This window comes from Hypomesus transpacificus, chromosome 1 (assembly GCF_021917145.1).
Source record: "Hypomesus transpacificus isolate Combined female chromosome 1, fHypTra1, whole genome shotgun sequence".
Classification (NCBI taxonomy): Eukaryota; Metazoa; Chordata; class Actinopteri; order Osmeriformes; family Osmeridae; genus Hypomesus; species Hypomesus transpacificus.
In genome coordinates, this window is record NC_061060.1 from 3,497,224 (window position 1) to 3,565,619 (window position 68,396).

General features: G+C 48.8%; 7 protein-coding genes and 1 long non-coding RNA gene across 11 annotated transcripts in view; 4 read left to right on the forward strand and 4 right to left on the reverse strand.

The window, feature by feature from the left end:
• nsd1a (nuclear receptor binding SET domain protein 1a) overlaps positions 1–4,912 on the forward strand; it is a 14,347-nt gene extending 9,435 nt beyond the window's left edge. The window contains exons 16-24 of the mRNA XM_047024325.1: positions 1–41; positions 162–367; positions 1,223–1,335; positions 1,470–1,856; positions 2,105–2,246; positions 2,836–2,942; positions 3,090–3,294; positions 3,502–4,177; positions 4,876–4,912. The exon at positions 1–41 is cut by the window's left edge and continues 116 nt beyond it. Coding sequence (XP_046880281.1) covers positions 1–41; positions 162–367; positions 1,223–1,335; positions 1,470–1,856; positions 2,105–2,246; positions 2,836–2,942; positions 3,090–3,294; positions 3,502–4,177; positions 4,876–4,912 — 1,914 coding nt within the window. The remainder of the gene's footprint in view (positions 42–161; positions 368–1,222; positions 1,336–1,469; positions 1,857–2,104; positions 2,247–2,835; positions 2,943–3,089; positions 3,295–3,501; positions 4,178–4,875) is intronic.
• A 1,977-nt stretch (positions 4,913–6,889) lies between these two features.
• Positions 6,890–12,978, forward strand: slu7 (SLU7 homolog, splicing factor). The gene is made up of 16 exons (XM_047050637.1): positions 6,890–7,002; positions 7,356–7,544; positions 7,699–7,852; positions 7,975–8,055; positions 8,279–8,443; positions 9,073–9,141; positions 9,355–9,396; positions 9,655–9,786; positions 10,085–10,182; positions 10,336–10,403; positions 10,716–10,855; positions 11,075–11,236; positions 11,406–11,510; positions 11,729–11,812; positions 12,022–12,144; positions 12,323–12,978. Exons 2-16 carry the CDS (start codon positions 7,381–7,383, stop codon positions 12,497–12,499), a joined length of 1,764 nt encoding a protein of 587 aa, XP_046906593.1. The 5' UTR covers positions 6,890–7,002; positions 7,356–7,380; the 3' UTR covers positions 12,500–12,978.
• Positions 12,979–13,428: 450 nt separating this feature from the next.
• On the forward strand, positions 13,429–15,961 carry c1qtnf2 (C1q and TNF related 2). Of its 2 annotated transcripts, none has more exons than XM_047022988.1 (3): positions 13,429–13,733; positions 14,167–14,423; positions 14,529–15,961. In XM_047022988.1, exons 2-3 carry the CDS (start codon positions 14,174–14,176, stop codon positions 15,179–15,181), a joined length of 903 nt encoding a protein of 300 aa, XP_046878944.1. In that variant the 5' UTR covers positions 13,429–13,733; positions 14,167–14,173; the 3' UTR covers positions 15,182–15,961. The 2 variants fall into 2 exon arrangements, with proteins under 2 accessions (XP_046878944.1, XP_046878869.1); XM_047022913.1 differs by having other exon boundaries at positions 13,432–13,748; positions 14,529–15,958.
• Positions 15,962–16,152: 191 nt separating this feature from the next.
• LOC124467587 (cyclin-J-like) lies at positions 16,153–27,571 on the forward strand. The gene is made up of 6 exons (XM_047019946.1): positions 16,153–16,410; positions 17,094–17,202; positions 19,995–20,205; positions 25,669–25,968; positions 26,633–26,792; positions 26,982–27,571. The coding sequence occupies exons 2-6, from the start codon at positions 17,134–17,136 to the stop codon at positions 27,481–27,483; spliced, it is 1,242 nt and encodes a 413-aa protein (XP_046875902.1). The 5' UTR covers positions 16,153–16,410; positions 17,094–17,133; the 3' UTR covers positions 27,484–27,571.
• A 4,028-nt stretch (positions 27,572–31,599) lies between these two features.
• On the reverse strand, positions 31,600–35,580 carry LOC124471311. 3 transcript variants are annotated; one of them, XR_006956513.1, is made up of 7 exons: positions 34,720–35,580; positions 34,270–34,518; positions 34,000–34,096; positions 33,610–33,767; positions 33,253–33,347; positions 31,910–33,031; positions 31,600–31,753 (listed from the first exon to the last, which is right to left on the reverse strand). It is a non-coding gene; the product is annotated as an uncharacterized LOC124471311 (long non-coding RNA). The 3 variants fall into 3 exon arrangements; XR_006956522.1 differs by having other exon boundaries at positions 31,739–31,753; positions 34,311–35,580; XR_006956511.1 differs by having other exon boundaries at positions 31,739–31,753; positions 34,270–35,580.
• A 1,495-nt stretch (positions 35,581–37,075) lies between these two features.
• Positions 37,076–38,727, reverse strand: LOC124470899 (gastrotropin-like). Its single transcript, XM_047025139.1, has 4 exons — positions 38,519–38,727; positions 38,191–38,351; positions 37,842–37,931; positions 37,076–37,594 (listed from the first exon to the last, which is right to left on the reverse strand). The coding sequence occupies exons 1-4, from the start codon at positions 38,583–38,585 to the stop codon at positions 37,535–37,537; spliced, it is 378 nt and encodes a 125-aa protein (XP_046881095.1). The 5' UTR covers positions 38,586–38,727; the 3' UTR covers positions 37,076–37,534.
• A 2,035-nt stretch (positions 38,728–40,762) lies between these two features.
• LOC124470445 (5-hydroxytryptamine receptor 4-like) lies at positions 40,763–41,974 on the reverse strand. Its single transcript, XM_047024338.1, has 2 exons — positions 41,223–41,974; positions 40,763–41,114 (listed from the first exon to the last, which is right to left on the reverse strand). Exons 1-2 carry the CDS (start codon positions 41,972–41,974, stop codon positions 40,763–40,765), a joined length of 1,104 nt encoding a protein of 367 aa, XP_046880294.1.
• Positions 41,975–43,074: 1,100 nt separating this feature from the next.
• On the reverse strand, positions 43,075–52,275 carry LOC124466378 (alpha-1A adrenergic receptor-like). Its single transcript, XM_047018240.1, has 2 exons — positions 50,942–52,275; positions 43,075–44,143 (listed from the first exon to the last, which is right to left on the reverse strand). Exons 1-2 carry the CDS (start codon positions 51,936–51,938, stop codon positions 43,566–43,568), a joined length of 1,575 nt encoding a protein of 524 aa, XP_046874196.1. The 5' UTR covers positions 51,939–52,275; the 3' UTR covers positions 43,075–43,565.
• Between the last annotated feature and the right edge of the window lie 16,121 nt (positions 52,276–68,396).

A 68,396-nucleotide genomic window follows, 5' to 3' on the forward strand; every position in this document is an offset into this window, starting at 1 on the left:
CACTTCAAAGACATCCTCTGGGTCAAAGTGGGCCGATACAGGTCAGCTGACAACAAACAGGAAACATCACATGATTACTCTAACGCTCTCCAGACAGACAGACAGACAGGCAGACAGACAGATGTTGTCCTGGCATGCTAACCCCGGGGTCCTGTGTCCAGGTGGTGGCCGGCGGAGGTGTGTCTTCCCAAGAACGTTCCGGAGAACATCCTCCGTATGAAGCACGAGGTCGGGGAGTTCCCCGTCCACTTCTTCGGCTCCAAAGACTTTGTGTGGACCTACCAGGCCAGGGTGTTCCCCTACATGGAGGGCGACGCCAACAACAAGGAGAAGATGGGCAAGGGTGCCGACGCGGTCTACAAGAAGGGTAGAGCACAAAATCCCCCTTTTCTCTCTGGCTGGGAGTGTTTTTCCAGGAACTTGGGCGCTGCTTGTGGAGCGGTGGAAGGAGCTGGAGCTGTGATGGGAAGAGGGGGGGAGCTGTGATGGGAGGAAGGGAGAGGAGAGGAGCTGTGATGAGAGGAGGGGAGAGGGGAGGAGCTGTCATGGGAGGAGGGGAGAGGGGAGGAGCTGTGATGAGAGGAGGGGAGAGGGGAGGAGCTGTGATGGGAGGAGGGGAGAGGGGAGGAGCTGTGATGAGAGGAGGGGAGAGGGGAGGAGCTGTGATGGGAGGAGGGGAGAGGGGAGGAGCTGTCATGGGAGGAGGGGAGAGGGGAGGAGCTGTGATGAGAGGAGGGGAGAGGGGAGGAGCTGTGATGGGAGGAGGGGAGAGGGGAGGAGCTGTGATGAGAGGAGGGGAGAGGGGAGGAGCTGTGATGGGAGGAGGGGAGAGGGGAGGAGCTGTGATGAGAGGAGGGGAGAGGGGAGGAGCTGTGATGGGAGAGGGGAGGAGCTGTGATGGGAGGAGGGGAGAGGGGAGGAGGGGAGAGGGGAGGAGCTGTGATGGGAGGAGGGGAGAGGGGAGGAGCGGTGATGGGAGGAGGGGAGGAGCTGTGATGGGAGGAGGGGAGAGGGGAGGAGCTGTGATGAGGGGAGGGGAGAGGGGAGGAGCTGGGATGAGGGGAGGGGAGAGGGGAGGAGCTGGGATGAAAGGAGGGGAGAGGGGAGGAACTGTGATGGGAGGAGGGGAGAGGTGACGGAGGTGTGATGGGAGGAGGGGAGAGGTGACGGAGGTGTGATGGGAGGAGGGGAGAGGTGACGGAGGTGTGTTCTGTGTCCTCAGCGCTGAACGAGGCTGCAGAGCGGTTCAGAGAGCTGCAGGCTGAGAAGGAGATGAAACAGCTGCAGGAGGACAGGAGGAACGACAAGAAGCCCCCCCCCTACAGGCACATCAAGGTACACACACACTCACACACACAAACACACTCACACACACACACACACAAACTCACACACACACTGTTCCTAATGGTCTCTCAGCTCTGACTTCATGCACTTCGTAGTGAAAATGACCTCCCTCCCTCCCTCAGGTGAACCGTCCAATCGGGAAGGTGCAGATCATCACGGCCGACCTATCCGAGATCCCCCGCTGCAACTGCAAGGCGTCGGACGAGAACCCGTGCGGCGTGGACTCTGAGTGCATCAACCGCATGCTGATGTACGAGTGCCACCCCCAGGTGTGTGTGGCCGGGGAGCGCTGCCAGAACCAGGCCTTCACCAAGCGCCAGTACAGCCAGGTGGAGATCTTCAGGACCCTGGCCAGGGGCTGGGGCCTGCGCTCCGTGTTCGACATCAAGAAGGGCGCCTTCGTGAACGAGTACGTGGGCGAGGTGATCGACGAGGAGGAGTGCCGAGCCAGGATCCGACACGCCCAGGAGAACGACATCTGCAACTTCTACATGCTCACGCTGGACAAGGTACGGCTGGCGTGCGATCGGCCCGGGAGATCAGTCCTCTGCTGCATGTCGTCCTCTTTCTCATGCTCTCTCTCTCTCTGTCTCCCGGATTTTCCTGTCACACATCAGACAGTGTCCAATAAAGACCAATAAAAAGCCCTGGAACATATACGTATCGTTCAAACACTCAGGCACAACAGGCTGACTGTTCAATCATCGCAGCCCGTGCCGAATGTTGTGAGGTAACGTTGTGTCTGTGGTGTGTCCAGGACCGCATCATCGACGCCGGGCCCAAGGGGAACCAGGCGCGCTTCATGAACCACTGCTGCCAGCCCAACTGCGAGACTCAGAAGTGGACGGTGAACGGTGACACCAGGGTGGGGCTGTTTGCCCTGCAGGACATCCCCAAAGGTCAGTCATCAATAACCGCATTCCACCACAGTTGAGCCTCCCACGGAGCACATATCTCAGACTGACCGCATTCCTTCATGCTGTATATTACAGGCTGAGCTCAAACTGAACACCCACTTTCAACTAGCAAACCTAAAATGTTTTTAATGTATTGACGTGTATTTAAAGCGGGACTGGTGTGGGATACCATTCTGCCATTTTAAATCAGTTAATGAATGACCATGTTCCACAACACCTGGCCTCCAGAGTGGATAAACACAGACGACACCCCCCCCTCGTCTCCTGGTATGTTGACACGGAGGCCATGACTGGAGGCTACTCTGTCCTAATGAGAGGGGGGAGGGGCGGTCTACTGACCTCACCTGCTCAGTTTACCCCTCCGTGACTGACTGGCTGGCTGGGGCTGGAATCCAGAGGGATTCTGTCCAGCATGGATAACCCAGTTTAACCTTGGTTCTTCAAAAGTTTTTTTGCAGACATCTTTTTTGTGTGTGTGTGTGGTGTTGATTTAAATCAAATGACTGAATCTGTGATGGAACACATGGTCGTAGGAGTGTGTCATAATGTGTGTGTGTGTGTGTGTGTGCAGGTGTGGAGCTCACCTTCAACTACAACCTGGAGTGTCTGGGGAACGGGAAGACGGTGTGTAAATGTGGAGCTCCCAACTGCAGTGGCTTCCTGGGCGTGCGACCCAAGGTGAGGCCTGGAGCTCTCTCTCCACTACATTCCCCATCTATCTCATCTGTCCTGTCCATAAAAAGCCCCAAAACATGTACATAAAATACAAATGGAGAAGACTAACCCCTCTGTGTGTGTGTGTGTGTGTGTGTGTATGTGTATCAGAACCAGCCGCCCGCCGACAAGCTGAAGATGAAGGAGGGGAAGAAGAAGGCACAGGTGAAGAGGAAGAGCAAGCTGGAGGTGACGAAGGAGCGAGAGGACGAGTGTTTCAGCTGCGGCGACGGAGGACAGATCGTGTCCTGTAAGAAGCCAGGCTGTCCCAAGGTCTACCACGCTGACTGCCTCAACCTCTCCAAGAGACCCGCAGGTGAGGAACAGGGCCCTGGGGCACCAAACGGCCTGCCAGATCGAGCGGTTCCATTGTGAACAGACTTCTTAAGATGGAAGGGCCCTTTTGTTTTCAGAAAATGGCCGACAGTGACTTAGTTCTGATAAAACTTGCCAGGCCTCCTTTGTGAGCTCTTGAGAGGACCTTCACACCCCAGTGGTTGTGTGTGTGTGTGTTTCTCCTCAGGTCGCTGGGAGTGTCCCTGGCACCAGTGTGACGAGTGCGGTGGCGAGGCGGCGTCCTTCTGCGAGATGTGTCCCAACTCCTTCTGCCAGGAGCACCGCGAGGGCATGCTGTTCATTTCCAAGCTGGACGGACGCCTCTCCTGCAGCGAGCACGACCCCTGCGGCCCGGAGCCCCTGGAGCCCGGGGAGATCCGGGAGTACGTACCCAGCATGACCTCTCTCAGGCCTGGGGGCATGGCCCCGCCGGCACCCCACCCTCTGGTTCCTCCCAGAGCCCTGGCTGGATCCTCCTCCGCGGTCCCCCCCTCCACTGCGGCCCTGCCACCCTCCGCTCTCCAGCCCACCACTGAACGGCTCTTCATCAACACCTCTACCGCCAAGATCCCCCCCCCCACCTCGGCCCCCGGCCTCGGCCCCTACAGTGACCTGTCTTACAGCGCCGAAGGCAACCTCCATACCTCTCCCTCCTCCTTCAAGGAGGAAGAGGAGGAGGAGGATGCAGGGGAGGAAGAGGAGGAGCAGGATGCAGGGGAGGAGGAGCAGGACGCAGGGGAGGACGAGGAGGACGAGGAGGAGGAAGATGGTGACCTGGAGGACGGGGAGGTGGATGGGTTAGACTTTGGGGAGGTGGAGGGGGATGAGGATGAGGAGGTAGAGGGGAATGAGGATGAGGGGGATGAGGAGGAGGATGATGAAAAGGAGGAGGAAGATGGGGATGAAGGGGAGGAGATGGAGGTTGTGGAGGAGGAGGACCCTGCTGGGGATTTAGGGGAGGAGGAGGAGGAGGAAGAGGAGGAAGAGGAAGAGGAAGCAGGGGATTTAGCAGATGAGGAGGAAGAGGATGGAGCTGAACTGGGGGAGGAAGAGGAGGAAGGAGGGGATGTGTATGACACTTGGGGGGACTATGAGGAGGAGGATGATGAAGAGGAGGAGGAGGTGGAGGGTGAGGAGGAGGAGGAGTGGGGAGCAGTAGAAGAGGAGGACGACGAAGTGAAATAAACTCTGTAGCCTTTGGGTCTTCCTATGGCCTCCATCCATCTTTCCATCCATCCATCCATCTCTCCTGAGACTCAGACATACCCAGGTAGAGTCTTGGGTCGAGGTGACATAAGAGGCTGCCTTGGTGCTGCATTGCCTTGCTACCCCTTTCCTGAACCGCAGACAAACTCGAGATGGGATGAGAACTGGTGCTAAAGGGACGAGGTCTGACTCAGCCAGCCATCAGGTGCCCCACTGTTCATAGGTTCATTACTGTCTGGTGCTAAACTCTTATTTTCTTCCTCTTAAGAGTTGTTTACATATTGTTTTTAAAATGTTGGTAAACAAAAAGTCCACTCATGTTACATCCTAATGGTTGTGCTAGTCCCCGTCTCAGTTATGTTGTAACTAAAACAATCACAGACGACGAGTAAGGCTCTCTCACTGATCCCTGATACAGACACACTCATAAGATACAAAAGGGTTAGATAAACGATGAGGTTAGAGTTAAATACCCTAAACCATCAGCAATCTGAGCTAAACAATTCAGGTGGGGGAAAAATAAGAGTTGAAAATGTGAGGACCGCTCAGTGGCTTGCAAGATGAAGCTGTGATAACTCCACTTCCTGTGATTTACATCTGACAACCTCCTTCATTGGTCAGTTGTTCATGACAGGAAAACAATATGACGGGACAACTAGTTACATTCCAAAAGTTCAGAGCATCTCCCAGCCAATCACTCGTCCACTGTGCGCTCGTCAGCATCGCTACCGTTTGTCCACAGAATTACGTTATTGATTACTGTTTCTAATTATGCTTAGTGGATCCATGCAGGCTGTTCCCAGGTCACATTTCTCAAAAGAATGCCCTTCTGTTGGTCTGAATGAAGAGTTAGCTTTAGCCACATGGCTGAGTTCATCTGAGATGTTTGTGATGCAGTATGTTTAAGTGCACATCAGTGTCTGCAAAATAATTCAAAGCAATATAAGTCACTACAGTCACAGCTTGAGGACAGTGCTTGGAGAGTTTTATGAAGTTTTATATGTCTAAGTGCTGTGCTGCCTGGAAGACTAACCATGAAAACACCTGTTTGTAAAAGTCCTGTTTGGCTTAGATGACTGGGTTCACTTACGTCACCTAACTTGGCTGAAAAAAAGAAAAGAAACACGTAGAATTTTGCCGACGTTTCTCTGTGTTCATCATTCGGCTGCTTTCTAAGTTCTGTGTGATTGGTTGGTTGGAACGACTAACTAAACGTTTCAGGAATGTATTGAGGCGTCTGTTCCGGAACTCTGTTGGCACTGGGCCTTCCGTTGAGTTCCAACCTGAATGTGATGTTCCACTGTACATTCTGTATGAGCACACAAGGTACACCTCACAACGCACAAGCACCGCAGGCCCGCCTGTGCGTCCTCCTGCACCAGGTCTAGAACCGGTTCTCCAATTCCACCCCTCTGGTATGACTCATGAGGTTGTTTGTTTGGTAGTTTTGACGTTCACTTACAATTTATCCTTGTGAGCTGTTTTTATCAAATACAATCTCTGACTTCCTCCCCCTACTGAATCTTATTTACTGAAATTGGGATCCTAATAGGTAACAATATGGATGGCTACAGCCATAACAATTGTCCCCAACTGAAACCGTGGCTCTGAATGTTGACTGAAACGGAGCCAGTACACAGATGAAGAGGGGATGGCATCAAAACTATAAAGCGCAATTTCCTTCCTACCCAACCTTTCATTTAAAGTATATTGTAGTCTTTTTCTTAAAAAAAAAACAAAAAAACATTTGTAGTTGAGATGTAGATTTGGTACTTAGAGAATGTGAAATGCTGTCAGCCATATGAGGGCCTTACAATCCTCTACATCGTGCTTTCTGACACAATCAGTTGGTTCCAACCTCCAACACATATCAAGAGGCTACTCTGTAAACTATCCCAATCTTTTTTGAAGCACTACCATTTTTACATTGCCAGCCCAGTGTCCTGTCCTTCCTCGACATGCAGGGGAGAAATAGATGTACCTTTTTGCCTAGTTTTGTATTTATCAAACCTGTATTATCTTTTTATGTTTTTATTTTTTGTTTTGTGTGTTTGTGATGATGATTATGCCAACTGGTCAAATGCAGAGCTCTCAGCCTCCTCTTTTAGAGGTGACACAGAAACAGACTTTCTGAATTAATGGGGTGTTTTGCTGCCATGAGAAGACTCATGAACCGTACTGTACTCCTTTGTGTATAATAAATATTATAAGTAAAGTTTTACAATAGACATCCATGTCTAGTCGTTATTACACAAGTCTTGTGTGCCCATGCCTTAAACAAAGGACAAACGTCTATGGTAGTTTGTGCGCTAGGTGTCGTGCTTACGGCGTCGCTCCCTCTTAACATCACCGAAGAAGACATTACGACCCGTGACGTAGGAGATTTCTAAAATGGCTACGCTTGGCGTGCTGTAAACAGACGTGAAAAGCGACACTGGATTTCTAAATAGTTCATATTTTCCAGTATTCTGTTGCACACCAGGTAACCAAAATATCAGAAATACAATTAATGACATATCTAATTTGTTGCGCTCGTCTTTGACGATCTTTTCAAAATTCATTGTTCGATGGATTGTAATGACGAAGTCTTCAAGCTAACGCTAGTCTTGCTAGCTAGGCTAGTCTTGCTGCTTAAAGTATTACTGGATAAAATGTAGTTGGATCTGTCCAGCTTACATGCTGTTTAGTTAACAACAGTGGATAATAAAAGCAAGTTATCACTAACATTGTGACCCGAAGGATACAATGGGCTAAAACTGAAGATGTTTACTACCTATGCAATGCTAGTACCTATACTAATCAATATGCCGTATATTTTATTCCCACACACCGCAGGGAACGTTAGTTTACCCCTGAAACCATGCCTGAAGAAGTCGAAGCCGAAGCCGGCCAGGCAGGCGGCGAGGGGGTGGTGGGTCTGGAGGAGCCGAAGAAGATGACCCGGGAGGACTGGAGGAAGAAGAAGGAGCTAGAAGAGCAGAGGAAGTTGGGAAATGCCCCCGCCGAAGTGGACGAGGAGGGAAAGTAAGTGTGTGCCCATCGGAGTCTAAAACATGAACGACGCCTTGCCGTAAATTGCATTTGGAGTTCCAATGATATAGACGTTCAAGGAAAATCAGCTGGTGGTGGACCCACCTGCCTCTTAAACTGTCTTCCTTCTTCTCTCTCTTGTCTCCAGGGACATCAATCCTCATATCCCCCAGTACATCTCATCTGTGCCCTGGTACATCGACCCCTCTAAGAGGCCGACCCTTAGGCATCAGAGGCCCCAGGAGGAGAATGAGAAGCAGTTCTCCAGCATAGGAGAGTGGTACAAGAGAGGGGTGCAGGAGGTAAGGTAACCGTCACACATACGCACACATTTCTTCTGTCTCACTCAAACTCACTCACCCACAGAATCACTTTCAAACACATAACATTGGGTTACTAAGTTCCCTCTCGCATTCTTCAACAGAAATCTGTGAGTACCAAATTCCGTAAGGGTTCCTGCGAGAACTGCGGCGCCATTACACACAAGAAGAAAGACTGTTTGGAGGTGAGCTCTACCAGTGCATGAGAGAGAGAGAGAGAGAGACTGTTTGGAGGTGAGCTCTACCAGGACCTCTCCTCCGCAGCACCATGATCTTACTCGAACCGGCAACCTTCTGATTAATAAACCGACTCCCTAACCGCTCAGCCATCTGACCCCCCAGTTTAAGGATTTGGTCAGTCTGTGATGCAAATATAACCCCCCCTCCTTCCTCTTTTCCCTCCCCCAGCGGCCCAGGAAGGTGGGGGCCCAGTTCACTGGGACGGGCATAGCGCCTGACGAGCACAGCCAGATCTCCCTGGATCTGGACTACGACGGAAAGAGGGACCGCTGGAACGGCTATGACCCTGAGGACCACACCCGCATCGTGGAGGAGTACGCTAAAGTAGACCTGGTGAGACACCGGCTAGCGCTGGTACATTTAGTCATTTAGCAGACGCTCTTATCCAGAGCAACTTACAGTAAGTACTAGGGGTGGAACGGTACATGTATTCGTATTGAACCGAAACTGTACGGGCGTCACGGTTCGGTCCATGAAATTACACGGAGAATACACGGTATAAAAATGAATAAAACTTCCGTGCAAATTAATTAATGTAATGAGGAACAGATACTCGTGTTCTTTAGGGACACCTAATCTGTTGCCCCGCTTTAGCTCTGAAACTCTGATTGGTGCCGCCGTGAGTCAGAGACAGCTAGCAGCACGAAGGACTAGTATGGCGAGTGGTGGCGACCCACAAGAGATGGAGGAACCGCCGGCCTCTTTATCGCAAGTTTGGGAACTTAAGCAAGTACTAGGGTGAAGTGCCTTGCCCATGGACATGTCATATCGCGCAGCCAGGAATCAAACCGGCAACCTTCTGATTAATAGCGTGATTCCCTAACGGCTCAGCCATCTGACTCTGGTAGATGAATTCAACACTGTCGGTATGTGGGATGGACATTCTGACAGTGTGAAAGGCTCTTGAACATCCCGTTCACCAAGATTTTGACCTGACTCTAACCCTGCGTTTGCCCCTTCAGGCCAAGAGGACGCTGAAAGCCCATAAGCTTCAGGAGGAGTTGGCCACAGGCAAGATGGTAGACCAAGCGGTGAGTCCTCTCAGACCAGTGGTTCTTAATCAGGGGTGTTAAATCAGGTTCCCTGAGGACAGGGTTAAGAACCACTGTCTCAGACACTTAGTTCTGAGTTATCTAGTTAGTACAAGGATATGGGTAATGTTTGTGTTTTTATTGTGATACGCATTCTATGTTATGTCTGCTTTATTGTGTGTGTGCTGATAAACGTTTCTCTGTCCCCAATAGAACTCCTCCAGAAACCAGTGGGGAGATGATGAACACACACAGGTATGTAACCTGCACTCCTCCATGGCTGACCTGTGTTATGCTGTGTTCACACCGAACACAAAGCAAATGTTTACTTACAAGTCTTCAGTGTTAATAAAGGCAATGGGATAATAGCTAGCTGTAGCTACCATACCATATTTGAGGTTATGGAACTCGGGTCCGTCTTGGCCCTATCTCCAGTGAGCGTCACTGCTGGATCAAATGTTTCTGTTCTGTCTGTGGGGCCCCTCCTCTGATCCTCTTCCCCCTTCCTGCCAGGAGCGTGAGCACAACAGTGAGGACGAGGATGAAGACAAGTACGCTGACGACATCGACATGCCCGGGCAGAACTTCGACTCCAAGAGACGCATCACAGTCAGAAACCTGCGAATCAGAGAAGACATCGCGAAGGTGAGCTGGGCGATGGGCAGGTCACATGATGATGATTTACATTTAGTCATTTAGCAAATGACTAAATGACTTACAGTAAGTACAGGGACATTCCCCCCGAGGCAAGTAGGGTGAAGTGCCTTGGCCAAGGACACAACATCATATGGCACTGCGGGGAATCGATCCGGCAACCTTCTGATTACTAGCCCGACTCCCTCACCGCTCAGCCATCTGACTCCCGTCATGATGATGATGATGATGATGTAGATGGTGTGGACTCTGGTTTGTATTATAATGTCCCCTGTCTGTTGTCCTCCAGTACCTGAGAAACTTGGACCCCAACTCTGCCTACTACGACCCCAAGACCCGCGCCATGAGGGAAAACCCATACTCCAACACGGGCATGAACCCAGACGAGTAGGTCTACCTCCATTTCACTAGGAATCTCCATCCATGTGTCCTGTAGATCCATGTTATGATCTGTTTACTGGACCTGGTCGGTTTTCCACCACTGAGTGGCTGTGTACTTTATTTGCTTAATGGATGAACGTGTACTGTGCTTCTTCACAGAGTGGGCTACGCTGGAGATAACTTTGTACGATATTCGGGAGACACCATCACCATGGCTCAGACACAATGTGAGTCCTCCAGCCTTCCGGTTCTTTCTTTCGCCGGTTCCTTCTCGGGACACGAGGAGGACGTGGTTTGATTTGTCTCCAGGACGTATCCATAGAGATAACATTTTCGAGCCAGGACTATTCTCGGTTCTGTTTTGAGAATAGGCCGTTGTGTTCCCATTTTCCCCAAATTCTGTTATGTAGTGGGATTCAGAATGTTCAGAAAGCTATGTCAGGATGTTACACAAAGAGCCGATGAGTCTCAGACTAATGCTTTTTCTCCCCTCCCTCTTCCTCTCCCCCTCTCTATCCTTTCCCCTGCTCCCATCCCAGTGTTTGCGTGGGAGGCCTATGACAAGGGCTCCGAGGTGCACCTGCAGGCCGACCCCACCAAACTGGAGCTGCTGCACCAGTCCTTCAAGGTCAAGAAGGAGGACTTCAAAGACCAGCAGAAGGAGACCATCCTCGAGAGGGTATGTGTGTGTGTGTGTGTGTGTGAGAAAGGGGAGATTAAGAGTGGAACAGCCATCCTGTAGAAGGGGGAGAAATAAACATTGAACACAAACAAAAACCAACTTAGCTCTGGCTTTCAGAGACAAGTCTCCCAGGTCTTTTCACGTGTGCGTGTCAGATGTTCCACGGCAGTGGTTTGCGGCTGCGCCCTCACCCGCCTGTCTCTCATCCTCCCCCAGTACGGCGGCGAGGAGCACCTGGACGCCCCCCCCAGAGAGCTGTTATTGGCCCAGACAGAGGACTACGTGGAGTACTCCCGCCACGGCGCCGTGCTGAAGGGCCAGGAGAAGGCCGTGGCGCGCTCCAAGTACGAGGAGGACGTGCTCGTCAACAACCACACGGTCAGTGGTTCTAGAACTAGGACGCAAGGGTTCCGGAACTGGGCGGGGTTCTTCTGTAACAGCAGGACATGTTAATAGAAGTGGCAAGAATGTGCGTCTAGAACAGCTGTGGAGCGACAAGCCTGGACGCTATTTTTCCTGACTCTCTCTCTACCTTGTTTCTGAACAGTGCATCTGGGGTTCGTTCTGGAGGGAAGGCTACTGGGGCTTCAAGTGCTGCCACTCCATGGTCAAACAGAGCTACTGCACCGGGCAGGCCGGGATACAGACTGCGGTAAGGACTGCAGAGGAATGGAGGACAAACGACACAAAAGATCTGTTACTGTCTGGTTCTAGAATGTCAGGACCAATTCTTTGAAAAAAAAAAAAATGAAAAAAAATACCTTTGTGTAGGAGGTTCTCCAAAACCAGATTATCGAAGCAACCAAATGACCTGTTTTGCTTAGGCTAGTCACAGAGGCTGAGGTGATTGACATGTCTCTCCACCTATAGACCAGCTCGGCATGTATTCCGTTTGAGGAGAGGCTGGAAGAGCCAGTGGAGGAAGAGGAGGAGGAGCCTAAGACTCTGCTGGAGGTAAGAACGAGATCCTGTTCCAGGTGGTGATCTTGACACTGAGCAGACTTCACCGTATTTGGTTGTCTGTTTTTGTTGATACCATAATATTAGGTTGTGTATATTTTTCATAATATCATAAGAAATAATCTGGTTGTTTAATGGTTGGCTTAAGCCCCTGATGGCATGCCTTGTAGCACCTTTTTGAGACTGTAACCATGGTTATGTAGATACACCGGGAGAAGATGAAGGACAAGAAGAAGAAGAAAAAGAGTAAGAAGAACAAGAAGAAGCACGACTCTGACAGCAGCGACTCTGAGGACGAGGAGAAGAAGAAAGAGAAGCTGAAGAAGGTAAACCTCCCCTTGAATTCTGAGTCCAGCTACCGTGTGTGTGAGACGGTGAGGGAGACGGTGAGGGACAGCGAGGGACCGCGCGAGAGAAAATGCACTTGTATTGAAAGAAGGGTGAGTAAACATCTGTTTGTGTACGTCCTCTACCAACCGTCTCTGTGCCCCCCCCCCCCTCCAGGCCCTGTTGGCGGAGGACAAGCGCCTGAAGCAGGTGGAGGTCCTGCTGCAGGTGGATGAGAGGAAGAGGCCCTACAACAGTCTGCTGGATGTGAAGGAGCCCACGGAGGAGGAGATGGAGGCCTTCAGGATGAAGCGCTGCCGGCCAGATGACCCCATGGCTAACTTCTTCAACTAGTGACACCACATGGATGGACAGACGGACTGACTGACTCTCTCTCTCACACACACACACACACACACACACACACACAGCGTACCTCTCCCCTTAACCACACAATACAGCTAGTCTACAACTGATTCCCCCTCAGTGTAACATGTATTTTCTTTCTTGAATCTGTGTCAGTGTCTGGGAAACTGGGCTTTCTGCCTTTAGATAGTCAACCACACTTTCAACCCCCACAGCAGATAAGGCGAGTCCAGTCAAAACCCAACCATGACTGCAACCTGTCATATCTCCTGGTTTGCTCTGTTCTGGGATCATTTTAGTGAACGTTTTTACAAAGTGGTCAAATATATTTTTCCGTGTTTGTAAATAACGGCGTAGGATGGCTTGTTAAACCCAGTTAATCTGATTTAAAGAGCTGATTCACATCTGTACACAGTGCCTGGCACAGTGCTATGGTTTTTGGTGGAATAAAAGCATTTTATAAGTAACTGGTTTTAAGTTCTTTCTTACATCATTGGTTTCCTCTGAAAAAGTTAAAGAATCTGAAAATGTCATCGTGCTCTTGTACACGCCCGCGTTAAAACCCTCAGAGCAAGCTGAAGGGAGGTGCGTTTGCCTCATGTCGAAAGCTCAAAGCAAATATACAGAATAGGACTGCAATTACTCGTCAATCAACAATGGCGTGTCACAATCTTTACCCTTTCAACCCCTCCTCGGGAAAGACGGTTGTTTATTTAATTGTTGAAGTCACAGCACGGCAGGCTCGGTGGGTTGGTGGGGAGACTAGCAGCCTCGCCCGCCAGCTGTAACTTTATTTATGGGGTTTTGTTGGCGCCAATCTCAACACATCTGGAAGTCCTTATTATTACACATCGATGTAAAGTTGTATGATAACTCGCTTTCATGTATTAAATCACCAGTGTGCATTAGTAATCACTAATCTAGAAGACATACTTGGTAGAACTGTATGGACAGGTCCATAATAACAGCATATTAAACTATTATTGATATCCTGTACTTAGTACACTGTCAGGCAGCGCAATGTCTTGTTACTTTGGCGTGGATGTAATTACATAATGGTGATGGTATTTGATGGCTGGATGAGCTGCTTCAACACAGCGCAAGGCGAGGGTGTAGCATAGCTTGCGCTGCAGATACCAGACATCGAACAGGATTTTTTCATTGCAAAGCACTTTAAAGATGACATTCAGACCTGAGTGACATTGGAGTAAAGGATTGTCATGTAAGCGGACACTTTGTAAGTTTGCAAGTCCTGTGCGTTGACAGAGTTGGGCGTGTTTGTTGTTTTAACACCAACTGGTGAAGTTATTTTTGTATAACTCGTAAAAAGTCGTTAAAAAAACATGCATACAAGATGCATATCGTGTAACTCTTTCATAATAATCTTTAAAACATTAACTTACACTAAACAACTGTCTGTTTTATGTATTAGGTTCTTATCTAAGCAACGTTGTGTCAACTGTTGTTGCTGTCATTTACAACAGAAACCTTCAAATGGTTTGCGTGTTAGTCATCGTGCGCGTTCAACGTATTGTTGTTACTCACAACAAATCACGCAAGTCAACTGACAGTAAAATGTCCAACGTAAAAATTATAAACATACCTGCTTTTGTCTTTTTGGTCCCCCCCCCCTTCCCCCCCCATTCTACTCTCAGTGTCACCATGCTCCAACCAATCCTGCTGCTGTGCTCAATAGTCTTCGCTTCCTCCCAGTCTACCTACCCCTTCTGGAAGAAAGGCCGTAACATTACCATCCATTCGTCCCGGTTGGTATGCAGCCTTCCTGGCCCCCAGGGGCCACCTGGACACCCTGGACCTCCTGGATCTCCAGGGCCTGTGGGTCCCATGGGCTCCCCAGGGAAGGATGGCCTAGACGGGGGCGATGGAGAGAAGGGGGAAAGGGGAGGCGGAGGTAAGATCAGTGTCACTCCGCACAGATCAGAGCGGTTCAAACACAGAGAGAAAATGCACAGTGGGGACTTTTAACACATTGATTATTCATGTTTTTTTCTTCCAGGGGAATCAGGGAGGCTAGGTAACCCAGGCAAGCCGGGCGTGAAGGGCCGAGAGGGGGTGGTGGGTAAGGCCGGGCCTCGGGGCCAGAAGGGGCCACGTGGGGCCCCTGGATTGGCGGGCTTAATGGGAGTCAAGGGGGAGGCAGGGGAGGTGGGTGAGGTGGGGGCGGCTGGAGGCTGTAACTGTGGGAGGGCAGCACGCTCGGCCTTCTCCGTGGCCATAACCAAGAGTTACCCCAAAGAGCGTCTGCCAATCAGGTTCAGTCGCATCCTGCTGAACGAGGGGGAGCACTATAACGCCACGAGCGGGAAATTTGTGTGTGCCGTTCCTGGGGTCTACTACTTCTCCTATGACGTCACTTTGTCCAACAAGCACTTGGCCATCGGGCTGGTCCACAATGGCCAGTACAAGATCAAGACGTTCGACGGCAACACGGGGAATCACGACGTAGCGTCCGGTTCCACCGTTCTCCGTCTGCAGCGCGAGGACCAGGTGTGGCTGCAGATCTTCTACTCAGAGCAGAACGGCCTGTTCTTCGACCCGTTCTGGACTGACAGCACTTTCACCGGGTTCCTTGTCTACGCAGACCAGTTCTTCCTGACAGAGGAGGAAGGGAAGGCCAACGCCGAAGATGCCAGCTTATTGGTTGATTGATAGATTTGTTGGTTGGTTTGGTTGAGTGATTGGTTTTAGTGGATGATTCTAAAAACAATAGGTGCGTTCGACTTCATGCAGCGCCGGCGTCGCCTGCAACCGCCTGCAGCCCGGCTGACTTGAAGCAGCCAATGGCATTCTCAGATTCAAGGCAGCCAGCTGCAGCCGACTGTCGGTGCCGTTGGTGCTGCATGAAGTCGAACACACCTAATGACACTTTCAACTGAACTCATATCATGTATTACAACTTCCACTGTAGCAGACATCAATGAAATCATTATTATAATTCTAAAATTAGCATATGCATATTATTATTACATATTCCTAATGTATAATGTATAGCCTACCTAACCTGTGTTCATGTAGTGTACTTGCTCTGTCCATCAGTACAAGCGTTTGGCATGAATGAATCAAAACAGAGCACCTGTTCCAGAACGTACCACAGGGTGGCGATATTCTGGATGTCATTTGCAGCCCTGTCCATGGCCATTCTAGTTTTTCTCATGTACTAAAGAATATACAGACCTGCCGGATGGTTGCTGTTAAGAATTTTGATTACCGGCGTGGATTGGACATGTACACAAGTGAGTGAGAGAGGGAGTGAGAACCGGGCGCACTTAGAATAGTTCAAATGTGCAGATGACATGACAAGTAAGACTAATACGTTTTGTAAAGATTTGTGAATATGCATTTTAATTTTTATGTATAGTCTGTATTGCCCAACCATTCAGTTTCAGAAAAAAACCTAATACAGTAAATAATAAAGTATAGTCTACTTCCCCTTCTTAACTATTTATATACAACATAGGCTGCTATATGATATCCCCCGTATGAGTCTCTTGCAATTTCATGTTGACCTAGTCTAGTAAGATCACAATTGTGACAAAGGTGACAAACGGAAAGAACTACAATTCCCGTGCTCACACGTATGGTTCACGAGCCCGACCGCAACAGCAGCTGGCGTAGCCGAGGGTAGGCTACTTTGTTGGAACGGAGAGCGTTGGTAAACGGCTGTGGAAAATCAGTAGGAAAGTGTAAACAAAGGAAAACACCGGAATAAAACGCCGGTCGAAGAGTTATATAGCTGCGTCACAGTGCCACCGTGACAAGGGATTGAATATATGCTTTTCACCTGCAGCAAGGATAATATAAAAACTTCCCGAAGCGTAATTCTCACATTCAGGATGTCGGACTGAGACAAAGAGGTCTGGGTCATTCCCGTCGGAGCGGTGAGTGCGGCACATGCGATGTGGGCTTCAATGTAAAAGTTTATTGGAAAGCTGTTACCAGGAATCAACCAATCGGTTGTAGTATATTATGTTTGCATTGATAATCACTAGAAAAAAAGAATAATTTTCAGGGCCGCGAGACTGACCAAGTTTTAACGTCTAAGAACAGTAATTTTTGAAGCTGTCTCGTGGTGAAGAAAAGCGTATGAATGAGAAATAGTCAGCCAAATGTTTGCGTGGTCGAATATTTTTCTGACCGTCCCGTGACAATGTAGGTTAGCCAGGAAAGTAAGTTAATAGCATAGGAAGTTACTTGGAGAGCAGAACATTACACTTCTATCAATTGGAGCATTTGCGTTAGGCTATGATATGGCCATTTAAACTGGGCGAGAAACCAGCAGTACATGGGGAGACGTTGCTAGTCATTTAAATCACTAAATTACCCTATTATGACATGTGTCGAATAGTCTTTAGATAGCCCTACCTATGGTCGGCTTTGTTTTAGGTTGCTATACGTTATAGTTTCGATAGTTTATTTCGTTACCTCAATTGGTCGTCTTTTGAAACGTAAACTACAGTTTGTTTCGGCGTTGTTGAGGTCAGCTAGGAGTCTGAGCAAGAGCAGTTGGTCCCACCAGTCCGTGGTTCTTCTTCATTCGGCTGATTTTGTGGCGTGTCTGCAGGGTGTAACCTAATCATTGAAGCCTTCTCTGGACGGGAGAGATGGAGAGGGAGCTACAATGGTGGAAAGGACAGCTAGCCGCCGACATCCATCAGTCCCTCAGGATCAAGGTGAGACCAAACACGCATGTTTTAAATACAGGAAAAAATGAAACAAAGACAAAATATCCGTTTAGTGTTGTCTAAGCCTGTGGTCAAGTTGTGGCTGTCAACTGATAGACATAAACTCTATCTTTAGTCAACCACTCTGGCTAACAACGAAGCCTCGGATTATAACAACCCGTGGAGATCGTTTTTCTGATTCTGCAATACACAGGTTATGTGGTAATAGTGCTGTGTTGTACGCTACACAATGTGAGAACACTGCAAACTTGGGGACAGGGGAGCAGGCCTGTCTAGTTCTGAGCGAGCAGGAGAGCCCCTCTACCTGGTCACGTGGTTCTGGTGTTGACAGGCATGTTGCAGTGAGTAGATGTTTAGTAGCCTCCGTGGTGTGGTGGTAACCATAGAAGTGTCCGACATCACATTCATGGTGGTTAAGGAGTGGGTGTTTACAGGAAATATGAAGTGTGTTCTATCTGTACAGCCCAGACAAGACTGCCAGTAACCAGCCCAGTACTCGAATGGGAGACTACTGTGGTGTTGATGTGAAGCACAAGCCCTCAGATCTGATATAAGTCTTATCATCCGTTTAAAGATGATTTCATTCAGATTACACGGCCAAGGCTCATTAATTACCAAACGTCTTAATTAACCTCCCTGTGATCGTATTTCTCCCTGTGTGTCCCCTGATGCAAACATCTGTCACTGGGCTGGCAGCCTCATGCGCCAGGATGTTCAGACTAATGTGATTCCCTAGGAGGAGGGGAGATGTATGTGTACATGTGTGGTTGGGTTATATTTGCATTTGAGATAGGGACTATTGCTCAAAGAATGTCATATTATGAGTCAGTGTCTTTGTACTGATGTATGTAGTGTTGACTCATGTCTGTGTGTTTCTGACTCAGGGTGATATGTCAGTTAGCCTGGAAGTCTGTTTGCCTGCAGCCTCCTGCAAGCACACCCATAGGATCAAATTCCAGCCCTTCTAGAATCTTTAAAGAAAACATTTAGAACCTTAAAGTAGACATTCTAGAACCTTGAAGTAGACATCATAGAACCTAAAGACACTGGCGGTGTCTAAAAGGAATTTTAGACACTCGTTCCCAGTGGGAGGTGGAGAACGCGCGTGTGTGTGTGTGTGAGACCAGCGGGCCCCTGAAGTGGGACGTAGAGATAGCGGTGATGTGTGTTGAGCATGTGGCAAATTATCAGACATGCAAATCAGGAGGAGGAGGAGGCAGCTGTGGAATCCTTAATTAGGATGCAGTTCCTCTACCACAGCCCCCCCCCCCCACCCCACCCCACTCCTCTACCACAGGCCCCTCCCTGGTCCCCTCTCCCCCCATCGCTCCCAGACAGACATATGGATGGATGGAGGCTAGTGGCAGAGGTGGATGTTGTTCTACTTTTTAGGGAGGGGTGGGGGGGGGTAGTGGTCTTGGAGTCAGTGTTTGGTAGCTGCCCTCGGGCTTGGGGGGGGGCGGGGGGGAGGGAGGGAGGGGGGGTGGATTCAATTTAGGCTTAACTGACACCCATTGTTGCTGTGCCACAAACTAAACAAACTGATCTGAATCCAGGTCCCTGTGACCATAGCCTCGCCCAGGCCTCGCGGTCAGAATAGAGCAGGTATTCTAGCACATCCAGGGGTTCAGGTCTAAAGCTGTGACTGGGCAGAGCAGACCCCCAAACGACCCATATCACATCAGTTAAGAATGATGATGACAGATGAATGAACAGCAACTCCAAACTCTGGTTGTGGAAGAGAGGAGTGGATGAGCATTCTGGGATGTATGGAGACAACAGGATCAGAGACTGGCCACAGTTACAACCTTTATTTTGGCCTGGGGGTGTTTTTCTTTTTCTGTGTGTGTGTCTTTAAATATATTTTTTGTGTCTCTATTGAACTGAAGGACCCCAAAGTGATGGTATTTAAGATGATTAATTGAGCTCCAATCTGCTATATAATCCACATGAGAACAACCTGGGGCTTAGTTCTAACCCATGCTGTGGAATGTCACAAAATATATTTTGTGTTGTTTTGTTTTTTTTGCACAACAGAAACATTATGTGTTTTTGTTCTGGGTTTAGATCCACATACAAACAGGCTAAACTGTGGGTGTCACATGATTTAAGCACCGTGTTGCAAGAAACAACAAACCAAAAATAATCTCTTATAGTAGTCTATGGAGTTGTGTGTGTGTGTGTTGTGTGAGGTGCAGGCCCGTGTCTGTGGTTGGCTGGGCTCTGAGCGGATGACCTGCTGTGTCTGAGGGCTCTGAACCCACAGCAGATCAGTGAAGATGAACAAGACTGTAGCCCCCATATATTGTGCTGCTACAGACCCCATATATTCTACTACTGCTCCCCCCCCCCCTCCCTCCCCACCCCCCATTCTGCTTACCCGTGATCAGCTTGTATGAGTTCAAAAGAGACACCATCTCTCTCTCTTGGTACAACTAAGATCTGACAGCATGTTTAAAAGGGTGATAATGGATCCTACAAGGCTCAGTTAACAATAGCTGTTTTTAGGTCACCCATTGGCTGTCAGTGTTACGGCGTCTAAACTTGTGTGTTTGTGTGATAACTGGGGGGTAACATAGGAGTCAGATGGCTGAGTGGTTAGGCACTTGGGCTATTAATCAGAAGGTTGCCGGTTCAATTCCCGGCTGTGCAAAATGACATTGTGTCCTTGGGCAAGGCAATTCACCCTACTTCCCTCGGGGGGGGGAATGTCCCTGTACGCTCTGGATAAGAGCGTCTGCTAAATGACTTAACTGTAACTGTCCTCTCTAACCCTGCAGGAGCTGAAGCTGCCAGCGTACCGGGCCCACTCCCCCCAGATTGGGATGCGTCGCTACTTCGCTGACCTGCTGGCCATCCTGAGTAACCGCTACCAGCTGTGCCCCACTGCCCGGCACCTGGCCGTGTACCTGCTGGACCTGTTCATGGACCACTATGACGTGGCCGTCAAGCAGCTCTACGTCATCGCCCTGTCTTGCCTGCTGCTAGCCAGTGAGTCCCACACACACATCTGCACACACACATCTGCACACACACACACACACACACATCTGCGCACACACACACAAGGTCGGTAGCAGGAAGGCCCTGTTTCTAGTCCCACCCTCTATGCTTCCAAGTAATCACAGTTTACAGAGCTGGAGAAACTCATTTATGCTGTTGATACCCTGACGGTATCATTAGGCCTGTCTGTCAGCCTGTCTGTCTGTCTGTCAGCCTGTCTGTCTGTCAGCCTGTCTGTCTGTCAGCCTGTCTGTCTGTCTGTCAGCCTGTCTGTCTGTCTGTCAGCCTGTCTGTCTGTCTGTCAGCCTGTCTGTCTGTCAGCCTGACGTCAGTGTGGACTTGAGTGTCTAGTCAATGTGTCCATGCTTGTGTGTGTGCATGTGTATGGGCTGGTCTGGGTTCCCTATGTGTGTGTGTGTGTGTGTGTGCACCGTCTGGTTATTCACTGGCTGTGGTACATTAAACAGCACACAGCATCATGGGTAATTAGACTAATGATGTCGTCAAACTGGGTGTCTGGAGTAAGGTCTGCTCACAAGGGAGGGGAGCAGTGGGAGCTTGTATTTCTGTGTGTGTGTGTGCGTGTGAGAGTGTGTGTTTATTTCCATGGGTTTTGGAGTACTGTGTGTAAGAGGTCCTTTTAAAGGGGCAGATCACTTCGAATTATAAGACTCAAACAAAGCAAGCTGACTGCCTGGTTGGTCTGCTGGTTAGCTGGCTGGCTGACTAGTTGGCTGACTGACTGGCTGAGTGAGTGATTGGTAGGTTTGCTCTCTGATAAACTGGCTGCTCAGGCTTCCCTGTGGTCCTGATACCAGCTCTTTGACAGATAAACGGTCTTTGTTAGAATTCAACCGGCTTCCGTCTCACAGTATTTAATCACCCCCTCTATTGTACTTCCCCCACAGTCACTGTTTAATCCTGTTAACCTAGTAGTAAGCTGCCTCTCTGTCTCTCTCTCTGTCTCTCTCTCTCTCTCTCTGGCTTTACCAAACCTAACTTCATCTGGTGTTTTTATTGTGCGTTTACTGTCTCCCCGAGAGAACATCAGTCTTCCTGGTGTCTCCGGGCCAGTTGTCAGGCCATCGTGGCCAGCTAAGCAGCTATTGGTCACAGCTAATGAATGACATCATGGATACGTGAGTCATTGTCTGTCCTCTGGAAGGATCTCTCTGTACCCTAGGGGTGCCTAAGTCTCCCCCCAACCCCCCCCCCCCTCTCTCTCTGCCTCTCTCTCTCTGCCTCTCTCTCTCTGCCTCTCTCTCTCTGCCTCTCTCTCTCTTTCTCTGTCTCTATCTGCCTCTCCCTCTCTCTCTCCGCCTCTCTCTCTCTCTGCCTCTCTCTCTCTCTCTGCCTCTCTCTCTGCCTCTCTCTCTCTGCCTCTCTCTCTGCCTCTCTCTCTCCGCCTCTCTCTCTCCTCTCTGTCTGTCTTTCTCCCTGTAGGCAGACAGACACTTGTTGTGTGATTTGGTGTTTCTTGTCTTGGGAAGGCTAGTAAGTTGTTTGACTGGTTGAGACTGCTGTGTTGATTGTTGTGTTGTTGTCACTGACAGGATGTTGTCACTGTCAGGATGTTATGTATGTACTTAGTAACATTATCTTGAGGTGTGTGGGCTAGAGAGAGGGGAAAAAGAGCATCCCATCATTCTGTCACACAGAGGCTGGGGGCCTGGGGGGCTGGGGGCACCTGCCATATGCTGCCTGAGTCAGGCCCCAACAAAAGCCCTTCAGCACAGCAAAGGAGGGGGAGGAGGGAGTCAGTGTGTCTTTGGGACCCTCGTGTGTGTGTGTGTGTTCTCTGTCAGCAGTAATGATCATGCATATGAGATTCAAGATTTTCACTTTACTGTGACCAAATCTGGATAGATTTACTGTCCGGTTTCCCTGCCTGGTGACAGCAGTATATCAGTGTCCTCATCCTCAGGGGTGTGGATGGCTGCTCTCCTCTGTGATCCTGGGCTGGCTGACCCTCTCTGAGACTCTGTAACCATATCAACCTGGCAAGCTGCCTCAGCCAGGCCTTAGCTTCCTCTTTCTCTCCCTGCCTCCTCCTCTGCCCCCTGCACCCCCACTCACCCCCGAGTCTGTCTCTGGGGATGGGGGGTGCTGCTTCAAAGACCCTGATGTGAAACAGGATGGGGGAGGCTAGAGAGGGGTGGGGGCAGGGGGAAGAGGGGGGTGGTAGGTGTCATGCAAAGCAAGGATATGAACCCCCCCCCCCCCCCCTTGATGCACTCCCACCTCCCCGCCCCCCATATGTAGATTAACAAGGGCACTGCTCTGCCCCCCCTCCCATTCATGGACCTTGATGGTAATTCTGAGGGAATTATTCTGGGCACCATAATTAAAGAAATTAGACTGGGATTGTAAAGATGGATGAGCGACGTGTATAAGAGGCTGGGGCTATGGGGGCTACTGGGGCTACAGGCTGGTCTGGGTCTAGGGACAGGGAGATGGCCTCGTCTGAGGGGGTCATTAAGGGGGTTCATCGTGCTTGTGTTCCATCAGGCCTGGCTGTCAGCAGTGCTGAACATGAGCGATCCACTCATCAGGAACGGCAGCTATTGCAATTGACTTGTCCATGAAAAGGTAGAGTCTGCCTGTGGGGGGATGACCCCACCAACCCCCCCGCCCCCCCCCCCCCCCCCAGCTCCAAATCCCTTCCCACCCCGAGGCCTCGTCAGAAGACGCTCGACCCCTGATGTCGGGGGGAGGGGGGTGTGTGTGGGGGGGTCCAGGATTCTCCCTGGTCACCCAGGCATTAGCATTAAGGGTCAGGGGTCAGGGTGGGCTACATTGTCTGATCCGTCAGAGGCGATGGGGTTGACTGGGGGGGGGGTCTCTGTGACCAATTTCACACCCCCAGTGAAAGAAGAGCTGGCAAATTAAAGGAGTTCAGGAGAGCCGAGAGGAAATTCCTCCACAGCTGTCGACCGCCAGAGAGCGGAGGAGACAAAGGCAGAGGGAGAACAGAGGAGGAGTGTTAAATTCTTCTGCTTTTTAACATCATCTTGCTAATGACTTTGGTCGTGTTGGTGCAGATTGAACCCCACAAGCAGAGATCTTCCATCTGGAAACTCACACACTTATAGTTTGTCTCTTTCTCTCTCTTTCTGCCTCTTTCTCTCTTTCTGCCTCTTTCTCTCTCTTTCTGCCTCTCTTTCTCTCTCTCTCTGCCCTCTCTTTCTCTCTCTTTCTGCCTCTCTTTCTCTCTCTCTGCCCCTCTCTCTTTCTCTCTCTCTGCCTCTCTCTCTCTCTCCACCACCTGCAGTACACCTGGGGGAAATACTTCCTGTTCCTACCTTCACCTCTACCTTACCTGTGACCTTTCACCTCCCACCAGCAGCACTCCTGGGCCCGCATGTGTACACAGACACACACACACACACACTCTTCTTGTCGGTAGCTTCAACATCATTTCGTTCCCTATAGTCCCCGCAGGCTGAGCTCACCACTCAGGAATGCACCCTCTGTCTTTCTCAGCACTCAGCACCCTCTGTCTTTCTCAAGCTTTACCTGCGTTTTTCTCCCTCTCTTACTCTCTCCCGCTCGCCCTCTCTCACACGTTTGGAGCGGATATGTTTACGGGGCTTTAATATGTGTTCATTACTATGTTCAACGTTACATATAATCCCCTTAAAATACCAGGGGGAGCTTTGTAGAGAACAAGAGCGATGAGCGTGTTAATGCTGTTGCGTGCTCTCTGTGTGTTGGGCCAGCGTGAGCGTCGGGTCGTCCTCTCCCGCTACACCGGACGTGCGTGCTGGATCTCCCAGTACTGTGTGGCCCTCCTCTCCCTCCATCCTAGATCTCTGTTCCCTCTGGGCTAGATCTCCCAGTACTGTGGCCCTCCTGTCCCTCCAGCCTGGATCTCTGTTCCCTATGTGGGGGCTTTTGTCTCCATGTCTTGTCTGGCACAATGAGGACACTCCTCTGGTCTCTCTCTGCCAGGATCAAAGAGACTGGGGGGGGGGGGGGTGAGATCGGGGACTGGTGGGTTGGGGGGCGGGTGATTGCTGTTTATGATGGCGTCTGTGTAGACATGGTAGAACAGGAAGCTGAGCTGTAGACACAGAGGAAATTGGGCTGTGTGGACAATTCAGCCAGGCAGCCAGTCAGACACACAGAAAACCAGAGCGATATCTTAACTCCCCCTAGCCAAGCAACCAATCCGTCTGAACAGCAGCACGGTGTGTGTGTTGGCGTGTGTGCTTGGTGATTGCTTCCTGTTCTAGTGAGGAGACTCCATTACTACCAGTGTGCTAATTACTCCTCTGGCCCACTGTTATCTCTCTCTGTCTCCCCCTTTCTTCCTTCCCCCTCCCCCCTTTTATCTCCCTCCCTTTCCTCTCTCTCTCTGTCTCTTTCTCTATATTTTCTCCTTCTTTACCCCCCTCTCTGTGTCTGTGCCACCAGAGCGAGGCAGGAAGGCAGTGGTAAGTGTGTGTAAGCTGGGGCTTCCAGCGGTGTCATTGTCCAGGGTCGGCCTGGTAACCCAAGCTCATGGCTGTACTGGTTACTATAGGAACGGTGGTTGGTTGCAGCACGCTACAGTCCCTGAACAGCCAACAGTACAGATGTTGTTTGCATGCGTGCGTGTGTGTGTGCGCTGGTTCTTTGGCGCTAGCTTGTGCAGACATTCCTCAAAATTAAACCAAGTGTGTGAGTGTAGTGTGGGGGGGTGGGTGGGTGTTCTCTGTAGTCCAGTGTGGCAGTCCAGCTGAGGGGAAATTCTCCAGTTTCTACAGCAGACACATCAGTATACATAAGACAAGTCTACAGAGGCAGTCTATTTGTGTCAGTCTAAAATCAATCAATCCAAGAGATGAAACACCGTAAGTGCACCGATGGGTTGCCAGGTTTGGCAGCACTACACCATATTGCCCCCGGATAGTGCTGCTGCAGCAACTTTAAAGGACAAGAAATTCAGGGGTGTTTCTGGGCGGCTTGTGCTGGTGTAACCTGACTCCTCACCTCCCCCCCCCCTCTTCTAAAAGGAGAACGAGTAGGGCCTGTCACACAGACGTGAGGCCCCCACACTGTTGCCATGGGGAAGACGATGGCCCACGTGGGAGGGTGGAAGGAAGGAAAAGTGGTCGAGGTAAGAGAGGAAGAGAGAGGAGGAGAGAAGAAAGAAGGGTTAAGGGCGAGAGGTAGAGGTAAGAGAAAAGGAGAGGGGGGGCGAAAGGAGGGGGGAGAGCGTGGGAGGCTGCTTGGTGATTAGGCTGCAGCTGTGTGTGAAGGACTGAGGGCTCCATGGGGGTTGCTATGGGATGCAGAGTGGTGCCTGGAGAGACTCAGACATCAGAACAGGATGATGGCTGCCTAGTCACACACACACACACACACACACACACACACACACACACACACACTATGCCCACAATACTATAGTATGAAACACGCCATGACAAACCAAACTCTCTCCCCATCCCTCCCTCCCTCCCCCAGGTAAGTTTGAGGAGAAGGAGGACCGGGTCCCTAAGCTGGAGCAGCTCAACTCTCTGGGCTTCATGTGCAGCCTGAGCCTGGTCCTCAACAAGAAGGACCTGATCAAGATGGAGCTGCTTCTGCTGGAGACGTTTGGCTGGAACCTGTGCATGCCCACGCCCGCACACTTCATAGACTATTACCTGCAGGCCTCCGTCCAGGAGGGGGACCTGTACAACGGCTGGCCCCTCTCCTCGCTCTCCAAGACCAGGGCCTTCATGGACAAGTACACACACTACTTCCTGGAGGTGTCCCTGCAAGGTGAGGCGGAGGAGAGGGGGGATGGGGGGATGGGGGAGGAGAGGAGGGATGGAGGGATGGGGGAGAAGAGGATCGGGGGGGGTTGGAGGAGGAGGGATGGAGGGATGCGGGAGGGAGGGGTTGGAGGAGGAGGGATGGGGGGAGGGGCTGGAGGAGGAGGGATGGGGGAGGAGAGGATGGGGGGGGGTGGAGGAGGAGGGATGGGGGAGGAGAGGATGGGGGAGGAGAGGATGGGGGAGGAGAGGATGGATGGAGGGATGGGGGAGAAGAGGATGGGGGGGCTGGAGGAGGAGGGATGGAGGGATGCGGGAGGGAGGGGCTGGAGGAGGAGGGATGGGGGAGGAGAGGATGGGGGGGGTTCGGAGGAGGAGGGATGGGGGAGGAGGAGGGATGGGGGAGGAGAGGATTGGGGGGGGGGTTGGAGGAGGAGGGATGGGGGAGGAGAGGATGGGGGAGGAGAGGATGGAGGGGTTGGAGGAGGAGGGATGGGGGTGGGGAACTGGAGGAGGAAAGGAGATGTTGAGAAGAGGGTTTTTATTTATTTATTCTTTTGAGTTCTGTTAGATGTTGTGTCTTTGTTTGACACTTATTTTTCTATGTTTTGTGTGTGTCTGTCGGTTCTGTGTGTGTGTCTGTCTGTTCTGTGTGTGTGTGTGCGCTCCAGACCATGCCTTCCTGAGTTTCCGTCCCTCCCAGGTAGCAGCCTCCTGTGTGGCCTCGTCTCGTATCTGCCTGCAGGTGTCCCCCAGCTGGACCAGCGCTCTGCACCTCCTCACCGGCTACAGCTGGGACCACCTCTCCCAGTGCATCGAGCTCATGCTGCTGTAAGACGCACACACCTCTCTCTCTCCAGCCGCCGGGCTGCTCTTTGTTTCTCCTTTTTTCATCCTCTCCTTTCCCTCTCTTCATGTGCTCCCTTTCTCTCTCCTCCCTCCCTCTCTCCCCGTTAGCTCTGTCGTGTTGTTTGGAATCAGGTTCTAATCTCTCTCGCGTTCTCTCTCTGTGCTCCGCAGTGCCCACGACAACGACGTGAAAGAGGCCAACAAATCCAAGTCCACGCCTCCATCTCGCCCCTCGTCCGTCCAGCCCCTGCCCCAGGCCTCGCACCTTTCCCCGGCCTCCTCCACCGCCACCCCTCAGCACCTGCTCTTCCAGCCGGCAGTCTTCCCTCACCTCGCCCAGCACTCGCCCTCCCTCTCCCAGCTGCACGTGCTGAGCGAGGCCCAGGCTTTGGGGCCTGCGGTGGTCAGCATGTCCCAGGACTTCCTGCAGAGCCACAGGATGGGCCTGCTGACGGGGGCCTCCTCCATGGCTACCTCCGGAGGGGTGGGGGCCTTCCCCTCCTACCCTAGCCTGGCCTCGGGGCTCCAGCCCGGGCCTCGGGCGCTGCCCTTGCAGGCTCCTCTCTCGGTGCAGATGGCCCTGGAGCCTCGTCACTGCCTCAGCATGGCGTACAGCGGGGGGGGCTACCTGGCCGCCCACCCGGCCTTCGCCGCCAGCTGCTTCGACAGGTGACGCCAGGAGACGGAGAGAGACGGCAAGACGGGGCCGCGGGAGCTCCCGTCGTTCCTCCCTCCCCCTGTCCGGGCCGTCGCGGACCTCCTCTCTCTCTCCGTCGACACCCCCCCCTCTCCTCCGCCCCCCCGCGCCCTCCTCCGTCCGCCAGAGGCGCCTCAAACGCAAGCAGAGGTCGAGGGTCAGCGTCAACCCGGTAGAGGTCATCACCTTGACGTGACGTCGCTGGCGTCACGGCTAGCTGCTAACGCTAGCCGCTAACGCTAGCCGCTAACAGACTGTGAACACTCGGCCCCCAGCCCACAGGGACTGGGCACGGGCTGAGCACCAGAACCATGAACACACACTGAAGCTGAATAAGACTGGTTCAGTTCGGTTGCCACTGTTCTTACCACGGTGAGGGTGGAGAGGGATTGGACCTGAGCCAGGGTCCACTGTACCATGTAGCAACAGGGTTTATGTGGTAGCAGGACTCTCTGTTGAATACTGAAGGGTTAAGGGCCACCTCTGTCAATGGGGCCGAGAGCTCATTGTTCTCCTCACAGCAGGGTCAATCCTGTCTTGTGACATACCTGCTCTGTTTCCGGTCTGTACCACTACACCAGCCCTCATTCCTCCATCCCTCACTCCCTCTCTTCCAAAGTCTGCCCCTGGGGTGGAATTCTCACACCTGTGCGTGTGCGTGTGCGTGTGCGTGTGTGTGTGTGTGTGTGCGCGTGTGTGTGTGTCATTCACTCCCCCCTCCAAGCCCAGGCCCTCACAGAAGACCAAACAAAGCTTTGATGTTACTGCCTCTTCTCCTCTCCTCCACCCAGGAACTCTATCGCTGGGCTGAACCACAGGAAGGAGGGTGGGGGGTGAAGGGTGGAGGGGCGGGGGTGCCCCCCCGTCGGGGTACAGATGTAACTGCTGCTGCCTTCAGGCGCTCCGTCGAATCTGCGTCCACGAAGGCCTGCCAATGTTTACATGAACCACCATGTTTCAGGGACTTGAACAAGATTACTTGAATACGAAGACGATGCCATTGAAACTTGTCCTTAGCTTTTATTTATATTTAGTTTTTTTTGTTATACTCCTTGTTATGTTTTAATATTTTATTTTATATTTGTGTTTTTGATTTAGTGTAGCTTTATTATTCCGTTAGTACAAGTGTAAACATTCAAAGGTAGGCTTTAGGCCTGTTGTCCACCTCCTGTCTGTAGTGTAGATACCCACTGAATATCCACATTCACCTGTCCTCCCCTTTTGTCCGTTATTCACTGTGCTCTAATGAGGATGCTAATGGTGCAGCCTAGGGGGCCCTCTATCTGTCCTTCCTTTCCCTTTCTCTCTACTCTCTGGTGTCTCTCTCTAGAGCCTTTCTCTCTCTCTCTCTCTACTCTCTGGTGTCTCTCTCTCGAGCCTTTCTCTCTCGAGCCTTTCTCTCTCGAGCCTTTCTCTCTTTCTCTCTACTCTCTGGTGTCTCTCTCTCGAGCCTTTCTCTCTCTCTCTACTCTCTGGTGTCTCTCACTCTAGAGCCTTTCTCTCTGTCTCTCTCTACTCTCTGGTGTCTCTCACTCTAGAGCCTTGCTCTTTCTCTCTCTACTCTCTGGTGTCTCACTCTAGAGCCTTGCTCTCTCTCTCTCTATTCTCTGGTGTCTCTCACTCTAGAGCCTTTCTCTCATCTCTCTGGGAGCTCTTCACTGAGTTCAGTGAGGGAGCTGACATGCCGTCAGAGGATCAAAGCTGCTACTGACTGCTATGTCAGAGAGAGAGAGAGAGGGGGGGGGAGGGGAAGAGAGGGAAAGTAGGGAGATGAGGATGAGTGACCTTGGAGGTGAAACTTCGACATCTGCAGGCCCTCATCGGTAATTGCTTCCTAGATTCGCCGCGCTGCGATTCTCCATCTTCTACTTCCTGTCCAGGCTATAAATACTGCCAGATCCACGGTTCCAGGGTCACTCCGGTTACCATGGCGACGACTTCAGTCACACCCCTTTCCCCGTCTTGATTGGACGGGAGGGGTGGGGATTCTAGCCCAGTAGCATTCCAGCGTGAGGGGGGTCTGACGGTTTGATAGGCTTTGATGGGCGTACAGGAAATGGTGGTCTTGTTATCTCAGCCTTCAGGGAGCAGGGAGCCTGGGTGTCCTTGCCTCTTAAGCTTAAGCTGACAGAATGGAAGGCGATGAGTTAACAGCAGTGTGCTGCTATTGTGGAGCGATGAATCTGGGTTGAACCAGCGATAACCCTTTATAACACTATCCCTTTAGGATAACATTATCCTTTTAGTACAACACTAACCCTTTAGTACAACACTTCCCCTTTTACTAGTACACTGCCTCTGTAATAGAACACTGTCAGACTGTTAGTTTTGTCTCAGGGTTATTTATGTTGTCTGGAGCTACCAAATGTCCTATTCCTGACTGACCAATGAGTTGAAGTCAGTATTCACCACAGAGATGTCTGGAACTCTGTTCAGTCTCTGAGTTGACAACACTGTCCTCTCAGCACAGTGTTGCTTTAGTCAGCCTAGAGTGCCAAGTGGCTGGATAGGTGTCCTGGGCCATCGCACAACTGGAGCAGAGGGGGTGGGGGGGGGGAACGCATCTGTGCTAGACTAGAGTATCCGATCACAGATAAATAGCTAAGATGATTCCAAATAGGATTTGGACCCAGGTCTGTTGCCAGCTTTTCAGGGCTCTGTCCTGTATGCTACTGTGACACCGCCTGGAAGAAGCTACGCCTTCCTCACTGTGGTGACTTTGTACAGCCTCCCTTTGATTTGTTAATTCAGCATTATTGATGTTTATTATTATAATTTGTACCTTTTTTTAGTTTAGTCTTTTTTTTTTTCCATTATTGTATTTTTGCATATTCTGTTTAGAACATTTGTTGCTTAGGGTGTGAACAAATCCACGTCAGTCTGCTCTCCCCTCAACTGCGCACACACACACAAACACACGAGCAGCTCACTGAGGTCTCAAGGTGCAATAATGATAACTGTGAGACTGTTTTGGTTTCGTTAATGGATAAATCTTCCATCAGCCATCAAGGTCTGGTGACTTCACCCCGGGTCGTCTTTTTATAAGTTATTGTTGATGGTGTGACTTGATGATGTGCCCTGAGGAGGGTGATGAACACAGGGAATATGTTGCATATTGCAGCCAAACAAAGAGAAACATTTCCTTCTGTAATGTACCACGGCATTGTTCTATAGGCAGAAAGATGATGATGATGCAGTCACACCAGACTAGGCCCGTCGTCCACATGAAATGATGCCACAAACCCCTCACCTCTATTTTTGTAATATTGTTTTCTTTTCTTTTTTTCTAGGTTTGGTTGATATACCACTGAACGATAAAATAGTTTTTTATCAAAATGTGCCATGGGAATAAATGAACAAATACAAAAGAACAGCCTGAATGTTTTTTTTTTTTTGTGTGTGTAGCATGTGTGGTCTGCCCAATCCCAGCCTGAAAGGAAAACAGACAGACCTGGCTTTCATACAGACAGTGGTTAAGTAGTCATCTTGTTGTTAGTATGTTGACTATGATTCTCCTGATGGGCCATCGTGTCGGAGTACCGGCCCCCAGCCTCTGCTCCCCAGCCTCTACCCCCCAGCCTCTGCTCTCCAGCCTCTGCCCTCCAGCCTCTGCCTCCCAGCCTCTGCCTCCCAGCCTCTGCTCCCCAGCCTCTGCCCCCCAGCCTCTGTTCCACAGCCTCTGCCCTTAGCCTCTGCTCTCCAGCCTCTGCTCCCCAGCCTCTGCCCTCAGCCTCTGCTCCACAGCCTCTGCTCTCCAGCCTCTACCCCCCCAGCCTCTGCTCCACAGCCTCTGCCCCCCAGCCTCTGTTCCACACCCTCTGTTCCACAGCCTCTGCCCTTAGCCTCTGTCCGAGGGCTGGAGACAGTAAAGGTTCTTTGTTCAGGCTTTCGGTCTGCTGTGTCCAATGATGTGTTAAAGCATTTCTTCCTCCCTTTCCAGCTGATATGAAATGATTCGCAACATGAAGTGTTTCTAGCATCACCTGCCACTGAGAACCCCCTGACAAGAACGGACTACATTCTTTCATTTAGGGAATTTTTATTTCATTAAAATCATAATGAATATTCATGTTCACTCTGGTACCTTTCCACCCATTTTACCTCAGTGATTTCTCAGATGGTTGTTTTGTAGGAGTATTTGAACAGGTCCAGCTTGGCTAACTGTTGCCGTAGGTTACGGATCTCACACTACAATGCTCCTCCTCTATCTTCTTCCTTCTTTCCTCATGAATTGTAGCACGGTGGCCTGTAACATAGAGGCCTATTCATCCCTCTCACTCAGTGTTAATACAAACATTCTTTTTAACTTGTTCTCTCTCACACAAACACTGTCACCATGTCAGCTCTTATTTGACATGACATTATGCTTGTAAGTTGTCCCCTCCCCTCCCTCCCAACTCACCCTGCATGTCTCTGAGTGGGTCTCTGAGTGGACCCTGGTGTTCCACTGTGCTCTGGACAATCCAGCCTCTCTTTAGTGTGGCTCCTAGTGAGGGGGTCACTGTGGTGTTGAACAGGGCCCTGGCCAAGACCATCCCCGCATTTCCATGTGCTCTGAGAACCAGCCTTGTGTGAATTGAAGACAAAACCACTGGCTGCGATTTACATTTTAAACAGATGATATGCTGTGGCATGTTTTTTTCCAAACGTTTTAGTTCAACTGTTTTCCTTCCAGCTTGTTGTCTGCAGTGTTACTTGAACTCAGCATATACAGCTTCACGACTGTTTGGATTAACATATATAAAATAATGTGCTACTCTTTGTACTGTAGGCAATAGTTATGGCATATCTAGCTGTTACAGAGGTCAGAGGCACTGGAATCAACACCACTGTGAGAACTTAGAAGTGATTGGTGGATGAGTTTTCTTGGTCAGTGAGTGAAGAGGATTGTATTCTATCAGTCACACAAACCATCTGTGTGAGGGGATGGATGGAGATAGGAGAAGGGTCAGTGTCTTGATAATGGATCATTCTCTCCCCAGCTTGTGTTTCCAGGGCAGGGAGGGGGCTTAGCTAACTCGTTTGAATTTGTCTGCTGGGTGGAGAGGAAGAGGGAGGGTATTCATGGTCTCGTCACCCTGCCGTTGTGTTGGGGTGGTGTTGTCTGTATGCACGTGCTGAGGAACTGGCCCTCTGGTCAGCATGATCCCTGAGTATTGGCTGCTTAGTTCTCTAGAGAAAGTACAAACAACAATGGCAATTATTTATTTTTATTTTTTATTCACAGCAGTTTTACTCTAGTAAAGCAGTAAAGAAAATGTATGATGTGATTGCTGACATCAGGGACGATTAGATTTCCAGTTTTTGGTTAAGAAGCACAAAAATATTTGGGTGAGGGACAGTTAATTCTCCCAGCGTTAGCCTACAACCCGAACAGGCGGTAGATGTCGCTGTTTCAATCACATATCAAGCATTGAGATATCAGACACCCGCCCCCCAGTGGTGAGAATGTAGACCAACGGTTTTAGATTTGAATGCTGACTTTCTTCATGGTCGCTACTTTCTCCCCAGGTGGAGTGTAGTTCTAGAGTTGGGAGAGATGGTCAGTTAGGATGGAGTATAAAAAACAAGAACATGCCAACATGGTGTTCGATCATAACGAGACATGTTATCAATGTCAAACCAAATTGAGATTAAATGTAACAATGGAGAAAAATCTGTAATTATCTAACAATAGTTTTTTTGACTGTTAAAAGGAAAACAGTTATTGAATATTTACACTGAACACGGATAAGTCATGCTCACCTCAATTAGCTTTCCTTCAACTATCTGTGCTGTAAAGAGGAAGGCAGGAAACTGGACGATAAGTGCCCCCATCATGTAGGCGGGAATAGCCTGAACTAAGAAACAATAAGAGACAGATTATTTACTCTTTCCTCAATTATTCAAATGTTGAAAGTGCTCATCGTGAATTTCAGTACATACGGTACAATATTCACAGTGGTCTGAAGGTATTGGCACTAATAACGTTACGTTACACTTTATTCAGTCGGCACACATTCCGAAAATTCTATTACGAGAGCGGTGTCAATGCAGTGTGTTTGTAGGTCGGAAGGAAATGACCACGAGGACAGTATACAGACACATCTTAAACTTTCTTACCTTGAAAATCAACCCTCTTTTGGTGGTAAGCTCGCACTCCTTGCCAATTGTGAACTTGTTTGTCCAGTTTCTTGGACCTTGGGGCTGAGTCCAGGTGATTTCGATTCCGGTTTGAGACAGCTCCGTCCCCCTTTCCATGGTCTCGGGTTTACCTGAGCCTGCAAGAAAACAGCGTGTTCATTAGGAGACCTGGCGGATATACTCAAACTGACAGGACATGTTATACTCTCTTTCTTGTTTTAAATTATTTCCATTATCTGCGTGGAAAACCAGAAATGTTCTCCAACATTACAACACTATTCCTCGACAATGTCCAGGTGGAGTAAAGGTCCTTTGTATCTGTATCTGGTAAATAAAGACCTATGCAGGTGACAGCAGCTGATTACCCACCCATGGCATGGCCTCGTGGAACTCATCCCTCTAATCCACCGACTCCACTTCATACGTTCTCTTGAACATTGAAGAGCAGGAGCTGGTGAGGTTCAAGCTGAGAGGTGAAGATGCAGTTTAGGAAAAACAGCAAAAACAGTTGAAATGTGATCAGTTATGTTCCTGTTTCCCACAGGGAATGGTACCTGGGTGTTTCAACTGCTGCTCATCTGAGACAGTCTGTCTATTTAGATTGTGAGGGAAATTCCCGTTCTAATTTTGAATATTCACCTGGGTCTATTTGAAACCAGCATGGCAGGACAGATAAATACCAGTTGTTATTTCTCCTGGCCTGGATTTTTGTTGAATCATTTGTGTGTTTGAGGAGGGGAGGGCAGGAGCTGGTTGGGGCTGGGTGCTTCTACCACAGAAGTCAGGAGGTATAAAACATGGAGAGAACCACAGTTCTGCACCAGTCTGCGGAGACACATTGAGATCCCCATCTTCTCCTCCGACTAAGCTCCTCTAATCAGCCATGTCCTTCACCGGGAAATACCAGTGGTGAGAAAGGAGAACTTTGATGAGTATATGCAACTGCATGGTAGGTTATTTACTGATGTATAGTTTTGTTCTTGAATTTCTTGTGTTCTCAGATTGACTTTTTTTGTCACTGAAACAAAGAGAAAAATAAATCACACACCAAAACACAGTCCTGTGCTTTGCTGAAGTCCTATGTTTCACCTGGTCTTAGTATCAGTCCTGTGATCCCTTTCGTAGTGCTCACTAAGGACCTCGTCGAGAAGGGTATTGAGGACATGGTGACCGAGATCAACCAGAATGATGACTTCACCTTGACCAAACAGTTCAAGAACCGCAGCTGGACAAACGGCTTCACTGCCGGAGCACTGTGAGCTGACGTCTGTCAACCGTGTCAAGTTCATGGTAATTAATTATTCATTTGTAACCAATAATTACTTTGTGGACAGGAAGTTGTTTTTTACTACTGTGTTTGTGTTTATCAGACCACTTTATTTACCCTTCCATTTCCTGTATTTACTCCTCAACTTCCTATAAATAATCCATGAAGAAGGGAAGCTGAAAATCAAATATCTATTTGTACACCGCTGAAGTGAATGGTGACGAGCTGATCGAGGTGAGAGAGAGACAGAGAGACATTCAAAAAAGTAGAGAGCAAGAGTAGTGAGAGACTTAAAGATTGAGAGGAGATATACTCAAACAGGAGATATGTAACACTAAATGGCAAATGACAGAAATGTTTCACTCTGACCATCTCAACCTTCTGCTCCCCTCCCATACCAATACAACCTTCACCAAGAAAGGAAGTTCTATCTGTTACTACTACAGCAAGAGGATCTGAGTCACAAGGGCAGCCAGGCCCTTCTGCATTGGGGTGACATGCTAAATCTCCATCCTACCACTAGGGACAGTGTGATCATGTACCTCTGTGTTCCGCTGTAACAAAGCTGACTAAACGCACGAGAAATTACGTTTTCATCAGGCGCGGATTAATCATAGAGTTAATATAACTAGAGTAAGCTACTTTTGTCTTCCAAGATGGCGTCCCCATTCATTTCTATGAAAAGTGCCCAGTGGCGCAGTAAGGCGAGAGCGCGAGACTGGACGCGGCCATCTTTCCACTTCCGTGTCTTCCTGTCCAGCTTTAAACAGTGGCTCTTTTTTTCCCTTGCTCTGAGAGCTCATGTAAATCGGCTATCGGCCAAAGTGAACTTTTGTGCTCGTGCCCTGTTAGTATCCGCGAGCACATTTGCAAGTAACTTTCATTGACTAAGCAAAAAAATGGGTTGCTAGTTTACCCATTTCGGATTGGTTTCAAACTTAGCAAAAATCGGGAAAAATTCTTCCATAAAAAAGCTAGTAGTATGAGCCAGGTTCGAGAATCAAACAAAAATTATTTGGGGAGATAGTTTTGTAAATGTTGAATGGAGTTAATAGAATAAAAACGACCGGAAGAGTCGGAAACCTAACCGTACATGCAATACCACCTACATTCACCGGGGCTGTTGCTTCAAGCCGAGGGGCGAGGTGTGGGGGCTTGGGATTAATGCACAGGCTTTCCTAGGCTGCAGCATTAGGGCCCCACTTGTGCAAGGGGCCCCGGATTGGCCGGATTGTTTTTCAATATTTGAAATGTAGGCCTACTTAAGCGGGAACAAAATAAAGACCCCAATTGGCCCATAAGAAACATTTTCTTTTTTAATAAGCAAGTGATTGGGTAGATGTGACTTGTCACACCTGTCCAATCAGCTGCTGCTGGTCAATCATATTCATTAATCACTGCTATTGCTAGATGGCATAGTGGCAGAATGACCGAAAGAAGATATTAAAGTGGAGCACAAAAACGCAAAATACAAAGGTTAAAAGAACAACGTGACCAAGATATCCAGAAACAAATCCCGAAATTGAAAGGATACTTTAGGCTGCTGAATCTTCATCCAATCGAAGACAAGATCCACAGCAGAATGACTGCCAGCTAGCATCAGCATAGGTAATATTTCAGCGAATTTGGGAGTTAGTGGTATTGGTACTAGTGTGGTATTTGTACTTTTAAGGATCTGAATACTTCTTCCACCCCTGATGTTATGATTTTGCCTCAATAAAACATGGTGTTCTGCACTGATGCAGATGCTGTAGCCGACCTTTTGGTTAATAAAGTTAAAAGCAATTACCAGCTTGCAGTTGAACTGTGAATGCAGAGTATTCTGTTGCTTTGCTGTTCATAGTTACAGACCGTTCATAGTAATTGTTTTGAGGCTGTGGAGGCAAAGGGTTAAATCTGGTATTCTTTCTACTTAACGCTACATCTCTTATATACCTAAATTGAATATATACCTTCTTTGCTAAAGCTAGCTAGCTTCCGTTTTGCAAAAATAACTAACTCTGGTGGAAGCGTCGGAAATATTTAGAACTCAAGCGTCAGGGCTGATTCTAGCACTGTATGAATGTAAAGGAAACTCTGTAAAGTTGGCTGTCTCTGTGTGTGTATGTCAGTTCACCTTATTTGCATGTGGACCATTTCTAGTAAAGCACAATATTTAAGAGGGGGGGGGATCCACAATAAATGAATAGGACATTTATTCATGATACAAAGTTGGTTCATTATACAATCCGTCTGTTAACATATTTTTCATGAACCTAATTACTTCTGCATATTTAAGTCCAGTCAACAACTTCCAGTAGCTAGCAGTTAACAGTGGGGTGACCTGTTATTGGTCGATGAAAAAGAGCAAGAAGCCGTAGCTACAATCTTGAGTGTAGGGTTAAGAGAGAAATAGCTAAGAGTAAACAACCTGGTCTGGATATTAAAAGTCACGTTTCTAACTTCGCCGTAAGTTCTAGACCTGGGAATCATGCAATGATTACAGTAAATGTGTATTATTTGATCAATTTTGCTTAAACAAATTCAAGTCGAGTGTATGTGAGAAGGGAAGAGTTTCGCCTGAGTTCTGGAGTTCAGGGATCCGCTCGGGCAGGTTTGCCATTAGAAGCTACCGTCGGAAACGGCTGGGAGGGACATTTATATCCTCCTGTTGATCCTAGAGAACGTCACGCTCTTCTCTCCTTGGGTTACACAATGCTGTATTCGGGGAGAGAAGGAGAATAGCAGAAAGATAGGCATAGTTTGAGAGATTCCTGTTCAAATGTTGTCAGTGTGTGACCGCGAGTTAAAGAGGCGGTATGATGTATGGTATGGTACGGTATAATAGGGATAGTTAGGTTTAACTGCGTATACTCCGATTTGATCTTAATCTTGTCTCAGGTCAGAGGAGAAAGTACATAACTGACGATTGTCTACATTTACGCCAGATTCACACATTTCTTACCATGACCAGCTTTTCTCCATCCATCTCAGCTGTGAACACATACTCTGGAAACAGGATAGTAAGTTTGCCCCCATCCATGGTGGGGGTGGCCTAGGAGGGACAAACAGAGCAGTTAGTTGTATTTGTCAGCGTCCTGCGCGTTAGATTGGTGTTCTGCCTGTGAGGAAGTCAGGATTCAGCTGTACATTGCTTATGGGCTGCAGGTTGCATACAGCCCGACTGACATTTCCGATCACATATGGTTTATAACCTCTGATCTTTATAAAACAATTACAAGTAAAACATTTGTAGACAATATTTCCATATGACATAAAATATATATATATATTTAAAAAAAATGCTGTCTTACCCTAAACTTGGTTCCTAGCATAGTTTCCAGTTCAGTCTCTTGTCCGATGGTGAAAATATTGGTCCAGGTCCAGTTAGGGATCTTCTGGGTCCAGGTGAACTTCTGACCCTCCTGACTCACCTCACTCACAACCTTGTGGTCCGTTTTAGCATTTAGCAACCCTGCGAGTAAGCAATAAAAATTAAGCTAGGCTAGGCTAGACATGGTTGGGTTTAGATTAGAACGTTTTAAAAAAGATTTAGCTAATAAGTTCTCTGCTATACACAGTTTATGTTCAGTCGAAAAGATTGTTCATCTAGCTGGGTTTGAAGGTAAGATGTAAGCCTACCAATGGCTGCCAGGAACTCCTCGTAGTTCTGCTGGCTTTCCAGCTCGTATGTCCCAGAGAAGGCCATGGTGTGGTTGAAGGAAGACTGGTACTGAGAGAGGAGAGTGGGAGAGAGAGAGAAGAGAAGAGGTGTGGTAATGTCACACCCACACACAATCGCACACACACAATCGCACGCGCACACACGTTCGTTCTCAGGGATTCTGACTCAGCTACCGACTCACGCTACCACACACACACACACACACACACACACACACACACACATCTGAGGCACTGTAACACACACATGCACACACACACACACACATCTGAGGCACTGTAACACACGTATGCACACACACACACACATCTGAGGCACTGTAACACACGCATGCACACACACACACACACATCTGAGGCACTGTAACACACGCATGCACACACACACACACATCTGAGGCACTGTAACACACGCATGCACACACACACACACATCTGAGGCACTGTAACACACGCACACACACACACACACATCTGAGGCACTGTAACACACACATGCACACACACATCTGAGGCACTGTAACACACGCATGCACACACACACACACACACACACATCTGAGGCACTGTAACACACGCATGCACACACACACACACATCTGAGGCACTGTAACACACGCATGCACACACACACACACACACACACATCTGAGGCACTGTAACACACGCATGCACACACACACACACACATCTGAGGCACTGTAACACACGCATGCACACACACACACACACATCTGAGGCACTGTAACACACGCATGCACACACACACACACACACATCTGTGGCACTGTAACACACGCATGCATACACACACACATATGTGGCACTGTAACACACGCATGCACACACACACACACACATCTGAGGCACTGTAACACACGCATGCACACACACACACATCTGAGGCACTGTAACACACGCATGCACACACACACACACATCTGTGGCACTGTAACACACGCATGCACACACACACACATCTGAGGCACTGTAACACACGCATGCACACACACCCCGGGGCCCCAGAAGGAAGTGTCTTCTGACGTCCTGTGACGAAGGGCTACAAGTATGCAGCTTCAGGTCTGGTTCTGCCCCAGCCATCAGCGTTACTTTCCTGATAGAGCTGCATTGTTGAGTGTTGCACAGGGAACTGTTGCTTCATTCCTTCAGTTCACCCTCAGGTACTGTTGTTTTAATAAACGTGTGACTATATGCGGGTCAATGCCATGGGATTTGAACACTACACAGGAGGTTACATGTTGGGGCAGGTCGATCTTCTGTTTGATTTCCAAAACCAGACCTAAACTTGATTGATAATTCATTGCAGATTGTGTATTAGAATATAATACCCCCCCCCCCCCCCCCCCCCTCCAAAAAAGTTGTTGCAAATGATTACAAACACCAGATACCATATTGTGTAGGATGTTACACAGTAAACTTTAAACTCTTGGCAACTGACACACATTTCCGAACCTGGCTTAATTCCAGTTCTGAGGCTCACCACTGGAGATGAGACAGTTATTTATGAGGTTCAGATAAATGGAACTTGACAGTCAGGGAAATCAAAATCCTCTTAGATGTTTTCACCATAGCCTGAAACGCCCCAGGGATAAGAATGACAAGTTTCTTGTTGAATTACAGCAGATAAACTAAATATATTGCTTCGAAAGTCTTCCCCTGGAATGGGCCGGATCTAAAAATAGCTGTAGAGATATTTTCTTTGCAGGGATCATGCCCAGCAGAACCAGCTCAAACACCATGTCTTACGATGCTCAGGTGATGGATCTGAAAACAGTTCCAAGGTGTCGTCAGCTCCCCTTCCTCCTCTCCTCACCTTCCCCTCCTTCTCTCCTCTCCCCACCATCCCTCTTTCCCTTCCCCTCTCGCCTCACCATCCATCCATCCTCTCTCCCCTTCCTCCCCTCCTCCCCCTCTCCTCACCTTCCCCTCCTTCTCTCCTCTCCCCACCATCCCTCTTTCCCTTCCCCTCTCGCCTCACCATCCATCCATCCTCTCTCCCCTTCCTCCCCTCCTCCCCCTCTCCTCACCTCCTCCTCTTCCTGCTCCCCCTGACTCAATGACTCAGCATTCTTGCATAATTCTTGTGCTTTTTTTTATTTCTTACCTTGAATCAATTCAAGTAAAAGTTGTATTAAAATTGTATTTATTCAAATGAATACAAAGTAAACAAAGTTCGTTGAATCAATTTGAGATGGTCGCAGGGTCAACGGTTGCCTGAGCTTCCCTGCCATTGCGCAAGGATTCCAGACACGCCCCCAACTTCCTTCCCGGCATGGCACTCCCCAAGATGGAGGTGAAGGCGCATCGGAACTGTCTGTTGAAGGAGGCGTAGAGGAAGGGGTTGAGGGAGGAGTTGGCGTAGCCCAGCCACAGGAAAGCCTCCAGGAGGACTGGGCTGACGCTGTAGCCCCACAGAGGGTGAACCATGTTGACCGTGAAGAATGGGAGCCAACAGAGCAGGAAGACCCCCATTATCAGACCCAGCATCTGGGCTGCCTTCCTTGCCTTTCTCATGGAGTTCTGATGGCCATGCCTGGAAAGAACCAGATGAAACCTGTGGATTGAGGCCTGAAAGTGCCCAGATTGATGACCCGGCACGGAGGGTTCTTCTTGGTCGCCACTTGGAGGCCCTTGGTGAAGCCTGGGTCTTGAGTCATGGAGCTGCCCAGCCTTGTGCTCCATGGCGTGGATCCAACTCGCCTGGCGCTTGGCAGCCAGGAAGATCCTCCCGTATGCGAAGATCATGAATCCGACGGGGATGAAGAAGGAAAGGGTAGAGGAGGTGACGGCATAGGGGGTGTAGAAGGCGGCCAGGCAGAACTGCCGGCGCTTGTGTTCATGGAGACCGCAGTACCAGCCTGGGCCTGCAGGGCCGGAGTACATGCCCAGGAAGACGCAGAGCGAGGAGATGAGGAGAGGAAGAATCCAGCTGAGGAGCAGCAGCAGGATCACCCGTCGGCGCGCCATGCGGGCGGGGTAGTGCAGCGGGTCGCACACCGCCAGGTAACGATCCAACGCCACGCAGCTCAGGTTGAAGATGGACGACGTGCACAGCGTCACGTCCAACAGGAAGTGGGCGGTGCAGAACGTCCTGCCGAAATGCCAGTGGTCCACGGAGCGCGCCAGGCTGAACGGCATCACCAGCACGGCGACCAGAAAGTCCGCCATGGCCAGGGAGACCATGAAGGCGTTGGTGGGAGTCCTGAGCTTCCGGAAGCACACCACGGAAACGGCGATGAGGAGGTTGCCGAGGACGGCGAAGATGGGGATGGGGAGGAGGAGGAAGGTAATGCAGACCCTGGCTGAGGTGCTGTGGAACAGGGACGTGGAGCTGCTCTCGAGAGGAAGGCTGTGGTTGTCCGATAAGTTGTTGTAGGCGGGGAGACACAACATAGTGACAGGAAACACCGGTCATTCACTTCCATAAAGACTGGCTAGAGGTGTCAATACATCCCCGACCAAGGAAAAGTTCAGATGGGTTACGGAGGTTTTTATCGCAATGTTAAGTGTAGCAGAATCCTTTTCACATAAAGGGTTCCACCTCGACGACTGGGGTAACTCTTCAGTAAGTCAGCTCAGTCCTGGCCCAAAAGTACATATGTCACCAAGTCCTTCACTGTCTACTGTGCTGACTCCTTCACTCTTTTCTTGACTGCACAGTGGTCCTTGTAGATTTATAGAGGAGGCTGTGTGCTCAGAAGTATAACACCCTCTTCTCCTTGCAAACTAGTCTCTCTGCAGACGAGTCTCTCTCCACAACGACAGAACATGCAGTAGTCTGGGAGACAAAGAGGAGACAAGCACGGCCTCTGTGCTGTGACAACACGATAAGCCATCTGTCTCCTCACAGGAACCCGCCCACACCTTGTAACACACACACACACACACACCACCTCTGGGTGTCCATGGACAGTCACACCTTCCCTGGTCAACCATTAACCTGTGGCTGGCTGCTGTGAAGCAGATGCGCAGCACTGCAGTCTCAGCTCACATCGACCCAGTCTGCCTCACTGGGTCGTAAAGTTGAGCCTGTCCATCCCAACCTCCCTAACCCCCTCCCTCCCTCCCCTGCCCTCCCTCCCTCTCCACCTCCCCCAGGCCTCTCTGGGGTGTTTGTTTTCAGCCTTTTCCTCACGTCCACTTCATCTGGATCGCTGGAGCAGGGTCCGCTGTTTGCCTTGACAACAGGTGATCAGGAGGAATGGAACACAGATGTCTCATCACTGCCCTCCTTTGTTTAATGGCCTTGTTAACAGGTTGAGCTTGATGATTCAGAGTGACACTCTTGTGAGCCCATCGCCTGGTAACCGGTTTACGCAAGTGTTGCCACACTTGAGGCACGTAACGCATTTGTTGTCATAGTTGTGTTGTGTAAAGTCTATGTGTTCTGTAATTTGTGAGTTATTTCGACTCCTTCAGATCGCAACACGCCACTGTAGCCACTAAACCCAAGGAGTCATGATAGGAATCAGGTTATACTTTATTTACCCAAACATATTATGCATAAACATACAGAGTGACAGTGACACAACACAATATCATCTCCCATTTCACAAAACGTGTTACACGATCACTTTCCTTAGTTGACTCATTTAACCTCTTCCTCCTAAACTGTGGTACTCAGGAATCTTGTCAGAACCAGTACTGTCTAGGTATATACATGCATCTGTTTCTCACTGAAACCCAATCCGCTCACAGTATGTGTGGTTAATCCCTGCTGATTCGCTGGCTTAACTCCATCCTGGGAGACCTCTGGGAAATGTAGTCTGTTTGATGTTGTGGCAAGGTTGTCTCTGCCTCTGCTCTGCTGTGGGACCAGCATGAGTCTCCTCATGTCTCTCCATTTCCATTCAAATCCCTGTCAGGAACGACTTAACTGGAACATAAATCTCAGTTTGAGATTCAGATCTTTTGTCCATTTGGAACCCCATGAGGACGATCTCCTGAAGGACTGAAACGTCTCCAAACTCGGCAAAGCTCAGAGTCACACACTCTCCGGAATGCCCTTCCCGCTCTCCCCCGCCTCCCTGCCCCCAGCCTGTCCGAAGGTGAACACGAACCCCCCGTCCCTGGCCCTCCTCCCCCCCACCTCCCCCCTCAACGTCCCCTGCTGGCAGTCAGTGGGAGCCCCCGGCAGGAGGGTGGGAGAGGGGGAGGTGGGAGGGGGAGGGGAGGATGTGCTCCTCCCCCAGATGAACAGCGCGTCCCCCTCGGGGCAGGTGGCCAGCCCCTTGGCCAGGTACCCTGGGCTGGGGCTGGGGGAGGCGGCGGGGGAGGAGTGTATGGTGCGCTGGCTCCCGTTCAGACACCCGGAGGCGTGCTCGGTGGAGCACTTGCGGGAGTGTCCGGAGGACTGCAGGTGGGACGAGCGGTACTGGTAGGCCCTCCAGCCTGGGCGTTTCCTGCGGTGACACTGGCAGCGCAGGATGCGAATGAAGGCCAGTTTGAACTCGCGGCTGTAGCAGGGGTAGATGATGGGGTTCAGGCAGCTGTTGAAGTAGCCCAGCCAGAAGATCACCTTGAACAGGGTCTCTGGTGGTCGTAAGCTCGCATTGAAGGACCCTGGAGGCACAAGAAGACCATGAACATGTTAGCGTTGGGGATTTATTTGTAAGTATGTTTGAGTTATTTTATACATCATCTAACCTTGTCGTTTTTGTTGGTTATAATGTTCAACACGAGGACAGTGTTTTGAGTGTAATTTTAGTGCATCTTTACATCATGCAGTCCTTAGTGTTCTTATTCAACTCTGCAAGTTCTCACTGTGTCCAGCAGGTGGCAGCACAACGTAATTCTATTCCTCCTGTGAGCCTCGTAAAGCACACTGACAGCTTTGAGATGTTCAGGTTGGTTTGAGATATATAAAACAACAAATTGAAGGACATTTCCAACAAAACAAACTCAGTAGAAATACCAGATAAACAAATCTGGGAAAGACGAGCTATCCCCTTTTTCTCAGTTACAAGACAGCAGCCCAGTGGGGCTTGTGGCTGTACTGTTTGTGACAGTTCTTGTAACAACATTAACAGATGACCTGGCATTCCTGAAACCCATCAACCCACTCACAGCAAGTGTCTTAAGGGGGAAGTCAGATCTGCTAAGGGCTTTAAGTTACAGAACCTCATTAAAGGTTATGCTTCTGAAGTCCTAGGATCAAACATCCCATTAAGAGGATTTTCCCCCGGAGAGACCCCTTATCTGTAACCTAGCAGACCTCCGCTGAGTGACTTGGAGGCTGGGTTCATGGAGAGCACTATGGAGAGAGGGGACGAGAGAAAGGGAGAGAGAGAGAGAGGGAGAGAGATGGAGAGAGAGAGGGGGCGAGAGAGGGAGAGAGAGGGAGAGGGAGAGAAAGAGATGGAGTGAGATAGAGGGGGCGAGAGAGGGAGAGAGAGGATGGAAAGCGATGGAAAGCGGCAGAGGGATGGGTATCTAGATATGTCACAGGTGTCATTTTAAGTCTCTTTTGTTCCATCTGCCTCTCTCTCCCTCCATCTCTCGTTTCCCCCCCCACCCTCCTGGGGGCTGACTGGAGGCATTGTTGATGAGAGGAGAGCCAATCTGAGGAGCTGCATCTCAGGAATGAACGAAGGATTAACACAGGAAGTGTGTGTGTGTGGGAGACAGAGAATGTTGGGGGAGTCTGGGGGAGTTGGTGTGTGTCTGGGACGGGTTACATATTTGTATTTGGTGTGTATTGACTGTGTGTGGTGGGAGAGAGAGAAAGAAAGGACAGAAATAAATAACAGACAGATATAGAGAGTAATAGAGAAGAGAGGTAAAAAGAGAGAGAAGAGAGAAAGTGTGAGGGTGTGGTCTCCAAGGACCCCAATCCCATTCCTGTCGGGTGGTGAGCGCTCTGTAATCCTCCCAGTCATGTGTTAGAAGTCAGTCAAGTGGAGCTACTGCTACTGCCTGCCTCAGAACAGACAGATAACTCACCCTCTTCATCAGGTCTGGACTGTTATTATTATTTATTTTTGCATTATGCCGCGGCCGTTTGGGAAATCTCCCGACGGCCAGTCCGACCCTGCTCCTTATAGACACTGTCCATGACAGGTTGATTCAGCCACTTGTACATAAAGCTGGTATAGGTGGAGAGGAGAGACAAGAGAGAGAGAGGGGGCCCTACACTTCAATGCTGTTCTGCATTCTAAGCAGAGGCTTCACTCCTGGGTTGCGTAACCCTATTGACTGTGGGGTGGTAGTGTTTAGGGGTGAAAGTGGCATGTGAAAATACCAGGACTAGAAACCGGACACATCCATCTTCATGCAACGCCAAAACACATACACTAGGAACGTTCTCTGTCTGCAACAGTGAGGCTGGCGCGCGCGCACACACACACACACAACCCCTGAGTCTTTATTTTGCTGTCTCTCCCTTTCTCTAGGGTCTAGGTTTCTGTTTTCCCCTCTCACTCTCCCTCCATCCCTGCCTTCCTACCCTCCCTCCCTCTCCCTCGTTCTGGCCCAGGTCAGGACCTGGACGGCACCCCGCCAGGGCACCAGTGTGCTGGGAGAGTACCAGTGTGAGCTGGGAAGCTGAACGTCCTCCAGAGGGCCTGGATGTGACTGGCAGCTTACCCAGCCAGGGCCAGCCAGGGCTGGGCAAGGGCAAACACAGCTGTGTGCCCCCTGGGTCTGCCTCTAACCTCAGAGCCCTCCAGGGACAGGGTCATGGACCACTGGGCTGGGTGTGCGTGCTTGTTTTCGTATAGCCAAAATATATAAATATAAAAGCTTGTGTTTGTGCATGCGTGTACGAGTGTGTGGGTGTATCTGTGTGGGTGCACACTCATACACAGATATATGGTTAGGGTTGGTTGGTAGACGGTGTGTCGCTGATAAATATTTGTGAACTACTGGTTAAGAACCTTGGACAAGCTCTCCTGAAAGTCTGTGTGCTTTCATAGAGTCCCACCACAACACAGGCAGCATGCAGACGGAGGGCTCAGAGCAGCTGAAGGATCCAGGAATCCATCCCTCTTCGTGACCCAAACTCTGCCCCCTGAAGGCTCGCATGGCGGCACTACCAGAAGGTCATGTTTGGACCTTGCTGGTACAGGTATGTCTACTACAGGCTGCTGTTAAGGTTGGAGTTGTGGTGTCTTGCTGGTCCTGGACTTATGTATGTATAGAAGCTGTCAGCCAGTCTGAACTAGTGATTTACCTTCAACAGCGCCTCAACAAAAACAAACTTCTCTGTAGACTAACAACACACACACTTCCCTGAACAGAGACGCATACACTTTTCTGTAACATCGCAGACAGCTTCCTTTGTTTAAGTGCATTTTGGGCAGCTTTGTACAGTTGTGTCTCTATCACAATGTTTATGTTGAGTGTCAACAGCCCCAACTGTGTTGTTTGCCAAGGAAGTGGGAGGATAGCAGGATGGCAGGAGGACAAAAGAACAGGGGGAGGAGAGGGAGGAGAGGCATGGGGGGGTGCAGAGGGAGAAGGAGGAGAGGGAGGTTGACTATTGTTTCTTCTCTGATCCCTACTTCTGTGAAAAATGTGTTTCGCACCCAGAAGAAAAACACACAGCACATCATTCGGTTGCACAACACACACGCTTGCACGTGCGCGCTCGCACACAATGCAGGGACATCTTAAGGAAGCCACACATCCTGTTATTCTCACCCATTTTAAACAACTGAATCAATCGTAATTTACACTCTCTTCCGAGCGTACAGTCACATCCAGATGTGATTAAAGCACCGGGATGTTCTAAGATGGAAGAGTGTGGCGTAATACCTTCATGGAGAAACATGGGATGAAGTTTTTCCCTGTCCTTTTACACTGTTACACCCCAGCTTACCCTGTGGGTGCCCCCTACCCCCGGATCCCATCCCAGCTCTACCCTCCATCCCTCCAGCCTTCGCTCCAACACTTAGCACTCTCATTACTCTTCCCTTCCGGACACCATTTCAATTACCCTCAGAGAAGCAGGGCCAGTGGCCTCACTACACCAGCACTGCACACACATGTATACACACACACACATACACACACTTGCCCACAGAGCTAGAAACACACAGAGTAGCAGCGGTTGTGAGTGTGTGCCATGTTTGGGCACGCAGCCAGCTCAGTCTATAAATGAGGAGCTTTCACGGGACATTAGAGCTGCCACAGGGTGTTAAAGTGTTGAGGAAACACACACACTGTTACACAGCCTGATACACACACATACATGGAATCGCTGACACACACACACATGAATACATACTCACTCACACACAGCACCAGGGGCAACACTGAAAGAGGAGAAGAAACACCATTATCCCTGCAGGGTGGATCCCCTCCCTGTGAGATAACACTGGAGGGATTCAGAAGTGTGTGTGTGGCTGTGTGTGTGTGTGTGTAAATATATCTCAGCGGAGAGGGAAGGCAGCGCTGAGACAGAAGTTCTAGAAAGTACAACTGAAGCTGCCATTAATGTGTGTGACTGAGATGAACAGGTCTCTCTCTCTCTCACTCACACTCACACTCACACACAAACCCACCTTCACACTTCACACACATACAGGGTAGTGTAGGTAGGTATGGTTGTGTACTGTTGTGGTGTTCCATACAAGTTTGTTAGCCTGAAAAACATGACACAGGCCTCCAGCAAGACCCTGGGCTCATCTGCTGATTAGATTTATATAAACAGGATCCAGCCTCCACATTCTCTCATTCTCTTTTCCTCCTCCTCTTCCTCCCTCGCCTCTCCATTTCTACTCCTTCTTCTGCATCTCCTCGCTCATCTTCCTCCCCCCACCTCTGCCTTCCTCCTCCTCACTCATCCTCTTCACCTTCCTCCTACCCCTCCTCTTTCTCTCCACCCTCCCTGCTTCCTTCTCCGTCCTCCTCCTCTTCCTGATAGAACACTGTCGAACCCTGGTCCAGATCTCCAGAACTTTCCCAGAGTTCAGTTCTCTCTGGTATCTCATTAAGTGTTCCTCAGGGCTGAGGAATCTCCTGCTGTACGACCTTACATCGCGACCTTGTCCTGCTAAGGAACGAAAGCTATGTATCTAAAATAATATGCTACCATGAGTTTGTGTGTGTGTGTGCATGGATCTGTGGTGCGTGCTTGCGTAAATGGAAGATGTATGTGTGTATGAGTGCATGTGTATGCATGTGTGTGTGCGTATGTCTATAAGTGTGTGTGTGTGTGTGCATGTGTGTGTGTGTGCATGTGTATGTATGTGTGTGTGCATGTGTATGTATGTGTGTGTGTGTAGATGGACGTGTGTGTTTGGTGAGGCTCGGCGGCAGGCCAGGGGCCGATCTTCACATTCCCACACAACTTACTCAAACACACAATCACAGGCTTTTTAGGGATAGTCGATTACTGAGAAAAGCAGGGTTGAATGAGGACGCACATTAGTAGACTAGAAAAAGGGTTCCAAAGGCTTTCAGGACTTTTTCCTTGTCTTCCTTGAGGGTTTAGGTTGGTTGAGGGGCAGTTCTATGGGTGCATGTGAAGCCCTCTGTGACACTGCTTTCGTGTAAAAAAGGGCTATACAAATAAATTTGATTTGATTTCAAATACTACGGATGCACATGAGAGCCCATACAAAGAGGCCGAAGGCAATATTGCTGAGTATATATGCTGAGTCCATATTTTGAGATAAATAAACTGGATGAGGAGTAGAGCTGTGTGTGGGCAGCCCTGCCCAGGTGAGGAGCCCTTAGGGGGGAGTGGAGGGGGAGGCACATCTCCCTGGTCTGGAGAAATCTATAAATAAATATAAATAAATATTGATGTTATCTTTTACACCCCTCCCTCTTCCTCCTCCTCACCAAAGCACACCCGTCACCCTCAGCAACTAAACAGCAAACACACGTTGCACAAGACTTCCATCTGAGCTGGATTTAGTTTCACACGTGTGTGTGTTCTGAGAGACTTGATCAGAACCAGACCACAGCAGAACAGGGCTGGGAGTGTCCCCTGTTCTGTTCTCTAGGTCTAGTAAATGCATGCATTTTGTTTCTTTTACTGCAGAAATTCAGTACAAAAATAGATGACCCATCTCAGAGTAGCTTTATAGAATGTTTGATTTATGAAAACAGAAGCCATAGAACAGCTGCAGTAAATGCCTGCAACATCACATTACTGCAAGATAACAGTAATATGCAATATAGTTGCCATTTACAGTATTTCAGTTACCCTAACTCTGGCCTTTCTCTGAGCGCCACCACGCATTCTAACTCCTCTCCATCTCCCTTGCCCATTACCCACTCCTCTCTCTTGTCCTGGTACTTGTCTTCCTTTCCTCTCCCTCGTGCAGGAAATATTCTTACTTTCTTCGTGTTGCTCAATATTGTTCTTTTTCCACACAAGATCAGCCCAAAGAGGTACTCTTTACTGTATATACCATATGGTCATGCAATTGAAATAACCTCAACACCTGAGTGTTTCATCAGCTGTGATTTATTTGCATAACTTCAACCAGCTGTTTCTCAGTAGCAATGGAATCAAATACAGAGGATATATTTGTGTTTAAATTCACAATATGAACAGTTGTTTACTTTGACTTTAGCTAATAAGTTAGGTTTAGAACATGATGTTATCTGTTCTGACAAACAGAGTGAAAGCAAAAATCGATAGTTTTGGTCTTGGTTGAGCTTGTGTGTAAAATGAGTTCAAGCGTTTTAAATTTGTGTTTACTGAATGCATTTTGTGTCAAAGCAATAAGAAATTGGTTATTTGTGTACCCTACACAGATGGATGTTGTGCTAACTGTGTCAAGAGTTAAGGAAAATTGTTGAAACTTTTCCTTTTAGAACGAAGCTCATCACAATCTGGCGCCAGGTTTGTTCCTGAGCTCGTGGGATATACTCATTCCAGAACAGGGGTGATTAGAAACAGATGTAACGTATAGCCACAACACACACACACTCAGACACACACAGAAGCACCCACACACACACAAACAAACATTACGTTTATCAAGTCAAAGCCGCTGTACCAGTGAAGGCTGCCAGTAAAACCATATTAGAGTCCCCAGAACTGTGGGTGATAAATCAAGCCAGTGGATGACTAGTGACCAGAGTTCTGTCCTCCAGCTTCCACCACTGCCAGTTAGAGAGGTGATTTATACAGCTGCAGGCTTAAGGATGGTCCCCAAGCGCCACTATCACTTACATCCTCATACAGTAATCATGACAAACATCTTCTCTTTCCAACCACCAGCAGAGACACTTACTGATGCCATCAAGTGTCATAAATACAGAATGTATGCCATATTCCCAGAATGATTTTTCAGTTGGCCGAAAATATACTGATAAATGTACTACTGGTTTTACAGAGGGGTTGTTGTGACACAATAACCGCTGTGGCATATAGTTAGATAACATGTAAAAAGGACCTACCCATGGGCAAGGCGAGGAAGAAGGGAAGCCAGCAGAGTGTAAACATGCCGACCACAACTCCCAACGTTTTTGCCGCTTTCTTCTCTCGGGAGAACTTTAGAAGTTTCACCGTAAGAGAGCTACGCGTTTGGTTCCCGCGGCCCTTCGTGGCGCCACTTCCGCTGCTCCCGCCGTTGTCCTCGTGCATCTGGGAGCCCTTGTGGATCCTGAGGGTGAGCTCGCCGGAGTTCATTCTCTCGCGCATCACGCCGGCCTCCAGGTTCTTTGTAGTCCGTTTGGCAACGATGTACACCCGACAGTACATGGCCAATATAACGACTAACGGGATGTAGAAGGAGCCGAGCGAGGAGAACAGCGCGTAAAACGGTTCCTCGGTGATGAGGCACACAGTATCGTCCGGGGACGGCGGCTGCTTCCACCCAAGCAACGGTCCGATGGAGATGACGGTGGACAAGACCCAGACGCCGAACATGGCAAGCAAGGCCCGCTTCTCAGTCACTATGCCTGGGTACTGCAGCGGGTAGCTCACCCCGATGTACCGGTCTATGGAGATTACGCACAAGCTCATGATGGACGCGGTGCAGCACAGCACGTCGACAGCTGCCCAAATGTCACAGAAGATCCGTCCGAACACCCAGTAGTTAAGGATCTCCAGGGTGGCGGACACGGGCAGCACTGTGGTGCCCAGGAGCAGGTCAGCGATAGCTAGGTTGATGATGAAGTAATTCGTCGGTGTCCTAAGGTGCCGGTTGCACACCACCGAGAGAATGACGAGGATGTTGCCCACGATGGCGAATACGATGAAGGCTCCCAAGACCAATCCAAGAGGGATGGCACGGGTGAGATCCACCTCATCGACCACGGTTCGGTTTCCCGTTGAGTTGTTAGAGAAGTTAAATACTTGGGGTGGTAATGGTGTCCCCAGCAGAGTTCCGTCGATGAGTTCCGAAGAACCGTTATTCCAAAAGTTAACCGCATCGTCAGTGCTCAGATTCATCTTGACTAAACAGGTACTCCATAGCAGGCTTCAAATCACTTGCAGTTGCAACAGGCGAAAATGAGCAAAAACCATGCCAAAATAAATGTGTATTGCTGGGCTAAGTATTAGCAGGAAACATGTTGATACGCATCGGTTATTAAATATTCAGTTTCCATATTTTGTAAAACGGGTGTCTTTCTGTCTCCTAATAAAAATAGCACCGAACATGAACCGAGTTAATGCGGCTCTGGCCCCTTCAGTTCGCTAGCCCCCCAACTGTCTCACTCCCTCCCTCTGGACAGTGTGCTCTGTTGAATACTGAAGAGGGAGCAACGACCCCTTATCCTTTCACTGTACCCAAACCCCTGCGCACACAATGCGAGGCGAGCTTTTATTGTTGGTTCAGCTTGACGTTTGAGTGTGTGAGATACCAGTGACCTAAACCTGCTATATGACGTGTATGACGTAACCACCCAAGAATACCCGCAGTTACAATTATCTTTGCAGTCGGAGAAAACGCTTGTGTGTTTATACTGTTTGGGTGCGTTACGCACGCAACAATCTGATCCCTGCCACTGAAGACTGAAGGTGGTGCGTTGATCCTGGGACGTTTCAAGAGGTTGTGCGTCTTTTGAGATCTTTTTTTTTAAAAATCTTGTTTAAAATGGGTATAGGCTCTGCTGGTGATGTTTTCAGTTTGGCCTTGATTTTCCCTCAGCATGCCTGCGCCTCGTCCATGGATTGCATATCGGGACTATAGTTACCCCTTCTCAGCGTGAGAAATGTTTGAAATGCGTGAGAAACACAAGGTGTTTTGTGAGAGCGTGAGCCATGGCTGAAATGCGTGAGACTTTTTAGAGGCCAGGGTATAAGGAAGTGGGCATTTAATATATGTGGTAATTCCAAATGTTTGCTCTTTGTTTTAATCGACAGTATTTTGTTATTTTCTCTCAATAAGAGAAAAGAACCAGGTGCACTAATAGTCTCGAATTGCACATTTGAACCCAGTTTGAACCTGTAGGTCTACTGTAGGTTGCATGTGAAAGGGATTTAGAACAGACTGAGTGGATACACATGCTAATAAGTATCCTACTATTTTCAATGTGTTTTGGTAAACCCTAAATGCCTGAGGCAGGTATTCCAGTGGGTTAGAGAGCCCCGAATCTCACTGCAGGCTAGAAAAATGTGTTTTATACACACACACACATCACATACCGCTAAGCATATGCACCCCCAAAAAATGCCTGAGGCGCATTCAAGTTCCCCCTAAGAGGAATTATTTATTTTTGACTCAAGGTTCTCTAAACTAATCTTGTTTCAGTGTGTCTGTTATAAGATCTTGTAGGATCACTGTTCTGTCTATAAATGTTTCAGGTTTGCCATGTGATCTGTCATGGTCCAACTGGGTGCTTAGACTCCTCATTCCAGAGATACCCTCTCAATCTCTCCATCCAGCATGAAGGACCACTACAATCTGGGTAATATGAAATGTTTTCATAAATAAATCTAGCTAGGTTCCATCTCCTCATATCCTAAGTAGGATTTTAGTGCATGGTTTTATAGTATTATTTTCTAGGCTTCCCATTAGATGGAAAACCTTCAGAACTGAAACAACATTGTTTCGTTTTTTCTCTCTGTTTGTCAAGTGCCTGGTGCCAGTTCCTGCTAGAAGACTAGGAGGACTGTCTCTTACCTTTCGCCAGGAGGAGAAGGTTTGTGATTGGTCCAGATAGCCACCACAGCCATGGAGTCTTCAGCATCAGATGGTGAACTAGCCACCAGGCAAGGAGAACACCATTGTCATCTTATTATAATCTTTTTAAACTTTTCTTTTGGGTAATTTGTATTGTAGTGTGGGGTCTACTTCAAGGCCATGCAAGAGATGATCAGATGAAGAATGTCAGTTTGTTTAACATTTATGTTTCATATTCAAAGTCATTACAGATCAGTGAAGGATAATTGTTTACAGACTTTGAGAGTACAGGAGTGGAGCAGCTCGATGTTAAGTGTAACCCAGGTTATGTAGGGGTTGTCCAGGGTGAAGACAGAGAACACACTACTGATGAAAAGTTGTTCCTGTCCCGTGAAGTGCATGAAGGACATCCAGTAAATAGTTGTTTTGGCCCGGAACAGATCCCTTTGAAGGGAACAATTCCAGCCAAGCAGTTCTCAACACTATCAGTCCAGCACAGCTTCTCTCTCCAGCCCGGTACAGCAGATCCAAGCCCTCGGATGCACGGCTGAGAAAAAGCCCCTAAATGAAGCGAAGTGTGGAGGAGCTGGTGAGCAGAGGCTGCTCAGTCCTGACAGAGCTCAGAGCCGCTTGAGGTCATGGAATGCAGATTTTAACGAGGAACTTGGATTCCCTCTGAATACATGGTGAGCTTTAAGGCTTGAGATCTGCGAGTCCAGGGGAGCAGGATGTTCTTCCTGTCGACAACCCCAGAGGTCAAGGGTGAGGGGGTGAGAGGGTGAGGAGGTGAGGAGGTGAGGGGGTGAGGAGGTGAGGGGGTGATGAGGTCATATACCCCTCTTTGAATTTTCCTCCCATAGCTGTTCCTCATTCCCACTTTCACATCCCGTCGTCGCAGTGATTACACAGTATAATTGAGTCATATGCCAGCTGTTGTATTCTCCACACAGGCCAACCTGTCCCTATAGTAACCGCTAGCTACAGGTGGCGCCGACCTACGACCCACCCTGAGACAGAACGTCGAGCACAATGAACGAAGCATGAAATTAGCTGTCAGAGAAACCAATCTGTTAACACCACAAGAGCTGAGTGCCTCTTCTCTCTGTGTGTCTCTGTGTGCTGGCGTGAATTAAACAAAGGGCCCAGGAACCGGGTGCAAAGCGAGAGCACCATGACAGGCTTCTGCAACAGAACCTTTCTCCATTAATTAGCTGCTGGCCGGGAGAGGTTGAAGGGAGCAGAGTATAGCTCTCAGGCTCCCTTCATGCATATGATAAGCAGCCATTAGTCAAGCCGGGCGGTGTTTTCAAGCAGGAGGAGGATGAGGAGGATGAAGAGGGATCCGCTCTCTCCGAAACCTGCTTTGCATGGCGATCCACAGCTGGCTCTCTTCAGCACAGACCCACGTCGGATTTATCTTCCCAGGTTTCACAGTTTACACAGCTTGATTGCTCGATCTTTTGCTCTGTGTGAGGCGAATCAAATTCACTCCAGGTATCTGAGGAGGTATTTGAATGCATGCCCCCCCCCCCCCACTTGTGGTGCTTGTATTTACTCACCCTTATGGGCCTGGTCCTCAGGAGATCGATCCTGTGTTGGTGTTTACTGTTCTCTGACGGACAGATGTCTTTTCCGTGGACCACACACAGCCTGGCCGAGGCCCACGCCGACCTGGGCCGAGAGAGAACCAGAATCGGTCGGTCTGATGCAGAACTGGGCGGCAGATGTTGTGCTGATCTGTAAACGTGCCCATATATGGTCCATGGCTGGTAGGAAGAGTTGGTAGATGGTGGATCAGATTAGATGAACATAACACAAGGAGAATACTACCATCTCTTTCTCTCTTCACTCCAAATGTTCTCTCTCGTTTTGTCTCTCTCTGTCTCCACACAAATTTCCCTCTTGTATTTGATAAAACGACCAAATGTGTCCATTGTTCTGGGTGCGTGTGTACGTGTGTTTTAGCCTGAACACACACACGCACACATCCAGAGAGTTCCGATCAGTCTGACATGTGTCCTGACAACATGCTGCCAAGCATGATTAGGACGCATCACATGGTTACACAGATCTGAGGAGAGGAAATCCATTTCTGCCTGTCCTGAAAGAACGTGAGTCTGACACTGTGGACAGAGTTAGCACACACCAAGCCTTGGGTACACCTTGGGAGGTGGGGGGGGGGGGCTGTATCCACGGTGATGCTTATCAGGATGAGTGTCGGCGACTCTCAACCACCCCATATTCCAACGTGAATAACTGAAGTCCTTTTTTATACGACACAATACTCTGAAAAATCAAAACCATTTATAGATGATGTTGCTCGGCACGATTCTGTCCCGCGTTTGTTGTTGTTATTCTTACTTCCTTGTCCAGAAATCCCTTTATTCTGGGTTTAGAGGCTGGTCTGGGTCTGGAGGCTTATGACTAAACACTAGATCAATGAGATCCATATGTGCGCAATAGAGTACAGAAAAAATGTGTGTGTGTGAGAGAGAGAGAATGAGTGAGTTTGAGTGTGTGGAGTAGTAGGAACCAGTGTGTGTGTGTGTGTGTGTGTTTGTGAATGACAGAGCGAGTGATGATTTGTAAATGTGTGTGTGTGTGCTAGCCTCCCGTTCATCACTCAAACTCTCTCAGCAGTCATGATTCTCCACGGACCTCTGTTAATGGCACGCACCCACAATCAGCCTCCAGCAGTCCTCACCCAGGCTGGGAACAGCCCAAGCCCAGCCAGAGGAGCGCGTAGGGGGCCCAGTGCACAGCTTGCTCACCGTATCTTATTCAGCGCATGAATCCATCAACAAGCTTCTCCTGTTTCGAAACCGTTTTCAGATGTCTTTTAGGAGACTCTTTCTAGGACGAACAACTTCAGCGTGATACAGTGTCTACCTTATATAAGAGGTTAATAGTCTCCGTCTGCCTTTCCCTGCCTCTCTCTCTCTCACCCTCTCTCTCTCTCTCTCTCTCTCTCACCCTCTCTCTCCAGTGCTTGTGATGCAGACAGGCTGCTGTTGATTGTCCCCATGTTCCTCTCTTGCTGAAGGTGACAGCAGATATGGAATGGGAGGGGGGGGGGGGTGAATGACACTCTAACCTCCTGAGGGGGAACAATCCAGTGTAAGCTGACTCAGTTGTTCAGAACTTTGATTAGAAGTCATTTCCCTGGGTGCAGAGGCAGCAGTGTGGTGTGAACCACTTGGACAATCCGCATCATTAACCCTAACCCTCCCTCCCTCCCTCCCTCCCTCCCTCCCTCCCTCCCTCCCTCCCTCCCTCCCTCCCTCCCTCCCTCCCTCCCTCCCTCCCTCCCTCCCTCCCTCCCTCCCTCCCTCCCTCCCTCCCTCCCTCCCTCCCTCCCTCCCTCCTCCTTATCTAAATTCTCAACCATCAATTTAGTAATTTAACACCCCTGCAGTATAAGGGCTCTGTAGCCAAATCGTTTTTATTATCTGCAATTTTCCCCTATTGTGTTGCACAGAGGCACATATTCCTCATACCTCTGCAGATTGTGAATGCATCCAGAACGTTCCTGACCAGGCGGCAGAGCACCCTGACGGGCTGCATTCACTTCCTGTTAGCTGCCACAGCCTGATAGAACCTTGTGAATGCACCTCATCCCTCCTGGTAACCGAGAGCGCTGACGTATCAGTCTGGATGCAGCCGGGTGCAGATCGCATAGTGTCAGCCAGGTGTGATGGGATGCATTGAAGAAGATGGCGAGAGACTGTTGTTCAGGGCTATGAAAAACATGCGGAAGAAATGAAAAGGAAAAGGAGAGGATAGGAAAGGAGAGGATAGGAAGTAGAGGAGGATATAAGAGTGGAGGAATAAAACGTTCAGAAGTGAAGCATGCCCAGGGGCCTTATGAACCTGTTGGGTCTGGTTTGTTCCTGCGTCGTCTGGGCAACACGGAGCAGCCCTTCATCACTGATTTGTTGTGCCGCGACCCAGACCAGATGATTCCTCTTCTGTAGGTGAAGATCTGCTGTGAGCACACAGCTTTCTCACGTTAGAGCGCTCTCTCTCTCTCTCTCTCTCTCCACAGTAGAATGTTCTCACGGTTCCTATGTGCTTTTTGATCCGTGTAAGAACAGGTGTATCTCTTCCCCATCCTCCCTCTCTCTACCTCCCTTCCTCCTTCCCTCTCTCCACATCCCTTCTTCCTTCCTTCCTTCCTTCCTTCCTTCCTTCCTTCCTTCCTTCCTTCCTTCCTTCCTTCCTTCCTTCCTTCCTTCCTTCCTTCCTTCCTTCCTTCCTTCCTTCCTTCCTTCCTTCCTTCCTTCCTTCCTTCCTTCCTTCCTTCCTTCCTTCCTTCCTTCCTTCCTTCCCTCCCTCCCTCCCTCCCTCCCTCCCTCCCTCCCTCCCTCCCTCCCTCCCTGTCAGTGTGGATGAGTTATCTGAGGATCTCACTTGGATGACAGTTCCAGCCCACACCATTAAAAACCCCTTGCTCTCTTCTCCTGACTGCCCGCGTCACATCAATATAAAACCTGCTGGATGGGAGCAGCTGGTCAGAAGGTGATTTCTGCCCTCGCTGTGGAAAATGCAAGCCTGGCACTTTCCAAAGCACCATTTATATTATACAGGGGTGGGTGAAGGGAGGAGGAAGAAGGAGGAGGCAGGAGAAGGGTGGAGGGAAGAGGGAGTAGGGAGGAGGAGGAAGAAGAAGGAAGAGGAGAGTGGAGGGAGGAGGAAAATGAGGAGGAGGGAGTAGGTAGGAGGAAGAAGAGGAGGAGGGAGGAGAGAGGAGGGAGGAGGGAGGAGGGAGGATGGAGGTTGAGGAAGAGGAGGAGGAGGGAGGAAGAGGAGGATGGATGAGGGAGGAGGAGGAGGTGGCACAGATGATCGTACAGTTGATACAGGTCGTTTTATCCCCTGGTGACCTTGACAACATCCATAGAGCCTAAATCAGAGTGACAGAGGACCCAGCCTTAGTCTGGCAGGGTATGTGTGAGAGTGTGTGTGTGTGTGCGTGTGTTTGAGTGTGTGTGATGAACTATAACAGCTGGAGTTGAGCATGTCCATCAGAGAATGCATGTGATAGAGAAGGTAATGAGCTGGCAGACACCCAACACACACACACACTCTCACACACACAAGCACCTGGACACACCCACACACATACACACACACTCATGCACAGACTCTTAAAACTGCTGACTGGACAGTTTAATGTGGTGCCTCGCTCCACTGCTCCATCCACACCATTAGATGATTGACTTCCATGGCCTCTGAGGGGAGCAGTGCTGGGTACAGGCCCCCAGTGCCTCCCCTTGGGTCGAGGAGATTACAGCCGTGACCCCCATAGTTCCATAAAACATCCCAGGTTTAATGCCGCTGCTGCGCTGAAGTAAAAAAAAAAAGGCCCTACCCTTGCAGAACTGTGAATCCCTACCATCCTACTATTTGTGAAGAGATACGATCTGGCACATTCTTCCTGACATCCGCAGTATCCTTCATAAGATTATTAGAGTTCAGCAGATCACATACCTTTACCTTTGAAAGGTCATTTGCTTTTAACTTAATCAAGGAAACACTTAGGAGACTGGTTATCTCCATCTGAAAGATGGATTCAGCCCACATATATAGCTGGAATCAATAGGAGTGTCCATGCAACTGACCAGTAGGTCTGGAGGGAGGGAGGAGGTAGTGAGGGAAAGTAACACAGTCATTTGTGAAGAGAGTACATTGGATTGATGTTATTTATGAAGAGCAATCTGGCCCAGATGTGATCTATGTGACTGTGCTCACATTCGCCTGGTGGAATGCATGATTTGGCAACCATCATATCTTCCAGGAGAAGAGAGGGACACACACTCTAACACACACACTAAACACACATTCTCTCTCACGCACACACACTACACGCTCCCTCTCACACACACACACACACACATGCTCCCCTTTCCTCCACATAATTGGAGCATTCTTCGAGTGATTAAATGAAAACAGCAGTGTTACAATAACACCATATCAAAATGCCATCCTGGAGCGTGGTGATGGACTTACAAGTACAAAATGTGTTTCTCTCAAAAAGAAAATATACTATATGTTATGTAGGTATGATTTTAGTCAACTTCAGTTTATTTGGCCTCTTTTTTGACATGATAGCATAAAAGCTTCATACAGGTGGGTGTGAAAGGGTAAACTTAACAATAATCGTCTAATCAAATCCCTGTTTATACAGAATTTTATCCTTTTCAATGACTCGTGTCAAAAAGTGACGGGGAAATCAACTCCACAGATTCAAGCTAACCTCTCAAAAGAGAGAAGTTCCAGATGAAATGAAGAAAACCTGAAAGAGAGTAGGACCAGGGAGACCTCCTCCTCCAGAGTCGCTCCCAGGAGTTCACTTCAGCACTTTTGCCGCAAATCACACTCATTCGTAGCTGTCCTCTCCACCCGGAATGAAAGGAGAGCAACATCCAAACTGCCAAACCCATCTGGGCATCTGACACCTACAATCAAACACACCGTCGAGGAGACATCAGAACTGTGTCGCACAACAACCAAACACCAATTACTACCTCAATCCGACTCGGAAAGAGACTGGAAATTGTGCTCAGATTCAAAGAGGGTTCAACTAGTGGTTTGTAGGAGGGCAGAAGGGTTACTGCTCTGATTGGACGCGGGGGTCTGTGTATGTGGGATTGGAGCTCTGATTGTCCCTCGCAGTGATCCGTAGTTTGCAGAGATGATGAGGGTGTTGTGAGAAGGGGGCTTGTTCTGTCATCCCCTCTCTGACCCCTCTGAGGTGATCAAAGATGTTAGAAAGTTAAAGATTGGGCAGTTCCACCTGAAATAACTAGGGCATGTGATTGGCTCGGGGTGGAGCAGAGTAAGCTTTGAGGCAAATCACAGAGCCAAACGTTAAGATCATTATTTTGACGAGATCACGTTTCGGACAAGCTCACTTACATTGCGTTACCGTATCCCCTTCCCTTGTAAGATATCCATCCAGTCAATCTACTGGAATCTAATCGAATTTCCTACAGTAAATCTAAAGCTCCATTTTTGGGACACAAACACAGCCTTGATTGTTCTGCTCATGTCATTCATACTTGCTGTCCATCAGAGGAGCAATGAGACAAAAAAAACCAAATGCTATTTATATCCCTGAATCCATATAAGAAATGAATGAAAGAACTGGGGCCAAGCGACACTGTAAAAAGGTCCTTTGATAAAGAGGTCTTTTTGTATGTTTGTCAATGGGCTTCCAACTGCCGTTTCAGTTGGCAGGGGGTCCTGGCGGTAATGGAATTAGTCTTAGAAGAAAAACCATTTAATTATGATCTAGCTCGGTTGGGGTCGATGCCGTCACCTCAGTTTGCTTCTGAGAGTATACCCACATTCGGAAATGAAACCTTATTTTAAATGTTTGTTATGGATTATGTCTTCCGCTTAAGAGTGAAATGTACTTCAGAGTCTCATTTAATAATCAAATCAGGTAAATACAGCAGTCAACACCGTCTAGTTGAAATTATCTTGAGCTTCTAAACACCAAAATGTCAGTTTCCCTTCTCCTCCCCTCCCCTCATGCTCGGCTGAGATTAGATTTAGGTAAAGAACATTTTGTGCAGGTGTGTAGTACTGCAAACACACTCACTCATGCACACACACACACATACATCTGATATTGATAAGAGAACATCCTTTGATATCAACAGCGGCCCACTAACAGTGAAACATGCACTGGAACCCAAGCCGCCGCTCCCTGGAGTCAAGGGTCCTCAAGGCCCCAGAACATTCCAAGCACACACAATGACCTTACCTCTCTACATGCAACCATGATACCCCCAGCCTGCCCTCACACATCCACACACTGGGTTCAAACTCTCTTTATCTATGAAACAGCTGGTGTGAATGTGTTTTATCTATGAGACAGCTGGTGTGAATGTGCTTATCTGTGTCTTCCTGCTGTGGACCATGTCGACACAGAACACACACACAGTCTGTGATAATCAACCATATCTTTATTCGACAGTGGGATGGGCTGTGCTGATTGGCTGAGTGTGTGCTGTGGCTAAGACGAAGGAGGAAGATCACTGGAATGGATGACAGCATGGAGGATGATCACTGGAATGGATGAGAGTTTAGACGGTTTTATCTTTGTTTGAAAGGTTCTGCAGTCAGAGAGTGGACTGAACTCACCACTCTCCGCTGCACCATGCTTGAGGCATGTGGCGCTTTATCTACCAAGACCACACTCAGAGCAGAAGTCTGTCTCCCCGTGTCCCATCTCAGAGAGCTGCTGGTGTGTGCTGAATCAGACACTGCTCAGCTTAACGGCTCGCAGGTCACGAGGCACAGCTGATCTAATGAGGAGCCTGGCTGAAGCCCCCAACAGCTCCAGGGTCAACAGGTTCTCCACATGCAGAGCCCATGGAGCCACAGGTCTGGTACGTTCTTATTACTTCCTGTTTACTGTTCATAAAAACAAAAACGAGGAATAGATGAGGATAGAGAATTGATAGTGTGCATTTACAGTTTGATTCATGTCATGGTTTTAGCTTTATGGACATTCATTTTTGCAATCAATTGGAAAGTAAATGTGAACCTTTTTTTCGAAAATATGTTTTCAACCTTTAGAAACTGTGATTCAAAGTTATTTTTGGAAAATCATTTTCCAACTTTTCTAAACTTCTTTTTACAACTTTTCCTATTCCAACCTTAAATTTTTTTTTTTAAGAGCCTAAAACAGATTAGAGTAAAGCAGTAAACAATAGTGTTACACAATATTGTAGTAAAATACAGTACAGTAGAGTATAATAGAGTCCTCAAGTTCACAGCTGAAAGAAACAAAAAAGAAAACTGGAAACCTGACGCAGGTGCAGCTGATGACATCACAGGCGCAGCTGATGACATCACAGGGAAACACCAGGGCAGGGAAAACCCAGATCTGGCAGGGGGAACGACCACGTGCGCGACACCAAGTGATGAAGCGAGGAGGAAGAGGAGGATGAGCAAGGGATGGAAAAAAGGAGAGGGAAAACAGGAACAGAAGCAAAAATAAACTTTGTATGGAAGTTTGTAAATAAACCTTAAAATAAAAAGTCATCTGATGAGCCTCTAGACATTGTACCCCGCCAAGCGACTGGGAGGATATTTGAATCCTGAGAAACATGATGAGAGGAGTAGAGGGGAGAGGAGGGGAAGGGAGAGGGGGAAAGAGGAGAGGATTGGAGTGGAGAGGTGAGGAGAGAAGGGGAGAGGAGGGGAAGGGAGGGAAACAGAGAGGAGGGGAGGGGTGGGAAGAGGAGGAGAGGATAATATATATAGATTAGACAGACCAGATACAGTAATTGTTTCTGCTTAAACTGCTGAGTCAGTTGACAGTGTCCTATAGAACTTGTTCTCTGGCTTTGTAGATAAGTGAACCTGTGGATGAAAGTGTTATGGATCTCTGTCAGTGTCTTGGTGTACTGCAACTGCAGCATCAGCACTCGGCACCAGATGTGAGAGTATGTTTGCGATTGTGTGTGTGTGTGCCTTAATGTCTGTGTGTGTAATAATGTGAAGGATGCTTCAAGCATCATCAATGCCACTCCAACATTTCCCAGCTCAGACAGTTTACTTTCCAGCATTTGTGTTGGGTGTTAAAGTTTGTGTGAATGTGTGCATTGGCGTGTTTGTGTGTGTGTGGTTGTGGTGTGTGTGTGTATGGGAGGGGGGGGGGAGGGGGAGGGGGGGGGGGGGCGACGGGGGGTCGGAAAACATAAATATTTTTTCAAAGTTCAAATTCTTCGAAGACAGGAACACATGGTTGCAGTTAGGCCATGGAGATATGTTAGACCTGCATGAAGATAAATATGTGTGTACACTATAGCTGCAGATGGGTCTTTTTGTGTGTGTATGAAACTCAATATGTGGGTACATACATCCAGCAAGTCAGATGAACTGTAGCTTTGCTCTGAGCGATTCCTTTCATCACCTCCGGATGTTCTGTTCCCCAGTTGAGAAAATCGCAGAACATCTCAAAACACCTCTGGAGAACATCTCTCTGCAGCTTGTCACCCAGAGCCCAGTCTGGGGGCTCCTTGGAGGGGCTCAATCAATCACCACTTCACAAGACACGTGTTCCAATCACGGTATACTATGCGCTGTGTATATTCTGTTTTCCCTACACACACACAGAGTTGTGTGAGTGACAGCCTCTAAACCCCTCCTCTGTTTTCTTGGCATCCTGCCCGCATGAAGCCAATTAAGATATTAGGATGAGTCATTCTATCAGCAGCTAACAAGCACAACTTTCCACTGTTTTAATCTGTTTGCTTCACTCCTTTTTTCCTCTCGTCTCTCTCTCTCATTCCCCTCTCTCTGGCTCTCTCTGTCTGTCTGTCTCTCTCCTCTCTCCCTCCCTTCCTTCTATTCCTTGAGTGTGTGTGCTTATGAAGCTGTTTTTCTTAATTATAATTCGAAGGTGGCGGTCTATTAGAAGGCAGAAACTGGATCGCTGCTCAGGGAGATAGGAGGAGAAAATAACTCATTTCAAGGAACATTGGCTTCTGTAGAGTGCTGGGCGAGAGGGATAAATAAAATGATATTGACTTTCATTAATAAGATGTTTCAAATGAATTTTGGGGAGAGAAAGCACAAATCACAAACCCAACATCCCAGAACATTTATAGTTGACTACAAATGTTTTATTGGTTTTCTTTAAGCTATACTTTACCTTTCAGTGGTGCACACATAGACACACACACACACACAGAGACACAAAAACACTGCTCTTATTTCAACAATTGGGTGCCTTGTGCATAGAAGGTTAGTGCTGATTGCCACCCACTCCAGAGCAGCAAACGATTTGATCCTCGGAGAGAGAGAGAGAAACTGTGACTGAGAGTGGGAGAGAGAGAGAAACAGTGTTACTGAGAGTGGGAGAGAGAGAGAGAGAAACAGTGTGACTGAGAGTGGGAGAGAGAGAGAGAGAAACAGTGTGACTGAGAGAGAGAGCGTGTGTGACTGAGAGAGAGAGGGAGAGTGTGACTGAGAGAGCGAGAGTCAAAGAGACAAAGAGAGAGAAAGAGAGTGATAAAGCGAAAGAGAGAGAGAGAGATATTTTCTTCAACACTGGCAGGACTGGATGGAAGGTGGAATCTGAGGACTTCCATGGGGAATGCAGACCACCAGGTCTCACAACCACACAGTTTGTTTTGACTGTAGGTATATCGCCATGGCATCTCCACATCACATCCCATAATAAGACAGTATCCAAGTCTGTGACCTCCAGGACCTTTTGCTGCCAAAACACTAGGACTTGGATTACATGGACCCTTTAAATGGTTTCCATGTCTACCAGAAGATCCGGTTCTATGTGTCGGTGATTGCTGGAACAGAGCTCTCAGTGTAAACCATATCATTTAGGTCTGCTTTTGATTATGGTTGTAAAATAATGAACAGAGATAATATTTGCTATCATGAGTAATGCATGGAATGCCTTCGAATAATACATACTTCAAAAGAATTCATATTTTACAGCCGTTTTAGAATAACAAGCCTCAAAGAACAGTTTAATCCTGTTTTTAAAATCCCATTATGCAATTTTCTCTATATAAATCTCATCAAAATGTAGTCGGGCGAGAGGGCACTTAAACCGTTTAGAGTGACTTTGGATTTCTCTGAATCTTCTCCACAGCAATAACAGTCTTTTTCAGTGACAGGGTATATCCAGACAGAGGTAATTGCAAGCAGACTCGACCTGTGTTCCTCTGTGCTCCTGAATCTCCTGCAGAATAGCACTAGAAGCCATGGTCTTCTCATCCACACACACGCATATACACACACAGACACATCCACACACACACACACCTACAAACCCACGCACACACACACTAACACACGCACACACAAAAGATCACAATCACACAGCTGCTCATAGATTAATTCTTAAAAGGTGGAGGTTTGGGCTTTATCTCAGCCCCCGCCACCTCACCCCCCTCCACTCCCCACCACACTTTAAAGATTACATCACAGATTCACAGACACAATCTGCTATCCTTCTCTGGGCTGCTACCGCACCAAGAAGCTGATTGTGACACTCTATCACCCGGAGTGAACTATGACCTCACACTGTAACCGCTTGGCCTCTTCCAATGTTGTTTACCCCTCTGGGAGGAAAGGATGCTGGGACAGCGGTATATGTCCCCAGACAAGCGGAAATTCCTCAGTTTGCCATGCAGGGATCTACGTGGGGTTCTGTCCCTGATTGTGACAGGGCCGCTGACAGATGTTCTCCTTGTGTTTACACACACTTGGTGCTCAGAGCACAGCTGGGACCACAGAACAAGATGCAGCTTCCTGTTTGGCACATGGACCACTTCCTGTCGTAGAAGTAGGACCAGATCAGCCTGAGGAGGATCCTTTGGTTTGACATTGCTACTTGTATATTTAGGTTAGATTGTAATTATTATATTTTATTTTTTATTCCCCTTAGTATTAGCTAGACCCCCCTTAGTATTAGCTAGACTTTGCTCCTTTTGTATAGTTAGTCCACATATTTAAGTTTCAATGTTACTATATGTTCAATGTATGCACCTCCCTGCCAAAGTAAATTCCTTGTTTGTGCAAGCATTCATGGCGAATAAAATACTTCTGATTCTGATTGGGATCCTGATGGATTAAACCCTGTCTGAACACAGCAGGCAGGGCCAGACACTAAGATGATCATGCATTACAGAGATAAGGTATTACAGGGATGATGTACTGCAGTGAAAATGCACAAGAAACATGTAGCGCTGCAGGGCGAGTGTTGTCTCTCTGGCTGTTCAGCTCCCATGCTGAGAGTAGAAGTCAGAGGAAACGCTGAGGGGCTTTGGAGGTGAAGGTCGAGATCTGTTGAAGGTATGAGTCAACAGCTCTGCACACAGTGCACACATGCTCACACAGCACACATCATGTAGTAAACTGCTACTGTTCACATTGGTGGGTCCCCCCCCCCCCCCCCCCCCCCCCCCCCCCCCCCCCCCCCCCCCCCCCCCCCCCCCCCCCCCCCCCCCCAACGACCCTCCAAGGAGTCCTGCCGTATCTTTCCATGTGAACGCTGACCTGGCCGACAACCATGGGCTCCCTCTTCTTCGCTTTTTTCCCTGCATCTTAGCTCTTTGCCGAGTCTCAGCCCTCTTCACCCCATCCTCTCCTCCTTCGCCTCCTCCCTCCTGTCTCCTTGTGTGGTTGGGGGGTGGGGAGGGGGGGGGGGGGTGGAGTCCGATGTGAGACTGGATGTCCAACCAAAAGCCAAGATGAGGATTTGCTGACAAATGTAATATTTTATGAACATTTTAATTTCCCCCCCCGATCCCTAACCTTTTATTCCCCACGGTGCACTTGTATTGTTTTCATTTAGACTCGTACTGATTCGAGTCGCCCCTCTTAGCGTCCCTGCTGGAGTTGGTGGAGGCGCACAAGGACAGAGAACCATCTGGAGAAGCAATGCTGTCCTCACATCACTGGGGCCACACACACGGGTAAGGACGGGATGTGAGACAGGGAAGGGGGTGAGACAGGGTGGGGGGAGACAGGGTAGGGGGTGAGACACGGCGGGGTGAGAGACGGTGGGGGGGAGACAGGGTAGGGGGTGAGACACGACGGGGTGAGAGACGGTGGGGGTGAGACAGGTTAGGGGTGAGAGGCGGTAGGGGGTGAGACATGATGCATTGTGAGACAGGATAGGGAGTGAAACATGACATAAAATGTGATTAACGTGCTCCATAAAAACAGCCACAACACACTTCACTCTGTTTAATGCCAGTGTTTACTTCAGTTGGAGGGCCTGCCTAGGTGGCTCCCATTGCAGGCATGTCCTGTGCTCTGTTTATGGTTAGCTTCAACCCTAATCAATAGCAACACTTTGTATTATAAGCGTCCTGCAAAGATAACTGTATTGAGTTTCAACAAATTACAAACTGCAGCAACTGGTTGAGTTGGATAAGTGGCTATTGTAGAGCTTGTTTTTATATTCTGTGTATGGTGAAAATGGGGTATTGAAGAAGAACCAAACTATGTTTGTTGGCAAAGGTCTATTTAGCTGTTGCTTCCTAGCAACAGGAAAGGACCCCAGACAGTACCAGAACATGATTCATTGCTAATTACAACCCATGGAGATCATTTCACGTAACTAATTTGTTTTTTTCCTCTGCCTGAGGTATCGACGGGAGCCTTTATTCGTAATGGATGGTTACATTTTCATTTCCAAACAGTTTTAGGCAGCAGAAGCAACAGAACGCAATTAACAATGAGCCAGAGGTTTTAGAAAACCAACATTTAACATACTTTAGTTAATTCTCTAGAGGAGACTTCCAGGGCCTTAAGGGATTGAGGCTGGAGTTTCTCTTTGACTTTTGACTCCCCGGCTCCCCCAGTAAAGGACGATAACAGGAACCAAGACCTCCGAACCACACAGCATGACGTCTCTGAACGCATCGAGCTCTGGGTGACCCTGCAGTAGCCCATCACCTCAAACTGAAGAAGTCTCTAAAACCAAAGTGGATGTATCAAGGTCTTGGTAAACAATCAGAGTATTCCATCCTTATATGAGCCCTGAGGGTAAATGTCTGAGGAGGGGCTGGAATAGAAATATGCTGAAGTCATTTGCATGTATATGGATAAGGCACAACATGGTTATCATAATTCATGAATATTTTCCTGTCAAAAAAGAGGCTGTGTGATGACTCACATGCACACAGACAAGCAAGAAAAGACAAGGAAAGGCACAAACAGACAGATACACACACACACACACTCACAGACACACACTCATACACACTCATACAAACACACAGTGAAAC

Coding starts and splice junctions, on each gene's coding strand:
- slu7 (XM_047050637.1), top strand. CDS start 7,381: ATGCCTGAAGAAGTCGAAGCCGAAGCCGGCCAGGCAGGCGGCGAGGGG. Junction 7,545..7,698: donor GAAGTGGACGAGGAGGGAAA/GTAAGTGTGTGC, acceptor TCTTGTCTCCAG/GGACATCAATCCTCATATCC. Junction 9,787..10,084: donor TCAGAGAAGACATCGCGAAG/GTGAGCTGGGCG, acceptor GTTGTCCTCCAG/TACCTGAGAAACTTGGACCC.
- c1qtnf2 (XM_047022988.1), top strand. CDS start 14,174: ATGCTCCAACCAATCCTGCTGCTGTGCTCAATAGTCTTCGCTTCCTCC. Junction 14,424..14,528: donor GGGGGAAAGGGGAGGCGGAG/GTAAGATCAGTG, acceptor TTTTTCTTCCAG/GGGAATCAGGGAGGCTAGGT.
- LOC124467587 (XM_047019946.1), top strand. CDS start 17,134: ATGGAGAGGGAGCTACAATGGTGGAAAGGACAGCTAGCCGCCGACATC. Junction 25,969..26,632: donor CCTGGAGGTGTCCCTGCAAG/GTGAGGCGGAGG, acceptor TGTGCGCTCCAG/ACCATGCCTTCCTGAGTTTC. Junction 26,793..26,981: donor TGCATCGAGCTCATGCTGCT/GTAAGACGCACA, acceptor TGTGCTCCGCAG/TGCCCACGACAACGACGTGA.
- LOC124470899 (XM_047025139.1), bottom strand. CDS start 38,585: ATGGCCTTCTCTGGGACATACGAGCTGGAAAGCCAGCAGAACTACGAG. Junction 38,352..38,518: donor GGAGTTCCTGGCAGCCATTG/GTAGGCTTACAT, acceptor GCTTACTCGCAG/GGTTGCTAAATGCTAAAACG. Junction 37,595..37,841: donor ATGGAGAAAAGCTGGTCATG/GTAAGAAATGTG, acceptor CCCCGAATACAG/CATTGTGTAACCCAAGGAGA.
- LOC124470445 (XM_047024338.1), bottom strand. CDS start 41,974: ATGTTGTGTCTCCCCGCCTACAACAACTTATCGGACAACCACAGCCTT. Junction 41,115..41,222: donor CTCCATGACTCAAGACCCAG/GCTTCACCAAGG, acceptor GGTTCTTTCCAG/GCATGGCCATCAGAACTCCA.
- LOC124466378 (XM_047018240.1), bottom strand. CDS start 51,938: ATGAATCTGAGCACTGACGATGCGGTTAACTTTTGGAATAACGGTTCT. Junction 44,144..50,941: donor CTTCCTCGCCTTGCCCATGG/GTAGGTCCTTTT, acceptor TTGTGCCTCCAG/GGTCCTTCAATGCGAGCTTA.